At 43.9% G+C, this 72089-nt stretch overlaps 1 protein-coding gene and 2 non-coding genes across 3 annotated transcripts; 2 read left to right on the top strand and 1 right to left on the bottom strand.

The window, feature by feature from the left end:
• Window positions 1–831: 831 nt before the first annotated feature.
• Window positions 832–24918, bottom strand: dclre1b (DNA cross-link repair 1B). Its single transcript, XM_039008683.1, has 7 exons — window positions 24835–24918; window positions 22657–22871; window positions 22068–22233; window positions 19071–19253; window positions 16686–16987; window positions 6182–7177; window positions 832–975 (listed from the first exon to the last, which is right to left on the bottom strand). Exons 2-7 carry the CDS (start codon window positions 22846–22848, stop codon window positions 832–834), a joined length of 1983 nt encoding a protein of 660 aa, XP_038864611.1. The 5' UTR covers window positions 22849–22871; window positions 24835–24918.
• On the top strand, window positions 23676–23747 carry trnah-gug. The gene has a single exon. It is a non-coding gene; the product is annotated as a tRNA-His (tRNA).
• Window positions 24344–24415, top strand: trnah-gug. The gene has a single exon. It is a non-coding gene; the product is annotated as a tRNA-His (tRNA).
• Window positions 24919–72089: the final 47171 nt, after the last annotated feature.

The following is a 72089-nucleotide window of genomic DNA, read 5'->3' on the forward strand; positions in this document are numbered from 1 at the left end:
CATCCCTCAGGCATTTCGCCGTCTCATCCCGCAGTCTCATCCCTCAATCTCATCTCTCAGTCTCATCCCTCAGTGTCATGCCTCAGTCTCATCTCTCAGTCTCATCCCTCAGTCTCATCCCTCAGTGGCATCCCTCAGTGTCATCCCTCAGTCTCATCCCTCAGTGTCATCCCTCAGTCTCATCTCTCAGGCCCATCCCTCAGTCTCATCCCTCAGGGTCATCCCTCAGTGTCATCCCTCAGTCATCCCTCAGTCTCATCCCTCAGTCTCATCTCTCAGTCTCATCCCTCAGGCTCATCCCTCAGGCTCATCCCTCAGGCATTTCTCAGTCTCATCCCTCAGTCTCATCCCTCAGGCTCATCCCTCAGGCTCATCCCTCAGGCATTTCTCAGTCTCATCTCTCAGTCTCATCCCTCAGTGTCATTTCTCAGTGTCATCCCTCAGGCTCATCCCTCAGTGTCATCCCTCAGTCTCATCTCTGTCTCATCTGTGAGTCTCATCCCTCAGTCTCATCTCTGTCTCATCCCTCAGTCTCATCCCTCAGTCTCATCCCTCAGTCTCATCTCTCAGTCTCATCTCTCAGTCTCATCCCTCAGTGTCAACCCTCAGTCTCATCCCTCAGGCATTTCTCAGTCTCATCGCTCAGTCTCATCCCTCAGTCTCATCCCGCAGTCTCATCCCTCAGGGACCACGTCCCGGTCCCTGTGGTAGAGTCAATGTCTGCTTCCTAAAACATAATCCCTATATAGTGCACTATTTTTGACTAGGGCCTATAGGGCCATTTGAGTCCCTGGCTGATTGTTAATACTGTCCCTGTTTCAGCATCATCCCTCAGTTATGCATGCAGAGTCTGTGTACCCTGTCCCCGTCCCCCAGCGTGGTGGAGCCAGTCCTGTCATTCACCCAATATAGGCACAACAGAGAGACAGCCCTGTCCCCGTCCCCCAGCGTGGTGGAGCCAGTCCAGTCATTCATCTAGTATGGAGACAACAGAGAGAGACCTCTCAGAGGCTCCTAAAGAGGGTTCTACTGAAATTAAACATCTCTCTGACAACGTTCTGACAATACTGTGATGTCACTGCATGACGCTGTCTAGATGGAGCTTGGAAGGTAGAAGGAAGAGAGCAGGAGGAAGAGAGAAGGAAAGCAGGAGGAAGGCAGAAGGACGAGAGAAGGAAAGCAGGAGGAAGGCAGGAGGACGAGAGAAGTTGCAGGAGGAAGAGAGAAGGAAAGCAGGAGGAAGGCAGAAGGACGAGAGAAGTTGGTAAGAGGAAGGCAGGAGGAAGAGAGAAAGAAGGCAGGAGGATGAGAGAAGGAAGGCAGGAGGATGAGAGAAGGAAAGCAGGAGGAAGGCAGAAGGACGAGAGAAGTTGGCAAGAGGAAGGCAGGAGGAAGAGAGAAAGAAGGCAGGAGGATGAGAGAAGGAAAGCAGGAGGAAGGCAGAAGGGCGAGAGAAGTTGGCAGGAGGAAGAGAGAAGGAAGGCAGGAGGAAGGCAGGAGGACGAGAGAAGTTGGCAGGAGGAAGAGAGAAGGAAAGCAGGAGGAAGGCAGAAGGACGAGAGAAGTTGGCAAGAGGAAGGCAGGAGGAAGAGAGAAAGAAGGCAGGAGGATGAGAGAAGGAAGGCAGGAGGATGAGAGAAGGAAAGCAGGAGGAAGGCAGAAGGACGAGAGAAGTTGGCAAGAGGAAGGCAGGAGGAAGAGAGAAAGAAGGCAGGAGGATGAGAGAAGGAAAGCAGGAGGAAGGCAGAAGGACGAGAGAAGTTGGCAAGAGGAAGGCAGGAGGAAGAGAGAAAGAAGGCAGGAGGATGAGAGAAGGAAAGCAAGAGGAAGGCAGGAGGACGAGAGAAGTTGGCAGGAGGAAGAGAGAAGGAAGGCAGGAGGAAGAGAGAAGGAAAGCAGGAGGAAGGCATGAGGACGAGAGAAGTTGGCAGGAGGAAGAGAGAAGGAAGGGAGAAGGAAAGCAGGAGGACGAGAGAAGTTGGCAGGAGGAAGAGAGAAGGAAGGCAGGAGGATGAGAGAAGTTGGCAGGAGGAAGGCAGGAGGATGAGAGAAGGAAGGCAGGAGGATGAAAGAAGGAAGGCAGGAGGATGAGAGAAGGAAAGCAGGAGGAAGGCAGGAGGACGAGAGAAGTTGGCAAGTGGAAGAGAGAAGGAAGGCAGGAGGAAGAGAGAAGGAAAGCAGGAGGAAGGCAGGAGGACGAGAGAAGTTGGCAGGAGGAAGAGAGAAGGAAAGCAGAGGAAGAGAGAAGGAAGGCAGGAGGAAGAGAGAAGGAAAGCAGGAGGAAGACAATCTAGCTTCAGTTGGTCATTTCCCTGATGGCATTTGAATCCCAGAGAATGAAAGGAAAATTGAAAAGACTGTAGACTGTATATAATCAATAAAGTAGAGATGTGAAGCTGTCTAGATTAGTGGAACTGGGATTGGGAAGGCAGACAGCTCTAGCCAGCCTCAGCTTGTCAGTTCTCTGACAGTTGAATCCCACAGATGACAGAATGAATGGAAGATACTGTATACAGTACTTGGTAGTCTTCCCGAGAGCCTAGGACCATATGTTGTTCTCAATGATATGATTCATACAGACACCAACAGAAAGTCAACTAAAGTATATAGTAGGTATAGAGCGGCTTGGTAAGAATATCATATTCATATCAGACAATAAATGATGATAGTTTTCCTTATACATCCTTGGAGACATACAGTATAACTGTTCCTTCCTGGTCTCTCTGGTCTCACTTCCTCAGTTCACCTCCTCCTCCTAACCAGGTCCTCTTGCTCAGTGCCTAAAAGGACCAACATGTAAATATTCCATAATAAATGAATCATAATTTCCCCCTATACGTCCAGAGAGAGATATACAGCAGATACCTGTTTCTCCCTGGCACCTCTCTGGTTCCTGCTCTCCAGTACGCCTCATCCTGCCAATTGGAGCACATTTGTCAGCATCTCAACCATTTATATAGCATAATAAACACATCGCGTAATAAATAATGATCATACATTTAAAATCCATAGAGACACACAGAATACCTATTATTTCCCGGTCTCTCTGAATCTGGTTCTAATTCTCCAGTCCACATCTTCCTGGCTCCTCTACCAGCCCAACCCCTCTTGCTCAGTGCAGCTGACAGTGTAAAAGTCAAAGGTCACATGTTCCATTAGCGGTTGGAGGATGAGCTTCTCTCTGTGTGGCGCCCTGGGGCAATGGAAAGGGCACAGAGAAGCATAGCCTGCATCCCAAATAGCACTCTATGGTAAACCTGCTGTGGATGAGATAAGAGCCACAGCTCTGTAGTGTAACAGACCGGGGCTCAAATAGTATTTGTTTCCTTTCAGGTACATTACATACAGATACAGAGATTAGTTGAAAGAAAAAGACAAGCGATTTTGATCCCAGGTTTGCATCAGTATATGGATGGAGGTGGAACCCAACCCCCGTCTCATAACCCTGTACATCCATCACCACTATTATCACATCTCAGATGAGATTATCATCAGCTCTTGTAACTGAGGTTATACTTACGTGTAACTGAGGTAGAAGGTTTGTTTATGTGTAACTGAGGTAGAAGGTTTGTTTATGTGTAACTGAGGTAGAAGGTTTGTTTACGTGTAACTGAGGTAGAAGGTTTGTTTATGTGTAACTGAGGTAGAAGGTTTGTTTACGTGTAACTGAGGTAGAAGGCTTGTTTATGTATAACTGAGGTAGAAGGTTTGTTTATGTATAACTGAGGTAGAAGGCTTGTTTATGTCTGTAACTCTGTGTTGTTGTTTGTGTCGCACTGCTTTGCTTTATCTTGGCCAGGTCACAGTTGTAAATGAGAACTTGTTCTCAACTGGCCAACCTGGTTAAATAAAGGTGAAAAAAAATAAAAAATAAAAAAACATACTGTAGGTAGTAGGTATGAACTAGAATTTAGATTAGATAGATATCAAATCAATAACATATTCACTTTAAATTCTTTATATATTCACCCATGGAAACTCCATCTGAACCCTATTCATCTTCAATTAGCTAGAGTCAATGTTGGAGTCCTCTATCATTCTCTATGGGAAACACCAGAACATATTAAATCTATCGGCAATCTACTGCCTCCTTCTGGCCAAATGTTGTAATTACAAGGTATTGGGAGAAGCTTCCCATTAGCAACGGAAACTACAGTATTTGACTGAGTAACTTTGTACAGCAGCCACAAACAGCAATTAAATGCCAACATCAACATTTTAAACTTTATTTTACATATATATATATTTCAATTCCATGGTAACAATACTTTTTTAAAATGGAACAGTGACTGTGAGATAGGTAACACATTTTAATCAACAGTAAACTGTGAGTGTAAAAAACATTAAGAACCCTGCTCTTTCCATGACAGACTGACCAGGTGAAAGCTATGATCCCTTATTGATGTCACTTCTTATATCCACTTCAATCAGTGTAGATGAAGGGGAGGAGAATAAAGAAGGATTTTTAAACCTTGAGACAATTGAGACATGGATTGTGTATGCGTGCCATTCAGAGGGTGAATGGGAAAGACAAAACATTTAAGTGTCTTTGAACTGGGTATGGTAGTAGGTGCCAGGCGCACCGGTTTGTGTCAAGAACTGCAATGCTTCTGGGATTTTCATGCTCAACAGTTTCCGTGTGTATCAAGAATGGTCCACCACCCAAAGGACATCCAGCCAACTTGACACAAATGTTGGAAGCATTGGAGTCAACATGGGCCAGCATCCCTGTGGAACGCTTTCGACACCTTGTAGAGTGCATGCCCCGACAAATTGAGGCTGTTCTGAGGGCAAAGGGGGGTGCAACTCAATATTAGGAAGGTGTTCCTAATGTTTTGTACACTCAGTGTATATAGTCTTGTGAGTGTGCATTGAGTCAGTACAAGATAAGGTCAGTGCAGATAGTCCGGGTAACCATTTAATTAACTATTTTGCAGTCTAATGGCTTGGGGGTAGAAGCTGTCTCAGCACCTGTTGGTATGGGAGCCGATGCACCAGGACCGTTTGCCGGACGGTACCAGAATGAACAGTCTATGGCCTTTGGTCGCTGGAATCTTTGGCAGTTTTTCAGGCCTTCCTCTGTCTGACATATAGGTCCTGGATGGTAGGGAGCTTGACACCAGTCGGGGGGAAAGTGTTCCTAATGTTTGGGTATACTCAGTGTATATGATATATATATATAATCAATAGTGCACTGTGAAAAGCGTTAAAAGGCATAGAACACATGGGCTACAGGATGTAGCCTTTCACCAATGAGTCACATTTAAAACATGGTTCAGACACTGTGGCACATTACGGGAAATGACATGAATCCATGCAACATACAACCTAGCCATAACAGAGTAGGTGAGAGCTGAGTAAATACTGCACCTGTATAAACACCAATCATGTCAGAAATTAAATGACACAGTGAAATATGCACTTCACTTAAAGTCAAATATAACGGGCCAGTTTCCCAGACACAGATTAAGCCCAGTCCTGAACCCAAAAACAAATTTACATGGAAAATCTCCATCTGACATAGCAAAAAAAACAAAAAACAACAGTACAAGTCTTCTTAAGGAATGTGGAGGAAAGAACGTTGACACGTTAGTATTCACATTGTCCTCTGTCTCTGTCTGGCGTTAGCAGCTAAGGTACCTCTCCACAGCAGAGTGGAACTGAAGACTTCTATTCCCTCACTGGAAGGCTCCCCCTAGGTACAGATCTAGGATCAGCTTCACCTCTCCCAATCATACCCTTAGCCATTAGTTTGGGGAAATTGGAAAAACTGACCCGAGATCAGTGTCTAGGCTCGGGCAACTTCACCCTACTCCAAGTCTGAAGGAGAGAGGCTGAACTTTCCCAAAAAGCTCCGGTCAACAAGCGTGTTCCTATAGCAACCAGAGACAGACACGTCCTCCTCAGAGAAAGGGAGGGACAGCAGAAGAGACATCTCACAGTCTTCTGTAGGTTCAGGTTGTGTATGCGTTTCAGTGGGGTCACTAGTGTTCCCACAGGTACTGTTACTGGAACAGGGGCTCAGGCTCAGAAGAGGTAATGGAAGATGTTCTATCTCCTGGTCTGGATGTCCATTGTGGGAACTGGTTATGTTAACTGGTACTGCGTTTAAGTTACAGTTTGAGGCGGCCATATTGTCATTGTCACGAGGCAAATACTGAGGATGGGTCTCCTCTCTCACAGCTCTGGGCCTCAGTGAAATGGCAGTGTTTCTCAGGACCTCCATGAGTGTGAAGTTACTCTGGGTGAATTGACTGAAAGGGACACTCTCCTCCAAATCCAGGTTCTCTGAGACCCTGTGGACCAGATTCAGGCTCCATGGGGCTCTGTCTCTGGTCAGGCTGGGGTCTCTGGTCAGGCTGGGGTTGGGGTCTCTGGTCAGGCTGGGGCTGGGGTCTCTGGTCAGGCTGGGGCTGGGGTCTCTGGTCAGGCTGGGGTCTCTGGTCAGGCTGGGGTCTCTGGTCAGGCTGGGGTCTCTGGTCAGGCTGGGGTCTCTGGTCAGGCTGGGGTCTCTGGTCAGGCTGGGGTTGGGGTCTCTGGTCAGGCTGGGGCTGGGGTCTCTGGTCAGGCTGGGGCTGGGGTCTCTGGTCAGGCTGGGATCTCTGGTCAGGCTGGGGCTTGGGTCTCTGGTCAGGCTGGGGTCTCTGGTCAGGCTGGGGTCTCTGGTCAGGCTGGGGTCTCTGGTCAGGCTGGGGTCTCTGGTCAGGCTGGGGTTGGGCCATGTGTCTTTGTTAGGGCTGTGGTCTTTACTCAGATCCATCAGTATACAGTCTGAATCTTCTCCATCTTTATCTGCATCCAAGTCAGTGTCCATCTCTTCCTCCTGATGAGGATGCTCCATGGACCCTGTCTCCCAGGCTTCGTCCACCACCGACCCAGGTCTGGAGTCTCTGGAGGGGGCCTTAGGGGGGGACTCAAACACCACCCCTCTGGGTGGAGGGGGTCGGATAGGCCTCCGCAGCAGGTTACTGTAACCCAGGAAGCTGGACTGACCAGGGTCTTGAACCGGCAACTCGGGCCGGCCCTTCATGTAGCGCCGGACTGACTCGGGAACCAGGACTTCGTGGCGTTTTCTCCTAGGCAGCAGGGCAGAGAAGGAGGGGATGCCAGAGGTAAGTCTGCCCACGATGGGGACCAGGGAGGTGGGCTGCAGGGCCGAGACAAAGTCCTCCAGTTCCTGGTAGGAAAGAGGGATGAGTTACATAAATACATTTAAATTAAATCAAGGGTGTCTGTACACTAGTTTCTCTATGGGATATCAAGACAGAACCAGTTTAATATCTTAAATGGTCTTGGAACGCTCCTTGCATGCAGAGCCATACAAAGGTTAAACCACTGGAGGCTTGAGCTATTAAACCTAATATATTCCACAAGTGTACAATCCTGGTAGCTTGTTGTGATCGTATAGTGCTTGATACTCTGCATTGTGGCCGCAGAAACCCTAGTTCGAATCTGGGTCAAGGCATTGCAATGTCATAGCATAAGGGTTCTTTTTGAATTAATTAAAACTTGACTGTGTAATCCATGGATGGGCAACTTTGATGGGGGTGGGGGGGCCACAACAACACAGAACTCATCACGAGGGGCCTCTGATGGGGGTGTGGGGGCCACAACAACACAGAACTCATCATGAGGGGCCTCTGATGGGGGTGGGGGGGCCACAACAACACAGAACTCATCATGAGGGGCCGCCTCGTGACAGCGAAGACCCAGAAAATCTGCTTTAAAGTTTATTTACTGCAATTCTACACATTTTGCAATGTGGCGGAGAGAAGAATTAGCAATTTTATAACAAATTTTATGCAATTCTACACATTTTGCCATGCAGCGGAGAGAAACATGTTTTACAGCTAATTTACTGCAATTCTACACATTTTGCCATAGCGTGGAGGCAAATGTTTGCAGTTTTAATATGATAACAGATTATCAAATGGGCCCCACCCAGGTCGGTAATTCGACCATGCTCACTACAAGTTTATATAGCTGGCCGCTAGACGGACCTACCAATCTAAAACAAAATGGAGCTGACATGGGATAATTAAGTGACTGCTGATGCACAACCACATTTTGAAATTGCACCTTGTGAATTCTATTATTTTAACTGGTGAGTACTGGTACTGTGGCTTAGCTGGTTAACGTGCCTGTCTAGTAAACAGGAACTCCTGAGTTCAAATCTCAGCCGTGCCTTGAAGCATTTCATTGTTCCGTGTACACTATGCAGTATTCTGTGCATATGACAAAAACTTTGATTTTGGTTTGATGTAAGTAAGCGTTTGTCAAGTATGCATACCTCTTACTATATTTTTTTTAATGGGAAACTCATTTATTAGTTAAGAAACTAAAAAAAACTAAAAACATGAAAGTGGTACTCCAGGCTCCTTTTCACCTCATTCACGTTACATAGCACATTTCAGTAGGTCGTCCAGGTATCCTCATTGCATGGCACAAAGTGTACGCCATCGCACTGTACACTGCCCTATCCCATCTGTTCATTGACTACAGCTCAGCCTTCAACCCCATAGTACCCTCCAAGCTCATCATTAAGCTCAGGGCCCAGGGTCTGAACCCCTCCCTGTGCAACTGGGTCCTGGACTTTCTGACAGACCACCCCCCCAGGTGGTGAAGGTAGGCAACAACACCTCCACTACACTGATCCTCAACACAGGGGTCCCACAAGGGTGCGTGCTCAGCCCCCTCCTATACTTCCCTGTTCACCCACGACTGCGTGGCCATGCACGCCTCCAACTCAATCATCAAGTTTGTAGACAACACAACAGTGGTAGGCCTGATTACCAACGACGATGAGACAGCCAACAGGGAGCAGGTGAGGGCCCAGGCAGAGAGGTGCCAGGAAAATAACCTCTCCCTCAACGTCAACAAAACAAAAGGAGCTAATCGTGGACATAAAGGAAACAGCAGAAGGAGCACGCCCCTATCCACGTTGACGGATCCACAGTGGAGAAGGTAAAAAGCTTCAACTTCCTCGGAGTACACATCACTGACAATCTGAAACCTTCCACCCACACAGACAGTGTGGTGAAGAAGGCGCAGCAGTACCCTGCCCTGAACTTAGTCACTGTCACTAGCCGGCTACCACCCACTCATCCCTGCACCTTAGAGGCTGCTGCCCTATGTACATGGACCACTGGTCAATGTAATAATATTTACATATTGTTGTACCCGTTTCATATAAATCCTATTCAACTATTGCTGTAACGTTACATATACTATTATATCCACGTATTCTTCAGATATACTATATATTGTATCCACAAAACGTTACTGTCCATAATGATTATACATCCAATCACATAACAATCATCCTAATATTTCTTAATTCCATTATTTTACATGTGTGTGTATTGTTGTGAATTGTTAGATACTACTACACTGTTGGAGCTAGAAACACAAGCATTTCACTACACCCGCATTAACATCTGCTAAACATGTGTATGTGACCAATAACATGTGATTTGATTGTGCTGGTGTGAAAGAACAGCAGAGTGTGCAGCGATAGTTATTTACCACACCGCTGATCTCCTCAAAACAATAACAAATAAACCTGGAGCAGCCAGTGGATCTCAGCTTTAAATTTGCAGTTATAAAAAATAAAATTAAAAAATAATACTATTTTTCTCTTATTTTACCCATGTAAATTACATTACTGTATTTCTACTTTAAATATCGTTTTCAACAGGTAAAGTTCCAAAATAGCTGGAGGGCATCTTTATATCAATGAGTAACCATAGTAACCATCAACTGATTGATTATTTAAAAAAAATAACTTGTGTTGAACTCCTCCTTAAAGTACATCCTTCAACATCCAGGGGGCGTACGTCAACGTCCAGGGGGCGTACGTCAACGTCCAGGGGGCGTACGTCAACGTCCAGGGGGCGTACGTCAACGTCCAGGGGGCGTACGTCAACGTCCAGGGGGCGTACGTTAACGTCCAGGTGCCTCACGCTACAGAAGCAGGAGTAAGGCTCGTACTCTATGGGTCGTTCCAACTCAGATTAGACTACCTGGCTTTGTGGCTTAGTTAGTTAACGCGCCTGTCTAGTAAACAGGAGATACAGAGTTAAAATCTCAGCAGTACCCTTTTTAAAGAATGTCATTGTACTCTGAACACCACCTGTATCCTGTGCACATGACAAATCAACCGATTTGGTGTTGAAACATGTCACCAAGTAGAGTTCAGAGTAAATGTAAATATACTTGGTGAATTATTTAATCTTACCTTTATTTAACTAGGCAAATCAGTTAAGAACAAATTCTTCTTTTCAATGACAGCCTAGGAACAGTGGGTTAACTGCCTTGTTCAGGGGCAGAACGACAGATTTTTACCTTGTCAACTCAGGGATTCGATCTTGCAACCTTTCGGTTACAAGTTCAACGCTCTAACCACTAGGCTACCTGTCGCCCCTACACTCTAACCACTAGGCTACCTGTCGCCCCTACACTCTAACCACTAGGCTACCTGGTGTAGAGTTCAACACTGTATGAAAAATGACGATAACTAGTGAATACACGATTTGACCTCTGAACATCTGTTGTCATAGTTTCGGTATGACACCTTTTGGTGCTGTAATTTTGGGACGGGTTCTTACACTCCATGGCCAGCTGGACTAGTCGGGACTCCTTCACTTAGGTTGTACAAAAATTACAGCACCTTTTTCAAAAGCTGTCATACCGAAAAATTTACAGTAATGATAATGTTATAATGTGCAGAGGTGAAATCGTGTGTTCAGCAGTTACTTATTATTTTACTACAATGTTGAACTCATCCCTACCTGGTAAGAGGAGTGGTCCGTGTTGAACTCATCCCTACCTGGTAAGAGGAGTGGTCCGTGTTGAACTCATCCCTACCTGGTAAGAGGAGTGGTCCATGTTGAACTCATCCCTACCTGGTAAGAGGAGTGGTCCGTGTTGAACTCATCCCTACCTGGTAAGAGGAGTGGTCCGTGTTGAACTCATCCCTACCTGGTAAGAGGAGTGGTCCGTGTTGAACTCATCCCTACCTGGTAAGAGGAGTGGTCCGTGTTGAACTCATCCCTACCTGGTAAGAGGAGTGGTCCGTGTTGAACTCATCCCTACCTGGTAAGAGGAGTGGTCCGTGTTGAACTCATCCCTACCTGGTAAGAGGAGTGGTCCGTGTTGAACTCATCCCTACCTGGTAAGAGGAGTGGTCCGTGTTGAACTCATCCCTACCTGGTAAGAGGAGTGGCCCGTGTTGAACTCATCCCTACCTGGTAAGAGGAGTGGCCCGTGTTGAACTCATCCCTACCTGGTAAGAGGAGTGGCCCGTGTTGAACTCATCCCTACCTGGTAAGAGGAGTGGCCCGTGTTGAACTCATCCCTACCTGGTAAGAGGAGTGGCCCGTGTTGAACTCATCCCTACCTGGTAAGAGGAGTGGTCCGTGTTGAACTCATCCCTACCTGGTAAGAGGAGTGGTCCGTGTTGAACTCATCCCTACCTGGTAAGAGGAGTGGTCCGTGTTGAACTCATCCCTACCTGGTAAGAGGAGTGGTCCATGTTACACTCATCCCTACCTGGTAAGAGCAGTGGTCCATGTTGAACTCATCCCTACTGTTAACTCAAAATGACACAGCGACAAGGTTCCAGTTTAACAAAGTGTACTATACTATATGAACACACTACAAGGTAGCCATTCCACTCCAGGCTAGGTCCATCAACAACAAGACTCCCTGCGCAGGCACACTCTTGACTGTGTGATAGCCCCGTAATAACAGAAGTATAGGGATACTTAAAACATGAACTTAACAATCTCCCCCTTTTCTTTAAAGACAAATATAACATCAACAACATAATTAAATGTCCAAGTATTATTCACGGTCCCCATTACAAATGGGTTGTGTGACAGTTTTTATTTGTATTACTCAAGCTGCCACTTTCCATTACTGAGAGCCTCTAGGAGCACAAGACCGGATGCTCCTTTTTTAGTCAGACAGTCAGCAAGCTGTTCCTTTGTGGTCGACCACAGAATCCGCTGGAATCCTTGATGCTGCTAATCTCGAAGTCTTTTCTCTGTGACAGACTTGGTTGACTTCACAGCATCAACTAATGAGTAGTTGTCAGTGACACAAACTACAGGTAGAAAGTGCCGTTTTGTCTCACCAGTGGTAAGCTCTGAGAACAGAGTTGCAAGAAAGATAGCATTGTCAATTCCATCCGCAAGAGCCAGTGTTTCTCCAGCAAGTGTGCTTCGGACAACCCTTCTGATCCTTTTTGACTGCCAACAGATAGGTGAGAATCTTCCTCCTTCACCCATTAACACGATTAGATGTCCACCTTGTGTGCCTCCATCTGTAAGGTTCCCTAGCGAAGCATCACTGAAGACAACTAGTTTCAAAGAGTCCTCTTTTCCAACATGCTGAAACTTTAAAGTCACTTGTTGTGATTTCAGTTTACGAACAACTTTGTTTGCCTCATGAATGGTTTGTACAGTGGCGTGTTTTGTGTTAGATGCCAAGTTGCAACCATCAAACATTACATCAGGTCTACTCTGTCTAGCAACCCATAAAATGTGTCCTATATTTGACCTCAATTGACCAGCTTCAATTCCACATAGAGGGGAATTCCTTTGTACGGCTCTTGAAGAATCCAGGTGAATGGGTTGAAGATTCTATAGCTCTCCTGTTGCATCAGTATTGTTCCATCAACTGTAATAAACTCTATGCCAACATAACAAAAATGATCATGCTCCTCACGGCCGACCGAGAAAACAGCTTTGACGTGTGGAATCACAGTTGAAGCAAAGGTCTGTGAGCCAGCCCAGATAAAGTCATCAACATGACAGGCAAGTACTCCAGTCACATTGCAGTCTTGATCAAGCCAATAGAAGACTGCAGGATCCACTTGTGACATTTTTCCACCTGTATTCAGCATTGTTGCCTTGACTTTGTTGTACCAGTAGAGTGATGCATCTGCCAGGCCATACACACACTTTTTTAGTTTCCACAGTGTTCCTTCGCTTTTAGCTTCAGGCGGAGGTCAGATGTGAATGTCCCTTGACAGCTCTGTTCCCTGCAAAAATGCAGATTTGATGTCTATGGAATTAACTGGCAGATCACTGACATCAGCAATCTGAGTGACTCTGAGGCGCATGTCGGTGAGTCTTTTGGGAGTTCTTTAGCAGCCAGCTCCTCAAAACCTCTAGCCACTAGACGTGCTTTTGGCACTATTCCAATTAAGGATTCTTTAAGGGTACACACCCACCTTGTTGAGACACATTTTTGGCCAATGTCTTTGACTTCCTCAAACACTCAATTTTTCCTCCAATTACTGAGCTCATCTAGCTTAGCTGAGTCAAATGACACGTCCTTTGTTTCAAGTACATCATCATTTTGAATGTCATTCTGTTTTTCTCGATTTTCCATTGGTTCAATTCTGATATTATCTACAAGTGACAGGTCAGCTGACCCTGTTGTACCAGAAAGTGTAGCTGGTTCAGAGCACTGCAAGTTGTACCAGTTCTTGTGTTTTACTTTTCCTGCTCGTCCAATGACGGTTGCTGTATGTGGAATACCACTTTCTCTGTCCATGTATTTAACAGTTTGTCCAGTTTTCAGATTGGAACAACCATGTTCTCTTCACACATGTGGCTGTTGTTGAATGTTTTCCTCATTTGAACGCTTAACAGTATTACCTGTGGCATGGTTGAAGGTCTCTGCTCCATTTCCTGTTTCAGTGTCCATATCATTGGATGCGACATCTGGTAGGTTTGTGTCTGTTAATGTGTCCTTTTTGTCATTTTCATTAGGAGACTGATTCTCAGCAACAGCCCCTCTATTTTGTTGATCATTTACTTTCCGCAATCTTGAGTGATGCACCCTGACAATGATGCCTCCGTGCCTCACAAATATCACCACACCATCTTGACCAATGACTACTCCCGGTCCTTTCCACTCTTGACAGTCAACTCGTTTGTAGTACACTTTGTCTCCAGACTCGTACTTCTCATCATCATTATTCCCTGAACTGCTGAGTAACTTCTGAAGTCTGTCAACTGTAGCATGTCCAAACTGTTTGTGAAGCTTTAACAATACTTTGTGTTTTTCTTTTGTGTTCATGTTCTCTGTGACTGTCAGAATCTCCATGTTCTCTGTGACTGTCAGAATCTCCATGTTCTCTGTGACTGTCAGAATCTCCATGTTCTCTGTGACTGTCAGAATCTCCATGTTCTCTGTGACTGTCAGAATCTCCATGTTCTCTGTGACTGTCAGAATCTCCATGTTCTCTGTGACTGTCAGAATCTCCATGTTCTCTGTGACTGTCAGAATCTCCATGTTCTCTGTGACTGTCAGAATCTCCATGTTCTCCGTGACTGTCAGAATCTCCATGTGCTCCGTGTCAGTCAGAATCTCCATGTGCTCCGTGTCTGTCAGAATCTCCATGTTCTCCGTGACTGTCAGAATCTCCATGTTCTCTGTGACTGTCAGAATCTCCATGTTCTCTGTGACTGTCAGAATCTCCATGTTCTCTGTGACTGTCAGAATCTCCATGTTCTCTGTGACTGTCAGAATCTCCATGTTCTCTGTGACTGTCAGAATCTCCATGTTCTCTGTGACTGTCAGAATCTCCATGTTCTCTGTGACTGTCAGAATCTCCATGTTCTCTGTGACTGTCAGAATCTCCATGTTCTCTGTGACTGTCAGAATCTCCATGTTCTCTGACTGTCAGAATCTCCATGTTCTCTGTGACTGTCAGAATCTCCATGTTCTCTGTGACAGTCAGAATCTCCATGTTCTCTGTGACAGTCAGAATCTCCATGTTCTCTGTGACTGTCAGAATCTCCATGTTCTCTGTGACTGTCAGAATCTCCATGTTCTCTGTGACTGTCAGAATCTCCATCTGCTCTGTGTCAGTCAGAATCTCATTTTTGCATGGACTCTGTGTGATGTCTTTGTCTAAAATGTTTACACAATAGTGGCCTGAGGTAGTAAGTTCAAGAGTCACTGGTTGTTTAAACATCACTGCCTTGTCATTTTTTATGTCTAGTACAGCCTCTGCCTTCTTCAGGGAAGCTTTGCTTAATAGTAAGGGGATATCTGTAGGGACCACCTCTGTTTCAATGTGACACTTTGTCTGACCAATTGTTGCTGGTATCTTAACCCTCTTGGTAGAATGGACAATTCTCCCATCTCCAAATTTGAAAGCTCTGTTGCTTGGTGTGTCAATCATATTTTGTACTTATTTCATATTTAGTTCACTGACATAGCTATCAAGCCATTTTGCACCACACACTGTCCGTGTACATGCAGTATCAATCACAGCAGATCATAAGGATTCAACTATTAAAATCTCAGTATCAGAAGCAGATTCATTTGAAAACAGTGTAATGTTACTCTGCTCTATCTCTGTGTTTACATTTTCCTCCGTTAGTTTAACTTGTTCCTCTTTATGAGGACAGTCTTTAACCCAGTGGTGCTTTGACAAATAGCACATGTTGATCTCCTTCCATATTTGCCCAGTGGAAATTGTGCCGGGAAATGGCGCCCTCTTCTGGTTGTCTTGAGAACGTGACTTGTTGGCGCCTTTTCTGTGCTGCTCGGTGTAATATGCTGCGTCACTCACTTGCATTCCATCTGTTATTGGCGCGACAGACGTCTTTTCACCCAAAATTATTTTTAGTGCCGACTTCATTGATGCAAAAGTCAGCACAGTACAAGCAGTCAAAGCCAACTGTTGCTCCCTACCATCTAGACAGGCAGTATCTAGCAACTTGAAAGATAACACTGCATCCGGGAGAACCATGTCTCTACCATCTAGACAGGCAGTATCTAGCAACTTGAAAGCTAACACTGCATCTGGGAGAACCATGTCTCTACCATCCAGACAGACAGTATCTAGTAACTTGAAAGCTAACACTGCATCCGGGAGAACCATGTCTCTACCATCCAGACAGACAGTATCTAGTAACTTGAAAGCTAACACTGCATCCGGGAGAACCATGTCTCTACCATCTAGACAGACAGTATCTAGCAACTTGAAAGCTAACACTGCATCCGGGAGAACCATGTCTCTACCATCTAGACAGACAGTATCTAGCAACTTGAAAGCTAACACTGCATCCGGGAGAACCATGTCGTATTTGCGCATTCTATTGTACCTCTGTTCGAAATCAATTATGTAGTCCGTCATTGCAACCGAAATATCTCTCGTAACACTGTCAAAGTTTGAATATGCCTCGTAGGCACGGTCTTTCTCTTCTTTAAGAAACACAATCCAGTGCTCTGATCAAATTCACCATACCGTCATCCTTGTTCAAATCCTCAACGGATATTTCCAGTGCTGTATCTCTCGCTCTTCCCTCGAGCGATAATACCACCGAAGTGCTTGCGTTTTCACGTCCAGATCAGTAACCCGTGTCCAGATTGCAAGTTCATTTCCAAAACTTTCGTACGACCTCTTCTCGTCGAAGCGAGGTGGCACATTGTAGTTATTAGCCATCCTCTGCTACCAATGTTAACTCGAAATGACACAACGACAAGCTTCCAGTTTAACAGAGTTTACTCCACTATATGAACACACTACAAGGTAGCCATTCCACTCCAGGCTAGGTCCATCAACAACAAGACTCCCTGCGCAGGCGCACTCTTGACTGTGTGATAGCCCCGTAATAACAGAAGTATAGGGATACTTAAAACATGAACTTAACACCTACCTGGTAAGAGGAGTGGTCAGAGTAAGGCACCACGTGGATGTTAGGATGGAAGGAGACCAGGGGTCTGCTGGTGGGTAGGATGGCCAGGGTGGGGTGTTCCCTGTTCCAACGGAGGAGATTGGTGGAGCGGATCTCTGACTGGTCCACGGCCCTGATCCGACCCGCCCCTGGCTCAGTGGTGAAGACATCTGGTAGCTCCAGGGCTCTGAGGGTCTTTAGCCTCTCGATGGACACTTCAATCCAGGTCTTAAACTCCATGGCCAGCTGTACCAATAGAGACTCCTTACCCAGAGTGTAGAGGCCTGCAGACAACACACAGACATAGACATACAATTACAACATGATCTACTGCATCTCTATACCACCAGGAGTGGGTTCAGTTCAGATAAACCTAGAGTATAGTGGGGTCAGTTCAGATAAACCTGGAGTATAGTGGGGTCAGTTCAGATAAACCTGGAGTATAGTGGGTTCAGTTCAGATAAACCTAGAGTATAGTGGGGTCAGTTTAGATAAACCTAGAGTATAGTGGGGTCAGTTCAGATAAACCTAGAGTATAGTGGGTTCAGTTCAGATAAACCTAGAGTATAGTGGGGTCAGTTCAGATAAACCTAGAGTATAGTGGGTTCAGTTCAGATAAACCTAGAGTATAGTGGGGTCAGTTCAGATAAACCTAGAGTATAGTGGGTTCAGTTCAGATAAACCTAGAGTATAGTGGGGTCAGTTCAGATAAACCTAGAGTATAGTGGGTTCAGTTCAGATAAACCTAGAGTATAGTGGGGTCAGTTCAGATAAACCTGGAGTATAGTGGGGTCAGTTTAGATAAACCTAGAGTATAGTGGGGTCAGTTTAGATAAACCTGGAGTATAGTGGGGTCAGTTTAGATAAACCTGGAGTATAGTGGGGTCAGTTTAGATAAACCTAGAGTATAGTGGGGTCAGTTCAGATAAACCTAGAGTATAGTGGGGTCAGTTCAGATAAACCTAGAGTATAGTGGGGTCAGTTCAGATAAACCTAGAGTATAGTGGGGTCAGTTTAGATAAACCTAGAGTATAGTGGGGTCAGTTCAGATAAACCTAGAGTATAGTGGGGTCAGTTCAGATAAACCTAGAGTATAGTGGGGTCAGTTCAGATAAACCTAGAGTATAGTGGGGTCAGTTCAGATAAACCTAGAGTATAGTGGGGTCAGTTCAGATAAACCTAGAGTATAGTGGGGTCAGTTCAGATAAACCTAGAGTATAGTGGGGTCAGTTCAGATAAACCTGGAGTATAGTGGGGTCAGTTTAGATAAACCTAGAGTATAGTGGGGTCAGTTCAGATAAACAGGATATGGGGGGGGTCAGTTCAGAAACAGGATATGGGGGGGTCAGTTCAGATAAACAGGATATGGGGGGGTCAGTTCAGATAAACAGGATATGGGGGGGTCAGTTCAGATAAACAGGATATGGGGGGGTCAGTTCAGAAACAGGATATGGGGGGGTCAGTTCAGATAAACAGGATATGGGGGGGTCAGTTCAGATAAACAGGATATGGGGGGGTCAGTTCAGATAAACAGGATATGGGGGGGTCAGTTCAGATAAACAGGATATGGGGGGGTCAGTTCAGATAAACAGGATATGGGGGGTCAGTTCAGATAAACAGGATATGTCAAAGTGGGGCCTTTTTTGTAAGTTGAAGCTCATTTACTGCATTTCTAGACAATTTAAAAAAACTCTAAAATACTATTTGGAGAACAGCAAAAACAAACAAAAATTACCCCAACCATTAATTATCACTGCAATATTTAGGTTTAAAGGTCTGTGGAACGGCATATACAACGTCAACCACTACTCAAACTCATTATAAATGGTCTCAATTTACTTGTGGAACGGCACACACAGTGCAACGTGAAATAGGCACGTTATCAAGTCACAACATGGACGACTTCAAATACCGACATGCGTAGGTGGAGCGCGAGTTTCAAGTTTAGGGAATGAATCTATCATAGCATTTCTAGACTAATTCGATTCGAACGGGGGTTGCTGCGGCCACAACGCAGACTACTAACCACTACACGATCACGGCGAGCTACCAGGACTGATGGGGAAATATAAGGAGATACTCAAGCGTGCGGTCACTGTCAGAGGGAGCTGGCTAAATGCCCGTTTCAAGTTAAAGCACAGATGAATAGTTATCTTTTTTGGATACAGTTTGATTACAGCCAGCTAACGATTTCAGAGTTTCAGCGACCCCAACGCCAGCGCATTAACCACTATACGAGAAACGGAGAGCTACCAGGACTTGTAGCAAGGCAAGACAAGCAGTATCATACCTACACACACACACACACACACACCACTACAGTTCACAGACAACCTACACATTAACAGTTAAAAGCCTCTGTCTCACCAATGACAACATTGTGCTTGGGCTGGCTACGGATGATCTCTTTGATCTGCTGAGTGGCTCGTTGTCTGGAGGGCAGGGTGCGTGTGGGATCACAGTTAGTGTTGTCCAGGTACAGGACATCTATAGTGGTGTTGGTCCTTAGACACGGCTCACGCAGCATGGAAGGAGTGTAGCGAAAATCTCCTGGAAAGACAGAGAAGGTACATACTCTTTAGAATTAAGGTGAGAAAACAACATATTTTATTACATTTCAGGCACTACATACACTATATATGCACACCAAAGTATGTGGACATCACTTCAAAAATGAGTGGAATTAGCTATTTCAGCCATACCCGTTGCTGTCAGGTCTATAAAAATCGAGCACACAGCCATGCGATCTCCATAGACAAACATTGGCAGTAGAATGGCCTTACTGAAGAGCTCAGTGACTTTTAACGTGCCACCATCGTAGGATGCCAACTTTCCAACAAGTCAGTTCGTCAAATTTCTGCCCTGCTAGAGCTGCCCCGGTCAACTGTGTGTGCTGTTATTGTAAAGTGGAAACGTCTTGGAGCAACAACAGCTCAGCCATGAAATGGTAGACCACACAAGCTCACTGAACAGGACCGCCGAGTGCTGAAGGGCGTAGAGCGTAAAAATGGTCTGTCCTCGGTTGCAACACTCACTACCGAGATCCAGACTGTCCCTGGAAGCAACGTCAGCATAACAACTGTTCCCCTTAGTTACAGTGAAGGGAAGCCTTAACACTACAGCATACAATGACCTTCTAGATGATTCTGTGCTTCCAACTTTGTGGCAACAGTTTGGGGAAGGGCCTTTCCTGTACAGGATGACAATGCCCCCTGTGCACAAAGCGAGTGTAACAGTATAACTTTAGTACGTCCCCTCGCCCCGACACGGGCGCGAACCAGGGACCTTCTGCACACATCAACAACTGACACCCACGAAGCATCGTTACCCATCGCTCCACAAAAGCCGCGGCTCTTGCAGAGCAAGGGGAAACCCTACTTAAGTCTCAGAGCAAGCGACGTAACTGATTGAAATGCTAGTAGCGCGTACCCGCTAACTAGCTAGCCATTTCACATCCGTTACACTCACCCCCCTTTCGACCTCCTCCTTTTCCGCAGCAACCAGTGATCCGGGTCACGGCACCAATGTAACAGTATAACTTTAGTACGTCCCCTCGCCCCGACCCGGGCGCGAACCAGGGACCCTCTGCACACATCAACAACGGTCACCCACGAAGCATCGTTACCCATCGCTCCACAAAGGCCACGGCCCTTGCAGAGCAAGGGGAAACCCTACTTAAGTCTCAGAGCAAGCGACGTAACTGATTGAAATGCTAGTAGCGTGTACCCGCTAACTAGCTAGCCATTTCACATCCGTTACACGAGGTCCATACAGAAATGGTTTGTCGAGATCGGTGTGGAAGAACTTGACTGGCCTGCACAGAGCCCTGACCTCAACCCCATCGAACACCTTTGCAATGAATTGGAACACCGACTACGAGCCAAGCCTAATCGCCCAACATCAATGCCTGAGCTCACTAATGCTCTTGTGGCTGAATGGAAGCAAGTCCCTGCAGTAACGTTCCAAAATCTAGTGGAAAGCCTTCCCAGAAGAGTGGAGGCTGTTATAGCAGCAGTGTAGTGTATATGTTGTACACAATATATTTAAGAGTTTTTCACTGCAACCGCCAACTACAGGAGGACTGCAGTTTGGGCAGCATGTGCGTCAAATATGGGCTACAGCTTGTTGAGTTGTGGCCATAGACATATAATCCTTAGAAGGGGTTTGTAACCTCTTACTCATACAATTTGAATGTTAACATCATGGGTACACTAGTAATGAATGCCAGTCCTGACTTAAAAGGGAACTGCCATCTATTGGATTATATGTCTATGTTTGGTTGCAGCTGTCGGTTTGCCTTTTGCAGATTTCATCAATAGAATCACGGGGAAAACGTACAGTTTGTAAAGCAAATGCCTACTGCCGATAATCTGTCTGTAGAACCAATAGAAACATATTTTCTCAACAAGTCTCAATTTGGAGCTAACAGCAGCACTGTTTTTCAATGTAGCTCATCTTGAGAGGAGCTTCTCAGCCATCCCTGTGAGTAGCCTAGGGTTCCATCTTCATCAATAGGGGAGTCAGTGTGCCACTGGAAATGTTATTTAGTAGCTATTGCAGCCTATGATAAATATATATATATACACTGCTCAAAAAAATAAAGGGAACACTTAAACAACACAATGTAACTCCAAGTCAATCACACTTCTGTGAAATCAAACTGTCCACTTAGGAAGCAACACTGATTGACAATAAATTTCACATGCTGTTGTGCAAATGGAATAGACAAAAGGTGGAAATTATAGGCAATTAGCAAGACACCCCCAATAAAGGAGTGGTTCTGCAGGTGGTGACCACAGACCACTTCTCAGTTCCTATGCTTCCTGGCTGATGTTTTGGTCACTTTTGAATGCTGGCGGTGCTTTCACTCTAGTGGTAGCATGAGACGGAGTCTACAACCCACACAATTGGCTCAGGTAGTGCAGCTCATCCAGGATGGCATATCAATGCGAGCAAGAAGGTTTGCTGTGTCTGTCAGCGTAGTGTCCAGAGCATGGAGGCGCTACCAGGAGACAGGCCAGTACATCAGGAGACGTGGAGGAGGCCATAGGAGGGCAACAACCCAGCAGCAGGACCGCTACCTCCGCCTTTGACTAGTTAGAGAGAGACTGAAGTACAGTGTAGAGTATGGCGTGTAGAATAGTCACCAGTGTAGAGTATGGCGTGTAGAATAGTCACCAGTGTAGAGTATGGCGTGTAGAATAGTCACCAGTGTAGAGTATGGCGTGTAGAATAGTCACCAGTGTAGAGTATGGCGTGTAGAATAGTCACCAGTGTAGAGTATGGCGTGTAGAATAGTCACCAGTGTAGAGTATGGCGTGTAGAATAGTCACCAGTGTAGAGTATGGCGTGTAGAATAGTCACCAGTGTAGAGTATGGTGCCAAAGTATCCTTGGAACAGGAACATGACGGCCCCTGGACAGTGGTTAGCATCCATGAGAGTGACGGTCAACCTCTCCTTGCCTATATCATCCAGAGGCAACGTGTTGGGTTCCCCTACCTCCAGAGGATGGATCCATCTCTCTCCGACCTGAACACAGAGAAGAAGAGAGGAGACCTTATCACAAACTGAAGTATAGAGCACCTAAAAGATAATCAACGCTTTTGCAAATAAAAAGGAGATGCTACGCAAAGGAGGTTGGCGGTACCTTAATTGGGGAGGACGGGCTCATGGTAATGGCTGGAGCGGAATCGGTGGAATGGGTTCAAATACACAAAATACATGGTCTCCGTCGCTCCATTCCGTCGCTCCATTCCAGCTATTACTATGAGCCGTCCTCCCTTCACTAGCCTCCACTGATGCTATGGTGTATACAGTCATTCATATTTCAATAGCTAGCTCAAGAATTGGTCATGGCAAGCAAGAACAGTTGAAACAATTATCCCATATTCACATTCCTCATTGTTGCCTTGTGTTTAATGTAGAATATAATTGATACTTTGTCTGTCACACCTGTAGTTTGAGTTTGAGCAGCGTGGCAGTAACCGGTGAACAGTAGATTGGTCTGTTGGCCCAGGTCGAGGTCAGGCTCACAGTATGGTCACTGTGCATATGGGACAGGAAGAACAGGCGGACATGCGGACACTTCCTAACCTGCCAGAAGTCCACAGCCAGTGGAGTATGAGGGATGAGTTTTCCATTCATTATCACAGCTCTGGAGTATCCTCCTGAGAAAAAGCCACGGTTAGCCATTCAAACTACTATAAAACAGCTATTTGGCATACAACAAACATTGGTGTATATATATATATATATATTCGCTAGTGTTGCTATGAAATATGTAAATTGTGTGTTAATTGTATGGATAAAGGCAACTGTTCTGCCCTCTAATTGACCTGTCAAAAGACTTCGATAGTGTTGATCACTCACTGGTAATTCAGAGGCTTTCTTCAATTGGCCTAGGCTGCATGTAAGACCACACCCTGGTCTCAGGGATGGCTAATTGGAAATTCCTTCGGTCTCTATTGAGTTAGGTAAAACTGCTTTCAGTTGCTAATGGTTCTTCAATTGGATGTTTTGGTAGGTCAATTCAGAAAGCTGATTGAGGACCTTATTACTGATAAATATGTTTACTTATGACCATGTTTTTCTTTCTGGTTGCATTTCATTTGTATTTTGACGTGTGTATTTCCGTAATTTAGGGCTCATCTGTAAAATAGATATTGGTCTCAGTATGACTTCATGATAAAATAGAGATTAAATAAACAAATAAAATGTAAATAAATATTTTGCTAGTACTAGCTAACGTTAGCTATGAAAATAAACTATACTGTTTGCATAGTAGCAGATTATATATATTTCAAACCTAAATCAATTACGTTGAGTGAAATATTACAACGGCTTGGACAACTAACAATGTGAATACTTGCATGCACAGCCAAAGCAAATGAAATGACTGCGCTTGTCCACGTCACTGCAGGCTTCAGTTAAAAATCAAATTCTTCCTTCCGAGCGCATAGCCCTGGTAGCTCGCCGTGATCGTATAGTGGTTAGTACTCTGCGTTGTGGCCGCAGCAACCCCGGTTCGAATCCGGGTCACGGCATTGCGATACACAATGTCACGGCAAATGGGCTCTTTTTTCCCCCCTAGATGACTATAGTCTGGCTAAAACAAAAATGCTTGTTTAGCTAAACTTAGTCACTGTCACTAGCCGGTTACTTATCCCTGGCACCGTAGTGGCTGCAGGCCTTCGTACACTGGTCAATGTAATAATGTTTACATATTGTTGTACACGTTTCATATGAATATACACTGTATTCTAGTCAATGCCATCCTATTCAACTATTGCTGTAACATTACATATACTATTATATCCACGTATTCTTCAGATATACTATATAATGTAACCACAAAACGTTACTGTCCATAATGACTATACATCCTATCCCATCCCATCTCATACATACATACTGCGGACTCCGAAACGGTTCATCCTAATCTTTCAAAATTCCATTGATTGAATTAAACTGGCTAATTAGCAAACACAAGCAAATTACACCGGTTCCTAAACATCCGTGAACGACTTTTTGAAGAACAAAAGAGAAACCGCTTAGGTAGCGTGTACACGTCACTACGTAGCAGTATGTGCACGTTTGAGTAGCCCAAATTCCCCTCCATTAAACACGGCCCTGGTAGCTCGCCGTGATCGTATAGTGGTTAGTACTCTGCGTTGTGGCCGCAGCAACCCCGGTTCGAATCCGGGTCACGGCATTGCGAATTCACAATGTCACGGCATAAGGGCTCATTTTTGATTAGATAAACTGAGAGCTAACTCATTTTGACATTCGGCCCTTTTGAGCTTGACTAACCAGCGAACGTTACACATAAGTGTTGCACAAAGAACGACACAAACACTGTATCACTTCAGTTACGTACGTTTGCTAGCTAGTTAGTTAACAAGACATGGACAAGTAAAGAGGAACAGCCAAAGGAAACGAATACGTTAGTTAGTCAACAGCTACCTGTGCATTTCATTAACTACCAAAGTGTCGAATGGGCTACCGGTAGCTACAATAGCTAAATCAAAACAACTAACGTTAGCTATAGCAAGCTACTGAACGCTGCATTCTGCCATGTGTGTTGTATTTCCATTATATTTAGCAACACGGAGTGTAAACACTTGGACTCACAGGACTGTTAGTTCCAATTCCAAAGATTCTGCCACATTGTTGTGAATGTGTTCCTGACTGTCCCACGCAACGTGACACACGCCGTGCCCCCTTTAGAAAAAAAAGAGCGGTAAGCTTCTTCTTCTTTTTTGGTATCAAGGCGTTTGTACATTTGGTTTGTGCATGTCGCCACCTACTGTGCGTTTGCTTGCTTCACGTTACATTTTGTGATACAAAAATGAAAAGGGAAAGGGGGATACCTAGTCGTACAACTGAGTGCCTTCAACTGAAATGTGTCTTCCACATTTAACCCAACCCCTCTGAATCAGAAAGGTGCGGGGGGGCTGCCTTAATCGACATCCACGTCTTTGGTGCCAGGGGAACAGTGGGTTAACTGCCTTGCTCTGGGGCAGAACGGCAGATCTTTACCTTGTCAGCTCTGGGATTCGATCCAGCAACCTTTCGGTTACTGGCCCAATGCTCTAACCACGAAGTGGAGAAAGGAAAGAATTGCACCACCAACTAACATCTATATACCACTATTACATACCACCATCTATATACCACTATTACACACCACCATCTATATACCACTATTACACACCACCAACTATATACCACTAGTACATACCACCAACTATATACCACTATTACATACCACCAACTAACATCTATATACCACTATTACACACCACCATCTATATACCACTATTACACACCACCATCTATATACCACTATTACACACCACCAACTAACACCTATATACCACTATTACATACCACCATCTATATACCACTATTACACACCACCATCTATATACCACTATTACACACCACCATCTATATACCACTATTACACACCACCATCTATATACCACTATTACACACCACCAACTAACATCTATATACCACTATTACATACCACCATCTATATACCACTATTACACACCACCAACTATATACCACTATTACACACCACCAACTAACATCTATATACCACTATTACATACCACCATCTATATACCACTATTACATACCACCAACTAACATCTATATACCACTATTACATACCACCATCTATATACCACTATTACACACCACCATCTATATACCACTATTACAGACCACCATCTATATACCACTATTACACACCACCAACTAACATCTATATACCACTATTACATACCACCATCTATATACCACTATTACACACCACCATCTATATACCACTATTACACACCACCATCTATATACCACTATTACACACCACCAACTAACATCTATATACCACTATTACATACCACCATCTATATACCACTATTACACACCACCATCTATATACCACTATTACAGACCACCATCTATATACCACTATTACACACCACCATCTATATACCACTATTACACACCACCATCTATATACCACTACTGCACACCACCATCTATATACCACTATTAAACACCACCATCTATATACCACTATTACACACCACCATCTATATACCACTATTACACACCACCATCTATATACCACTATTACATACCACCATCTATATACCACTATTACACACCACCAACTAACATCTATAAACCACTATTACAAACCACCATCTATATACCACTATTACACACCACCATCTATATACCACTATTACATACCACCATCTATATACCACTATTACACACCACCATCTATATACCACTATTACACACCACCATCTATATACCACTATTACACACCACCAACTAACACCTATATACCACTATTACATACCACCAACTAACACCTATATACCACTATTACATACCACCATCTATATACCACTATTACATACCACCAACTAACATCTATATACCACTATTACACACCACCATCTATATACCACTATTACACACCACCATCTATATACCACTATTACATACCACCATCTATATACCACTATTACATACCACCATCTATATACCACTATTACATACCACCATCTATATACCACTATTACACACCACCATCTATATACCACTATTACATACCACCATCTATATACCACTATTACACACCACCAACTAACATCTACATACCACTATTACACACCACCATCTATATACCACTATTACACACCACCATCTATATACCACTATTACATACCACCATCTATATACCACTATTACACACCACCATTTATATACCACTATTACACACCACCATCTATATACCACTATTACATACCACCATCTATATACCACTATTACATACCACCATCTATATACCACTATTACACACCACCATCTATATACCACTATTACATACCACCATCTATTTACCACTATTACATACCAACATCTATATACCACTATTACACACCACCATCTATATACCACTATTACATACCACCATCTATATACCACTATTACATACCACCATCTATATACCACTATTACATACCACCATCTATATACCACTATTACATACCACCATCTATATACCACTATTACATACCACCATCTATATACCACTATTACACACCACCATCTATATACCACTATTACATACCACCATCTATATACCACTATTACATACCACCATCTATATACCACTATTACACACCACCATCTATATACCACTATTACATACCACCATCTATATACCACTATTACACACCACCAACTAACATCTATATACCACTATTACACACCACCATCTATATACCACTATTACACACCACCATCTATATACCACTATTACACACCACCAACTAACATCTATATACCACTATTACACACCACCATCTATATACCACTATTACACACCACCAACTTACATCTATATACCACTATTACACACCACCATCTATATACCACTATTACACACCACCAACTAACACCTATATACCACTATTACATACCACCAACTGACATCTATATACCACTATTACACACCACCATCTATATACCACTATTACATACCACCATCTATATACCACTATTACATACCACCATCTATATACCACTATTACACACCACCAACTTACATCTATATACCACTATTACACACCACCATCTATATACCACTATTACATACCACCATCTATATACCACTATTACACACCACCAACTAACATCTATATACCACTATTACACACTGCCATCTATATACCACTATTACACACCACCATCTATATACCACTATTACATACCACCATCTATATACCACTATTACATACCACCATCTATATACCACTATTACACACCACCATCTATATACCACTATTACATACAACCATCTATATACCACTATTACACACCACCATCTATATACCACTATTACACACCACCAACTAACATCTATATACCACTATTACACACCACCATCTATATACCACTATTACACACCACCATCTATATACCACTATTACACACCACCATCTATATACCACTATTACATACCACCATCTATATACCACTATTACATACCACCATCTATATACCACTATTACACACCACCATCTATATACCACTATTACATACCACCATCTATATACCACTATTACACACCACCAACTATATACCACTATTACATACCACCATCTAACACCTATATACCACTATTACATACCACCATCTATATACCACTATTACATACCACCAACTAACATCTATATACCACTATTACATACCACCATCTACAGTATATACCACTATTACATACCACCATCTATATACCACTATTACACACCACCATCTAAATACCACTATTACAGACCACCATCTATATACCACTAGTACATACCACCAACTATATACCAGTATTACACACCACCAACTAACATCTATATACCACTATTACATACCACCAACTATATACCACTATTACATACCACCAACTATATACCACTATTACATACCACCAACTAACACCTATATACCACTATTACATACCACCAACTGACATCTATATACCACTATTACACACCACCATCTATATACCACTATTACATACCACCATCTATATACCACTATTACACACCACCATCTATATACCACTATTACACACCACCATCTATATACCACTATTACATACCACCATCTATATACCACTATTACACACCACCATCTATATACCACTATTACACACCACCATCTATATACCACTATTACATACCACCACCTATATACCACTATTACATACCACCAACTATATACCACTATTACATACCACCAACTATATACCACTATTACATACCACCAACTAACATCTATATACCACTATTACACACCACCATCTATATACCACTATTACACACCACCAACTAACACCTATATACCACTATTACATACCACCAACTAACATCTATATACCACTATTACATACCACCACCTATATACCACTATTACATACCACCAACTATATACCACTATTACACACCACCATCTATATACCACTATTACACACCACCATCTATATACCACTATTACACACCACCATCTATATACCACTATTACATACCACCATCTATATACCACTATTACACACCACCAACCACCACCTATATACCACTATTACATACCACCAACTATATACCACTATTACATACCACCAACTATATACCACTATTACATACCACCATCTATATACCACTATTACACACCACCATCTATATACCACTATTACATACCACCATCTATATACCACTATTACATACCACCAACTAACATCTATATACCACTATTACACACCACCATCTATATACAACTATTACATACCACCATCTATATACCACTATTACATACCACCATCTATGTACCACTATTACATACCACCAACTAACATCTATATACCACTACTACATACCACCAACCACCATCTATATACCACTATTACATACCACCATCTATATACCACTATTACATACCACCATCTACAGTATATACCACTATTACATACCACCAACTAACATCTATATACCACTATTACATACCACCAACTAACATCTATATACCACTATTACATACCACCACCTATATACCACTATTACATACCACCAACTAACATCTATATACCACTATTACATACCACCACCTATATGCCACTATTACATACCACCAACTAACATCTATATACCACTACTACATACCACCAACTAACATCTATATACCACTATTACATACCACCAACTAACATCTATATACCACTATTGCATACCACCACCTATATACCACTATTACATACCACCAACTAACATCTATATACCACTATTACATACCACCAACTAACATCTATATACCACTATTACATACCACCACCTATATACCACTATTATATACCACCAACTAACATCTATATACCACTATTACATACCACCACCTATATACCACTATTACATACCACCAACTAACATCTATATACCACTATTACATACCACCAACTAACATCTATATACCACTATTACATACCACCACCTATATACCACTATTACATACCACCAACTAACCTCTATATACCACTATTACATACCACCAACTAACATCTATATACCACTAGTACAGACCACCATCTATATACCACTATTACATACCACCAACTAACATCTAAACTCAGCAAAAAAAGAAACACCAACTAACATCTATATACCACTATTACATACCACCAACTAACATCTATATACCACTATTACATACCACCATCTACAGTATATACCACTATTACACACCACCAACTAACATCTATATACCACTATTACATACCACCATCTACAGTATATACCACTATTACATACCACCAACTATATACCACTATTACAGACCACCATCTATATACCACTATTACATACCACCATCTATATACCAGTATTACATACCACCATCTATATACCACTATTACATACCACCAATTAACATCTATATACCACTATTACATACCACCAACTAACATCTATATACCACTACTACATACCACCAACTAACATCTATATACCACTATTACATACCACCAACTAACATCTATATACCACTATTACATACCACCAGCTATATACCACTATTACATACCACCATCTATATACCACTATTACACACCACCATCTATATACCACTATTACATACCACCATCTATATACCAGTATTACATACCACCATCTATATACCACTATTACATACCACCAATTAACATCTATATACCACTACTACATACCACCAACTAACATCTATATACCACTATTACATACCACCAACTAACATCTATATACCACTATTACATACCACCACCTATATACCACTATTACATACCACCAACTAACATCTATATACCACTATTACATACCACCAACTAACATCTATATACCACTAGTACAGACCACCATCTATATACCACTATTACATACCACCAACTAACATCTATATACCACTATTACATACCACCATCTACAGTATATACCACTATTACACACCACCAACTAACATCTATATACCACTATTACATACCACCATCTACAGTATATACGACTATTACATACCACCAACTATATACCACTATTACAGACCACCATCTATATACCACTATTACATACCACCATCTATATACCAGTATTACATACCACCATCTATATACCACTATTACATACCACCAATTAACATCTATATACCACTATTACATACCACCAACTAACATCTATATACCACTACTACATACCACCAACTAACATCTATATACCACTATTACATACCACCAACTAACATCTATATACCACTATTACATACCACCAGCTATATACCACTATTACATACCACCATCTATATACCACTATTACACACCACCATCTATATACCACTATTACATACCACCATCTATATACCAGTATTACATTCCACCATCTATATACCACTATTACATACCACCAATTAACATCTATATACCACTACTACATACCACCAACTAACATCTATATACCACTATTACATACCACCAACTAACACCTATATACCACTATTACATACCACCAACTAACATCTATATACCACTATTACACACCACCATCTATATACCACTATTACACACCACCATCTATATACCACTATTACATACCACCAACTAACACCTATATACCACTATTACATACCACCAACTAACACCTATATACCACTATTACATACCACCAACTAACATCTATATACCACTATTACATACCACCATCTACAGTATATACCACTATTACATATCACCAACTAACATCTATATACCACTGTTACATACCACCAACTAACATCTATATACCACTATTACATACCACCACCTATATACCACTATTACATACCACCAACTAACATCTATATACCACTATTACATACCACCACCTATATACCACTATTACATACCACCAACTAACATCTATATACCACTACTACATACCACCAACTAACATCTATATACCACTATTACATACCACCACCTATATACCACTATTACATACCACCAACTAACATCTATATACCACTACTACATACCACCATCTATATACCACTATTACATACCACCAACTAACACCTATATACCACTATTACATACCACCAACTAACATCTATATACCACTATTACATACCACCAACTAACATCTATATACCACTAGTACAGACCACCATCTATATACCACTATTACATACCACCATCTATATACCACTATTACACACCACCATCTATATACCACTACTACATACCACCACCTATATACCACTATTACATACCACCATCTATATACCACTATTACATACCACCATCTATATACCACTATTACATACCACCAACTAACACCTATATACCACTATTACATACCACCAACTGACATCTATATACCACTATTACACACCACCATCTATATACCACTATTACATACCACCATCTATATACCACTATTACACACCACCATCTATATACCACTATTACATACCACCATCTATATACCACTATTACATACCACCAACTATATACCACTATTACATACCACCATCTATATACCACTATTACACACCACCAACTATATACCACTATTACACACCACCAACTATATACCACTATTACATACCACCAACTAACATCTATATACCACTATTACATACCACCATCTATATACCACTATTACATACCACCATCTATATACCACTATTACATACCACCAACTAACACCTATATACCACTATTACATACCACCAACTAACATCTATATACCACTATTACATACCACCACCTATATACCACTATTACACACCACCATCTATATACCACTATTACATACCACCGTCTATATACCACTATTACATACCACCATCTATATACCACTATTACACACCACCATCTATATACCACTATTACACACCACCATCTATATACCACTATTACATACCACCATCTATATACCACTATTACATACCACCATCTATATACCACTATTACACACCACCATCTATATACCACTATTACACACCACCATCTATATACCACTATTACAGACCACCATCTATATACCACTATTACATACCACCAACTAACATCTAAACTCAGCAAAAAAAGAAACATCCTCTCACTGTCAACTGCGTTTATTTTCAGCAAACTTAACATGTGTAAATATTTGTATGAACATAACAAGATTCAACAACTGAGACATAAACTGAACAAGTTCCACAGACATGTGACTAACAGAAATGGAATAATGTGTCCCTGAACAAAGGGGGGGTCAAAATAAAAAGTAACAGTCAGTATCTGGTGTGGCCACCAGCTGCATTAAGTACTGCAGTGCATCTCCTCCCCATGGACTGCACCAAATTTGCCAGTTCTTGCTGTGAGATGTTACCCCACTCTTCCACCAAGGCACCTGCAAGTTCCTGGACATTTCTGGGGGGAATGGCCCTTGCCCTCACCCTCCGATCCAACAGGTACCAGACGTGCTCAATGGGATTGAGATCCGGGCTCTTCGCTGGCCATGGCAGAACATTGACATTCCTGTCTTGCAGGAAATCACGCATAGATTGAACAGTATGGCTGGTGGCATTGTCATGCTGGAGGGTCATGTCAGGATGAGCCTGCAGGAAGGGTACCACATGAGGGTGGAGGATGTCTTCCCTGTAATGCACAGCGTTGAGATTGCCTGCAATGACAACAAGTTCAGTCCGATGATGCTGTGACACACCGCCCCAGACCATGATGGACCCTCCACCTCCAAATTGATCCCGCTCCAGAGTACAGGCCTCGGTGTAACGCTCATTCCTTCATTGATAAACGCAAATCCGACCATCACACCTGGTGAGACAAAAACGCGACTCATCAGTGAAGAGCACTTTTTGCCAGTCCTGTCTGGTCGAGCGATGGTGGGTTTGTGCCCACAGGCAACGTTGTTGCCGGTGGTGTCTGGTCAGGACCTGCCTCACAACAGGCCTACAAGCCATCAGTCCAGCCTCTCTCAGCCTATTGCGGACAGTCTGAGCACTGATGGAGGGATTGTGCATTCCTGGTGTAACTCGGGCAGTTGTTGTTGCCATCCTGCACCTGTCCAGGGGGGGTGTTGTTCGGATGTACCGATGCTGTGCAGGTGTGGTTACACATGGTCTGCCACTGCGAGGACGATCAGCTGTCCATCCTGTCTCCCTGTAGCGCTGTCTTAGGCGTCTCACAGTACGGATATTGCAAATTATTGCCCTGGCCACATCTGCAGTCCTCATGCCTTCTTGCAGCATGCCTAAGGCACGTTCACGCAGATGAGCAGGGACCCTGGGCATCTTTCTTTTGGTGTTTTTCAGAGTCAGTAGAGTCAGTTAGTGTCCTAAGTTTTCATAACTGTGACCTTAATTGCCTACCGTCTGTAAGCTGTTAGTGTCTTAACGACCGTTCCACAGGTCATGTTCATTAATTGTTTATGGTTCATTGAACAAGCATTTGAAACCGTGTTTAAACCATTTACAATGAGGATCTGTGAAGTTATTTGGATTTTTACAAATTATCTTTGAAAGACAAGAAGTTTCTTTTTTTCTGAGTTTAGAATAAATCTATAGAAATAATACGAGAACAAAAGGAGGAACCTCTCAGGAGGGAAAATGTAATGAAACTATGACTCCATCGGGTTGGGTTAAATGCATTAAACACTTTTCGGGTTGAATGCATTCAGTTGTGCAATTGACTAGGTATCCCCTTTCCCTTTCCATAGTGTTATGATAAATATGTCCACTAACTCCAATCGTCCACTAGATGGTAATATAAGAAAGGAAAATGTTTCATAATGCTTTTTAAAATGGTCCATGTATGTTCCGTGGCAACAGAGAACACAACAATAGCCTCCTCTCCCATCTCTCACTCTCTCTCACTCTCTCTCGCTCTCTCTCTCACTCTCTCCCTCTCTCTCTCCCCCATCTTTCACTCTCTCTCTCTGTCTCTCTCTCTCTCTGTGTCTCTCTCTCTCTCTGTGTCTCTCTCTCTCTCTGTGTCTCTCTCTCTCTCTCTCTCTCTCTCTCTCTCTCTCTCTCTCTCTCTCTCTCTCTCTCTCTCTCTCAATTCAATTAAAGGGGAATCGCTTCCTTTTAGGTGGTTGTAGAATTTAACGGCTCCTTTCTGTATTCGGATAGTTAGTGAGTATCATCCTAATTCTGCTCTCCATTAATTATTTGGTGTTTTCCGTTGTACACTGGGGATGGTTTTGCAGAATTCTGCATGCAGTCTCAATTTAGTATTTGTCCCATTTTGTGAATTATTGGTTGGTGAGCAGACCCCACACCTCACAACCATATAGGGCAGGGGTGTCAAACTCATTCCACGGAGGGCCTAGTGTCTGCAGGTTTTTGTTTTTTCCTTTCAATAAAGCCCTAGACAACCAGGTGTGGGGAGTTCCTAACTAATTAGTGATGTTAATTCATCAATCAAGTACAAGGGAGGAGCGAAAACCCGCAGACACTCGGCCCCCCGTGGAATGAGTTTGACACCTGTGATATAGGGCAATGGGTTCTATAACTGATTCAAGTATTTTTAGACATATCCTAATTGCGATGTTGAATTGCATGCTAGCAGATATCCATAGACTTCCAGTTATTGGCTTGCAAAATGACTTCTAATTTACTTTAATACAGGACACAGTGTGAAGGGCGTTCCTAGCTAGAACCTTGTTAGGAGCATCGATAAATCTCTGAGCTCTTTCCCATAACTATCGTTATTAACATCGCACTTGATAATGCTCCTCATGTACATGTCTCAGACCACTCGTAAAACAGCTAAGTGCGTCCGTCGTTAGATGCTTTTTTTTTGCCCTCCCGCGTCACCTTTATACACAGAAGATCTCCGCTAAACATAGAATCACATGAGTTATCGTCTCTCGGTGACCGCTGATAACTTCAGAACAAAGTTGACTGCAAATACAAAGTTGCTAATGTCTTTGCAATTGATACAAACAAGCGACTAAAATCATGCTTCATATGAAAATCGAAATGACTGCATTAAAATATGAATACAGTAGGCTATAGGCCTATTTCAATAACATTCAAATACATTTAATGTTCAATAAATGGAATTATATTTTTGCTACCTGTGGGCTACTGTCTGTAATTTGTCACAACATATCTCTTGATGTGTAGTCTAACATGCGCGCAATGATGTACAACAACGGTGATTTAGTGCATTTTTATTGGGAAGGCGTTAGAATACGCCGCCTCAATATTTGCAGCCGTAGGTGATAATAGCTCTCTAAGGGCTGATCCGTCGTCAGTGTTGTGAAATAATTATAATGTTAAAGTAACATTTGAATTGAGAAAGCGGACCCGAGATCAGCGCTTCCTTTCTTTCGATCCTATGAGTATCGACAAATGCTCCAACGACGCACTTAGCGACTGTTCATTCTGCGTGTTGTTTTGGGAATCCCATGTTACATCTTCGGCTTTTGTAGGAAATATGCATCGTTTAAACACTGCTAAGCCTTAGTTCCATTGCTATCGGGAAACCGGGCCTTGAAACCGAGATTTGTTCAAGATTAACCAGGCCTTGAAATATTGATGTTGCCCTGATTTTGTATGGTGCTGCAGTGAATAATTGATTGATTTGAGGTACGTGGAAAATCAGTATTTTCAACAGCCAACTGTTCCCGTTATTGGAGAACAGGTTCACATCCTGCTTTGACTGATACATTCTTTTACAGGGGTTCAGCCACTGAACTAAATAGAACACGAATTATAGTAGGCTATGCCGCACCATATTGTTGTATCTCTATGGGTCAAATAACAAGACAAGAGGCTTGACATGTTGTCTGTTGCTTAGTTACAAGGAGCATTCATCAGCACGTTTTTTTTTTGTTTAGATTTTTTACTCACACAACACAACAATAGAACACCAACAAACAGAACCAACACAACAAACAGAACAGACACAACAAACAGAACAGACACAACAAACAGAACTGACACAACAATAGAACACCAACAAACAGAACAGACACAACAAACAGAACAGACACAACAAACAGAACAGACACAACAAACAGAACAGACACAACAATAGAACACCAACAAACAGAACAGACACAACAAACAGAACAGACACAACAAACAGAACAGACACAACAAACAGAACAGACACAACAAACAGAACAGACACAACAAACAGAACAGACACAACAATAGAACACCAACAAACAGAACAGACACAACAAACAGAACAGACACAACAAACAGAACAGACACAACAAACAGAACAGACACAACAAACAGAACCAACACAACAAACAGAACCAACACAACAAACAGAACAGACACAACAAACAGAACAGACACAACAAACAGAACAGACACAACAAACAGAACAGACACAACAAACAGAACAGACACAACAAACAGAACAGACACAACAAACAGAACCAACACAACAAACAGAACAGACACAACAAACAGAACAGACACAACAAACAGAACCAACACAACAAACAGAACAGACACAACAAACAGAACAGACACAACAATAGAACACCAACAAACAGAACAGACACAACAAACAGAACAGACACAACAATAGAACACCAACAAACAGAACAGACACAACAAACAGAACAGACACAACAAACAGAACAGACACAACAATAGAACACCAACAAACAGAACAGACACAACAAACAGAACAGACACAACAAACAGAACAGACACAACAAACAGAACAGACACAACAAACAGAACAGACACAACAAACAGAACAGACACAACAAACAGAACAGACACAACAAACAGAACAGACACAACAAACAGAACAGACACAACAAACACAGGCAGCATCACAAATGGCACCGTATTTCTTATTGCACCACTTTTGAACAGAGCCCTATGATAGCCCCATGATAGCCCTATGGGAGCCCTATGATAGCCCTATGATAGCCCTATGATAGCCCTATGATAGCCCTATGATAGCACTATGGGAGCCCTATGATAGCCCTATGAAAGCCCTATGAAAGCCCTATGATAGCCCTATGAAAGCCCTATGAAAGCCCTATGATAGCCCTATGATAGCCCTATGATAGCCCCATGATAGCCCTATGGGAGCCCTATGATAGCCCTATGATAGCCCTATGATAGCCCTATGATAGCCCTATGAAAGCCCTATGAAAGCCCTATGATAGCCCTATGATAGCACTATGATAGCCCTATGAAAGCCCTATGATAGCCCTATGATAGCCCTATGATAGCCCCATGATAGCCCTATGGGAGCCCTATGATAGCCCTATGATAGCCCTATGATAGCCCTATGATAGCCCTATGAAAGCCCTATGAAAGCCCTATGATAGCCCTATGATAGCACTATGGGAGCCCTATGATAGCCCTATGAAAGCCCTATGATAGCCCTATGATAGCACTATGGGAGCCCTGTGATAGCCCTATGATAGCCCTATGAAAGCCCTATGATAGCCCTATGATAGCCCTATGATAGCACTATGGGAGCCCTATGATAGCCCTATGATAGCCCTATAATAGCCCTATGATAACCCTATGAGAGCCATATGATAGCCCTATGATAGCCCTATGATAGCCCTATGATAGCACTATGGGAGCCCTATGGGAGCCCTATGATTGCCCTATGAGAGCCCTATGATAGCCCTATGAAAGCCCTATGATAGCCCTATGAAAGCCCTATGATAGCCCTATGATAGCCCTATGATAGCCCTATGATAGCCCTATGATAGCCCTATGAAAGCCCTATGAAAGCCCTATGATAGCCCTATGATAGCACTATGGGAGCCCTATGATAGCACAATGAAAGCCCTATGATAGCCCTATGATAGCCCTATGATAGCCCCATGATAGCCCTATGGGAGCCCTATGATAGCCCTATGATAGCCCTATGATAGCCCTATGATAGCCCTATGAAAGCCCTATGAAAGCCCTATGATAGCCCTATGATAGCACTATGGGAGCCCTATGATAGCCCTATGAAAGCCCTATGATAGCACTATGGGAGCCCTGTGATAGCCCTATGATAGCCCTATGAAAGCCCTATGATAGCCCTATGATAGCCCTATGATAGCACTATGGGAGCCCTATGATAGCCCTATGATAGCCCTATGATAGCCCTATGATAACCCTATGAGAGCCATATGATAGCCCTATGATAGCCCTATGATAGCCCTATGATAGCCCTATGATAGCAATATGGGAGCCCTATGGGAGCCCTATGATTGCCCTATGAGAGCCCTATGATAGCCCTATGAAAGCCCTATGATAGCCCTATGAAAGCCCTATGATAGCCCTATGAGAGCCCTATGAGAGCCCTATGAAAGCCCTATGTGAGCCCTATGAGATCCTTATGGGAGTCCTATGATAACCCTATGAGAGCCCTATGATAACCCTATGAGAGCCCTATGATAACCCTATGGGAGCCCTATGATAACCCTATGGGAGCCCTATGATAGCCCTATGGGAGCCTTATGATAGTTCTATGGGAGCCCCATGATAGCCCTATGGGAGCCTTATGATAGTTCTATGGGAGCCCCATGATAGCCCTATGGGAGCCCCATGATAACCATATGGGAAACCTATGGGAGCCCCATGATAACCCTATGAGAGCCCTATGATAACCCTATGGGAGCCCTATGATAGCCCTATGGGAGCCTTATGATAGTTCTATGGGACCCCTATGATAGCCCTATGGGAGCCCCATGATAACCATATGGGAAACTTATGGGAGCCCCATGATAACCCTATGGGAGCCTTATGATAGCTCTATGGGAGCCCCATGATAACCCAATGGGAGCCCCATGATAACCCTATGAGAGCCCCATGATAACCCAATGGGAGCCCCATGAAAACCCAATGGGAGCCCCATGATAACCCTATGAGAGCCCCATGATAACCCAATGGGAGCCCCATGATAACCCTATGAGATCCCCACGATAACCCAATGGGAGCCCTATGATAACCATATGGGAAACCTATGGAAGCCCCATGATAACCCTATGGGAGCCTTATGATAGCTCTATGGGAGCCCTATGATAGCCTATGGGAGCCCTATGATAGCCTATGGGAACCCTATGATAGCCTATGGGAACCCTATGATAGCCTATGGGAACCCTATGATAGCCTATGGGAACCCTATGATAGCCTATGGGAACCCTATGATAGCCTATGGGAACCCTATGATAGCCTATGGGAGCCCTATGATAGCCTATGGGAGCCCTATGATAGCCTATGGGAGCCCTATGATAGCCTATGGGAGCCCTATGATAGCCTATGGGAACCCTATGATAGCCTATGGGAGCCCTATGATAGCCTATGGGAGCCCTATGATAGCCTATGGGAACCCTATGATAGCCTATGGGAACCCTATGATAGCCTATGGGAGCCCTATGATAGCCTATGGGAGCCCTATGATAGCCTATGGGAACCCTATGATAGCCTATGGGAACCCTATGATAGCCTATGGGAACCCTATGATAGCCTATGGGAACCCTATGATAGCCTATGGGAACCCTATGATAGCCTATGGGAACCCTATGATAGCCTATGGGAGCCCTATGATAGCCTATGGGAACCCTATGATAGCCTATGGGAGCCCTATGATAGCCTATGGGAGCCCTATGATAGCCTATGGGAGCCCTATGATAGCCTATGGGAGCCCTATGATAGCCTATGGGAACCCTATGATAGCCTATGGGAGCCCTATGATAGCCTATGGGAGCCCTATGATAGCCTATGGGAGCCCTATGATAGCCTATGGGAACCCTATGATAGCCTATGGGAACCCTATGATAGCCTATGGGAACCCTATGATAGCCTATGGGAGCCCTATGATAGCCTATGGGAGCCCTATGATAGCCTATGGGAACCCTATGATAGCCTATGGGAGCCCTATGATAGCCTATGGGAACCCTATGATAGCCTATGGGAGCCCTATGATAGCCTATGGGAACCCTATGATAGCCTATGGGAGCCCTATGATAGCCTATGGGAACCCTATGATAGCCTATGGGAGCCCTATGATAGCCTATGGGAACCCTATGATAGCCTATGGGAGCCCTATGATAGCACTATGGGAGCCCTATGATAGCCCTATGAAAGCCCTATGATAGCACTATGGGAGCCCTGTGATAGCCCTATGATAGCCCTATGAAAGCCCTATGATAGCCCTATGATAGCCCTATGATAGCACTATGGGAGCCCTATGATAGCCCTATGATAGCCCTATGATAGCCCTATGATAGCCCTATGATAACCCTATGAGAGCCATATGATAGCCCTATGATAGCCCTATGATAGCCCTATGATAGCCCTATGATAGCAATATGGGAGCCCTATGGGAGCCCTATGATTGCCCTATGAGAGCCCTATGATAGCCCTATGAAAGCCCTATGATAGCCCTATGAAAGCCCTATGATAGCCCTATGAGAGCCCTATGAGAGCCCTATGAAAGCCCTATGTGAGCCCTATGAGATCCTTATGGGAGTCCTATGATAACCCTATGAGAGCCCTATGATAACCCTATGAGAGCCCTATGATAACCCTATGGGAGCCCTATGATAACCCTATGGGAGCCCTATGATAGCCCTATGGGAGCCTTATGATAGTTCTATGGGAGCCCCATGATAGCCCTATGGGAGCCTTATGATAGTTCTATGGGAGCCCCATGATAGCCCTATGGGAGCCCCATGATAACCATATGGGAAACCTATGGGAGCCCCATGATAACCCTATGAGAGCCCTATGATAACCCTATGGGAGCCCTATGATAGCCCTATGGGAGCCTTATGATAGTTCTATGGGACCCCTATGATAGCCCTATGGGAGCCCCATGATAACCATATGGGAAACTTATGGGAGCCCCATGATAACCCTATGGGAGCCTTATGATAGCTCTATGGGAGCCCCATGATAACCCAATGGGAGCCCCATGATAACCCTATGAGAGCCCCATGATAACCCAATGGGAGCCCCATGAAAACCCAATGGGAGCCCCATGATAACCCTATGAGAGCCCCATGATAACCCAATGGGAGCCCCATGATAACCCTATGAGATCCCCACGATAACCCAATGGGAGCCCTATGATAACCATATGGGAAACCTATGGAAGCCCCATGATAACCCTATGGGAGCCTTATGATAGCTCTATGGGAGCCCTATGATAGCCTATGGGAGCCCTATGATAGCCTATGGGAACCCTATGATAGCCTATGGGAACCCTATGATAGCCTATGGGAACCCTATGATAGCCTATGGGAACCCTATGATAGCCTATGGGAACCCTATGATAGCCTATGGGAACCCTATGATAGCCTATGGGAGCCCTATGATAGCCTATGGGAGCCCTATGATAGCCTATGGGAGCCCTATGATAGCCTATGGGAACCCTATGATAGCCTATGGGAGCCCTATGATAGCCTATGGGAGCCCTATGATAGCCTATGGGAACCCTATGATAGCCTATGGGAACCCTATGATAGCCTATGGGAGCCCTATGATAGCCTATGGGAGCCCTATGATAGCCTATGGGAACCCTATGATAGCCTATGGGAACCCTATGATAGCCTATGGGAACCCTATATGGGAACCCTATGATAGCCTATGGGAACCCTATGATAGCCTATGGGAACCCTATGATAGCCTATGGGAGCCCTATGATAGCCTATGGGAACCCTATGATAGCCTATGGGAGCCCTATGATAGCCTATGGGAGCCCTATGATAGCCTATGGGAGCCCTATGATAGCCTATGGGAGCCCTATGATAGCCTATGGGAACCCTATGATAGCCTATGGGAACCCTATGATAGCCTATGGGAACCCTATGATAGCCTATGGGAGCCCTATGATAGCCTATGGGAGCCCTATGATAGCCTATGGGAACCCTATGATAGCCTATGGGAGCCCTATGATAGCCTATGGGAACCCTATGATAGCCTATGGGAGCCCTATGATAGCCTATGGGAACCCTATGATAGCCTATGGGAGCCCTATGATAGCCTATGGGAACCCTATGATAGCCTATGGGAGCCCTATGATAGCCTATGGGAACCCTATGATAGCCTATGGGAGCCCTATGATAGCCTATGGGAACCCTATGATAGCCTATGGGAACCCTATGATAGCCTATGGGAACCCTATGATAGCCTATGGGAGCCTATGGGCTCTGGTCAAAAGTAGTGCACCACGTAGGTAATAGGGTTGCATTTGGTACTCAGACAGTCAAATGCCACATAATGTGACAGAAACAGCTCACAGTCCATGAAGCTCCATTTGCTTTAGTGTGAATGAAGAGGGTGATGGTGTGTACACTTGGTTGGCTGTTCAGAGGAGGGTGATGATGTGTACACTTGGTTGGCTGATCAGAGGAGGGAGATGATGTGTACACTTGGTTGGCTGTTCAGAGGAGGGTGATGGTACACTTGGTTGGCTGATCAGAGGAGGGTGATGGTACACTTGGTTGGCTGTTCAGAGGAGGGTGATGATGTGTACACTTGGTTGGCTGATCAGAGGAGGGTGATGATGTGTACACTTGGTTGGCTGATCAGAGGAGGGTGATGATGTGTACACTTGGTTGGCTGTTCAGAGGAGGGTGATGGTACACTTGGTTGGCTGATCAGAGGAGGGTGATGGTACACTTGGTTGGCTGTTCAGAGGAGGGTGATGATGTGTACACTTGGTTGGCTGTTCAGAGGAGGGTGATGATGTGTACACTTGGTTGGCTGTTCAGAGGAGGGTGATGATGTGTACACTTGGTTGGCTGTTCAGAGGAGGGTGATGGTGTGTACACTTGGTTGGCTGATCAGAGGAGGGTGATGGTGTGTACACTTGGTTGGCTGTTCAGAGGAGGGTGATGATGTGTACACTTGGTTGGCTGTTCAGAGGAGGGTGATGGTGTGTACACTTGGTTGGCTGATCAGAGGAGGGTGATGGTGTGTACACTTGGTTGGCTGATCAGAGGAGGGTGATGGTGTGTACACTTGGTTGGCTGATCAGAGGAGGGTGATGATGTGTACACTTGGTTGGCTGTTCAGAGGAGGGTGATGGTGTGTACACTTGGTTGGCTGATCAGAGGAGGGTGATGATGTGTACACTTGGTTGGCTGTTCAGAGGAGGGTGATGGTGTGTACACTTGGTTGGCTGATCAGAGGAGGGTGATGGTGTGTACACTTGGTTGGCTGTTCAGAGGAGGGTGATGGTGTGTACACTTGGTTGGCTGATCAGAGGAGGGTGATGGTGTGTACACTTGGTTGGCTGATCAGAGGAGGGTGATGGTGTGTACACTTGGTTGGCTGATCAGAGGAGGGTGATGATGTGTACACTTGGTTGGCTGTTCAGAGGAGGGTGATGGTGTGTACACTTGGTTGGCTGATCAGAGGAGGGTGATGGTGTGTACACTTGGTTGGCTGATCAGAGGAGGGTGATGGTGTGTACACTTGGTTGGCTGATCAGAGGAGGGTGATGATGTGTACACTTGGTTGGCTGATCAGAGGAGGGTGATGGTACACTTGGTTGGCTGATCAGAGGAGGGTGATGGTGTGTACACTTGGTTGGCTGTTCAGAGGAGGGTGATGGTGTGTACACTTGGTTGGCTGATCAGAGGAGGGTGATGGTGTGTACACTTGGTTGGCTGATCAGAGGAGGGTGATGATGTGTACACTTGGTTGGCTGATCAGAGGAGGGTGATGGTGTGTACACTTGGTTGGCTGATCAGAGGAGGGTGATGGTGTGTACACTTGGTTGGCTGATCAGAGGAGGGTGATGATGTGTACACTTGGTTGGCTGATCAGAGGAGGGTGATGGTACACTTGGTTGGCTGTTCAGAGGAGGGTGATGATGTGTACACTTGGTTGGCTGTTCAGAGGAGGGTGATGGTGTGTACACTTGGTTGGCTGATCAGAGGAAGGTGATGGTGTGTACACTTGGTTGGCTGATCAGAGGAGGGTGATGATGTGTACACTTGGTTGGCTGATCAGAGGAGGGTGATGGTGTGTACACTTGGTTGGCTGATCAGAGGAGGGTGATGGTGTGTACACTTGGTTGGCTGATCAGAGGAGGGTGATGATGTGTACACTTGGTTGGCTGATCAGAGGAGGGTGATGGTACACTTGGTTGGCTGTTCAGAGGAGGGTGATGATGTGTACACTTGGTTGGCTGTTCAGAGGAGGGTGATGATGTGTACACTTGGTTGGCTGTTCAGAGGAGGGTGATGATGTGTACACTTGGTTGGCTGTTCAGAGGAGGGTGATCGTACACTTGATTGGCTGGTTACTGTGCAGTGGTGTGCTCTGTTGGTCTTCTCCTATTTAGCAGCTGTGAATGTGCTTCTCTCTCTCTCTCTCTCTCTCTCTCTCTCTCTCTCTCTCTCTCTCTCTCTCTCTCTCTCTCTCTCTCTCTCTCTCTCTCTCTCTCTCTCTCTCTCTCTCTCTCTCTCTCTCTCTCTCTCTCTCTCTCTCTCTCTCTTAATTTTACAGCTAATTTCCTGCAATTCTACACAGTTTGCCATAGGGTGAAGAGAAATGTTTGCTGTTTTTAATATGATGCCCTTACTGAGAGTGACTAACAAAATCAATGGTTGGATCCCCTGTGTTGGTAATTCGACCATGATTACTACAATAGCTGTCTAGATAGCTGTCTGCAAGACTAACTCACTGATCTAAAAAAAAATGTCAGCTGACAAGACTAATTGAGTGACTGTCAGTGACTGACAAGAGGAAACTGCACCTTGTGTAGTCTACTGTTCTATCTCTCAACTGTAAGTTGAGACCCCGACCCATCCTAGTCTTTGGAAACTGATCCGCGGGCCTAAAGAAAAGAGGGGCCCATCCCTGGTCTGAAAACACATCAACCTACGTTGAACTTTCTTAATGAACGAGAAAAATCAATATTTCTGGTTGTTTTTATCAATGTTATTTGGCTTTACTCCTTGATCCTACGCTGTAGTACACCCCTCTGATCACTGTCTTGATCCTACGCTGTAGTACACCCCTCTGATCACTGTCTTGATCCTACGCTGTAGTACACCCCTCTGATCACTGTCTTGATCCTACGCTGTAGTACACCCCTCTGATCACTGTCATGATCCTACGCTGTAGTACACCCCTCTGATCACTGTCTTGATCCTACGCTGTAGTACACCCCTCTGATCACTGTCTTGATCCTACGCTGTAGTACACCTCTCTGATCACTGTCTTGATCCTACGCTGTAGTACACCCCTCTGATCACTGTCTTGATCCTACGCTGTAGTACACCCCTCTGATCACTGTCTTGATCCTACGCTGTAGTACACCCCTCTGATCACTGTCTTGATCCTACGCTGTAGTACACCCCTCTGATCACTGTCTTGATCCTACGCTGTAGTACACCCCTCTGATCACTGTCTTGATCCTACGCTGTAGTACACCCCTCTGATCACTGTCATGATCCTACGTTGTAGTACACCCCTCTGATCACTGTCGTGATCCTACGCTGTAGTACACCCCTCTGATCACTGTCTTGATCCTACGCTGTAGTACACCCCTCTGATCACTGTCATGATCCTACGTTGTAGTACACCCCTCTGATCACTGTCGTGATCCTACGCTGTAGTACACCCCTCTGATCACTGTCATGATCCTACGCTGTAGTACACCCCTCTGATCACTGTCGTGATCCTACGCTGTAGTACACCCCTCTGATCACTGTCTTGATCCTACGTTGTAGTACACCCCTCTGATCACTGTCGTGATCCTACGCTGTAGTACACCCCTCTGATCACTGTCTTGATCCTACGCTGTAGTACACCCCTCTGATCACTGTCATTTCCTTGTTGTTTAGCAACGGAAACAACACGATGGTAGAAAACACAGAGACAAAGGTTATGATGGTGTGCAGGCCAGATGGACACTCTGACCTGACAGCACTTCAGATTAATTAACTCTGACCTGACAACACTACAGATCCATTAACTCTGACCTGACAGCGCTACAGATCCATTAACTCTGACCTGACAGCGCTACAGATCCATTAACTCTGACCTGACAACACTACAGATCCATTAACTCTGACCTGACAATGCTACAGATCCATTAACTCTGACCTGACAGCACTACAGATCCATTAACTCTGACCTGACAACACTACAGATCCATTAACTCTGACCTGACAGCACTACAGATCCATTAACTCTGACCTGACAGCGCTACAGATCCATTAACTCTGACCTGACAGCACTACAGATCCATTAACTCTGACCTGACAACACTACAGATCCATTAACTCTGACCTGACAACACTACAGATCCATTAACTCTGACCTGACAACGCTACAGATCCATTAACTCTGACCTGACAGCACTACAGATCCATTAACTCTGACCTGACAACACTACAGATCCATTAACTCTGACCTGACAGCACTACAGATCCATTAACTCTGACCTGACAACACTACAGATCCATTAACTCTGACCTGACAACGCTACAGATCCATTAACTCTGACCTGACAGCACTACAGATCCATTAACTCTGACCTGACAGCACTACAGATCCATTGACTCTGACCTGACAACACTACAGATCCATTAACTCTGACCTGACAACACTACAGATCCATTAACTCTGACCTGACAGCGCTACAGATCCATTAACTCTGACCTGACAGCGCTACAGATCCATTAACTCTGACCTGACAGCACTACAGATCCATTAACTCTGACCTGACAACACTACAGATCCATTAACTCTGACCTGACAGCACTACAGATCCATTGACTCTGACCTGACAACACTACAGATCCATTAACTCTGACCTGACAACACTACAGATCCATTAACTCTGACCTGACAGCACTACAGATCCATTAACTCTGACCTGACAACACTACAGATCCATTAACTCTGACCTGACAGCACTACAGATCCATTAACTCTGACCTGACAACACTACAGATCCATTAACTCTGACCTGACAGCACTACAGATCCATTAACTCTGACCTGACAACACTACAGATCCATTAACTCTGACCTGACAACACTACAGATCCATTAACTCTGACCTGACAGCGCTACAGATCCATTAACTCTGACCTGACAGCACTACAGATCCATTAACTCTGACCTGACAACACTACAGATCCATTAACTCTGACCTGACAATGCTACAGATCCATTAACTCTGACCTGACAACACTACAGATCCATTAACTCTGACCTGACAACACTACAGATCCATTAACTCTGACCTGACAACACTACAGATCCATTAACTCTGACCTGACAGCACTACAGATCCATTAACTCTGACCTGACAACACTACAGATCCATTAACTCTGACCTGACAACACTACAGATCCATTAACTCTGACCTGACAACACTACAGATCCATTAACTCTGACCTGACAACACTACAGATCCATTAACTCTGACCTGACAACACTACAGATCCATTAACTCTGACCTGACAACACTACAGATCCATTGACTCTGACCTGACAACACTACAGATCCATTAACTCTGACCTGACAGCGCTACAGATCCATTAACTCTGACCTGACAACACTACATATCCATTGACTCTGACCTGACAGCACTACAGATCCATTAACTCTGACCTGACAACACTACAGATCCATTAACTCTGACCTGACAACACTACAGATCCATTGACTCTGACCTGACAATGCTACAGATCCATTAACTCTGACCTGACAACACTACAGATCCATTAACTCTGACCTGACAGCGCTACAGATCCATTAACTCTGACCTGACAACACTACAGATCCATTAACTCTGACCTGACAACACTACAGATCCATTAACTCTGACCTGACAACACTACAGATCCATTAACTCTGACCTGACAACACTACAGATCCATTAACTCTGACCTGACAACACTACATATCCATTGACTCTGACCTGACAACACTACAGATCCATTAACTCTGACCTGACAGCGCTACAGATCCATTAACTCTGACCTGACAGCACTACAGATCCATTAACTCTGACCTGACAACACTACAGATCCATTAACTCTGACCTGACAACACTACAGATCCATTAACTCTGACCTGACAACGCTACAGATCCATTAACTCTGACCTGACAGCACTACAGATCCATTAACTCTGACCTGACAACACTACAGATCCATTAACTCTGACCTGACAGCACTACAGATCCATTAACTCTGACCTGACAGCGCTACAGATCCATTAACTCTGACCTGACAGCACTACAGATCCATTAACTCTGACCTGACAACACTACAGATCCATTAACTCTGACCTGACAATGCTACAGATCCATTAACTCTGACCTGACAACACTACAGATCCATTAACTCTGACCTGACAACACTACAGATCCATTAACTCTGACCTGACAACACTACAGATCCATTAACTCTGACCTGACAGCACTACAGATCCATTAACTCTGACCTGACAACACTACAGATCCATTAACTCTGACCTGACAACACTACAGATCCATTAACTCTGACCTGACAACACTACAGATCCATTAACTCTTACCTGACAACACTACAGATCCATTAACTCTGACCTGACAACACTACAGATCCATTAACTCTGACCTGACAACACTACAGATCCATTAACTCTGACCTGACAACACTACATATCCATTGACTCTGACCTGACAACACTACAGATCCATTAACTCTGACCTGACAGCGCTACAGATCCATTAACTCTGACCTGACAACACTACATATCCATTGACTCTGACCTGACAGCACTACAGATCCATTAACTCTGACCTGACAACACTACAGATCCATTAACTCTGACCTGACAACACTACAGATCCATTGACTCTGACCTGACAATGCTACAGATCCATTAACTCTGACCTGACAACACTACAGATCCATTAACTCTGACCTGACAGCGCTACAGATCCATTAACTCTGACCTGACAACACTACAGATCCATTAACTCTGACCTGACAACACTACAGATCCATTAACTCTGACCTGACAACACTACAGATCCATTAACTCTGACCTGACAACACTACAGATCCATTAACTCTGACCTGACAACACTACATATCCATTGACTCTGACCTGACAACACTACAGATCAATTAACTCTGACCTGACAACACTACAGATCCTTCAATGCTGCAGAAATGTTTTGGTACCCTTCCCCAGATCACAATCCTATCTTGGAGCCCTACGGACAATTCCTTCGACCTCGTTGCTTGGTTTTGTTCTGACATGCACTGTCAACTGTGAGACCTTATATAGACCGGTGTGTGCCTTTCCAAATCATGTCCAATCAATTGAATTTACTACAGGTGGACTCCAACCAAGTTGTAGGAACATCTGAAGGATGATCAATGGAAACAGGATGCACCTGAGCTCAATTTCAAGTCTCATAGCAAAGAATATTTATGTAAATAAGGTATTTCTGTTTTTTATTTTTAATACATTTGCAAAAATTCAGAAAACCTGTTTTTGTTTTTTCATTATGGGGTATTGTGTGTCGATTGATGAGGCAAAACATTAAATTAATACATTTTAGAATAAGGCTGTAATGTAACAAAATGTGGAAAAAGTCAAGGGGTCTGAATACTTTCTGGATGCTCAGTATTTAACTGTATTATTATTATTGTTATTATTATTGTTATTGTTATTATTATCGGTATTATTATTGTTATTATTATTGTTATTATTATTGTTATTATTATTATTATTATTGTTATTATTATTATTATTGTTATTATTATAATTATTATTAGTGTTATTATTATTATTATTGTTATTATTATTATTGTTATTATTATTATTATTGTTATTATTATTGTTATTATTATTGTTATTATTATAATTATTATTAGTGTTATTATTGTTATTATTATTATTATTGTTATTATTATTTGTCACGGCAGTCTAAGTCGTCCTCCTCCTCAGACGAGGAGAGGCGAGAAGGATCTGGGGACCAATGTGCAGCGTGGTAATTTTCCATGATTTAATTAACACAAAACAAGACACTATACAAAATGACAAAACAAACTAACCGTCACAGTCCTAGCTGGTGCAGACAAAACACAAAGACAGGAAACAACCACCCACAATCCCCAACACAAAACAAGCCACCTATATATGATTCTCAATCAGGGACAACGATTGACAGCTGCCTCTGATTGAGAACCATATTAGGCTGAACACAGAAACAGACAAACTAGACACACAACATAGAATGCCCACCCCAACTCACGCCCTGACCATACTAAACAAATACAAAAACAAGGGAAAACAGGTCAGGAACGTGACATTATTGTTATTGTTATTAATATTGTTATTGTTATTATTGTTATTGTTATTATTATCGGTATTATTATTATTATTATTGTTATTATTATTATTGTTATTATTATTATTATTGTTATTGTTATTATTGTTATTGTTGTTGTTATTATTATTATTATTATTATTATTATTATTATTGTTGTTATTGTTATTATTATTGTTGTTGTTGTTATTATCTGCCTGTTTACTGTTTACCTTGAGCACTTTGTGTTGTTTGCTGAGGCGCAGAGGCCTACCTGAACTAGATGTGTAGTGTTTACATGCATTAACTCATAAAGCATCAGAAAACTTTATCCTGTTGAGAATCATACTCACTGGTGTGATAATGAATACACTATTTAGCAGCTCTTGTTGAAAGCCGGGTGGATAAGAGCATTGGGCCAGTAACTGAAAGGATGTTGGTTTGAATCCCCTAGCCAAATAGATAAAAAATCTGTCGATGTACCCTTGATCGAAGCGCTTAACTATAATTGCTCTGGATAAGACAGTCTGCTAAACGACAAACATTTTAATAATTCCTCTTCACTAGTCAGAACGGTATGTTGTAATTACTCTTCCTCATGTTATAACTCCTCTTAATCCATCATTCAGGGAATTATACGCCAGAGTCAACCAACGTATTGGCTCAGTCAGAGTGTAACTCTCTCTGTGTGTGCGGGGGCTGTATAATGAAGCGCCATAATTCATGGAGATTAGTAATTAGGATGTTTGAAATGCATTATTCTTGCTATGGGTTGGATGTGTGTGTCAAAGGTCTTGTAAACCTGTCGAAGTTTGTTGTGTGAAATGGAAATGTACTCTTTTGCATATCCCGCTCCCCCTGAGACACTTTCGGAGAGTGGGGCCACGGCCAGGGATCAGCCATTATTGACGGCGACCTTAGAGCAATTCAGGTTAAGTGCCTTGCTCAAGGTCAGATTGACAGATATTTTTCACCCAGTAGGCTCGAGGATTAGAACTAATAACCTTTCAGGGTTAAGCCCCAACGCTCTAACCACTAGGCTATCTGCAGCTGTGTGTGTGTGTGTGTGTGTGTGCAGGTGTATGTGTGTGCAAGTGTGTGTGTGTGCAGCTGTGTGTATGTGTGTGTGTGGTGTGTTTGTGTGGAGGGAGCACACAGGGTTCATATGTCTGTTTGTGTGATTGGGGTGAAGAGATGAATAGACCTGGTCGATCAAGCCAGGTTTTCTGAATAATATCATACCTTGCAATAATTTGATAACCGATTATAATTTGATGCCAGATGCCAGATTAGGGGATGGTATTTTAATTCAGGGATCAGGTGTGATGCTCAACCTGGCGTCAAGGTGGAATATTCCAGACAGAGGTTCAGCTCTCCTCTCTCAGGCCTTCACCTATATTACAGGCCATTGTTATACATTTACAGGCTGTAGCCTACAACCCCTTCCTCCAGCGTAGTCTACAACCCCTTCCTCCAGCATAGTCTACAACCCCTTCCTCCAGCATAGTCTACAACCCCTTCCTCCAGCATAGTCTACAACCCCTTCCTCCAGCGTAGTCTACAACCCCTTCCTCCAGCGTAGTCTGCAACCCCTTCCTCCAGCATAGTCTACAACCCCTTCCTCCAGCGTAGTCTACAACCCCTTCCTCCAGCATAGTCTACAACCCCTTCCTCCAGCATAGTCTACAACCCCTTCCTCCAGCGTAGTCTACAACCCCTTCCTCCAGCATAGTCTACAACCCCTTCCTCCAGCATAGTCTACAACCCCTTCCTCCAGCATAGTCTACAACCCCTTCCTCCAGCGTAGTCTACAACCCCTTCCTCCAGCATAGTCTACAACCCCTTCCTCCAGCGTAGTCTACAACCCCTTCCTCCAGCATAGTCTACAACCCCTTCCTCCAGCATAGTCTACAACCCCTTCCTCCAGCATAGTCTACAACCCCTTCCTCCAGCGTAGTCTACAACCCCTTCCTCCAGCATAGTCTACAACCCCTTCCTCCAGCGTAGTCTACAACCCCTTCCTCCAGCATAGTCTACAACCCCTTCCTCCAGCATAGTCTACAACCCCTTCCTCCAGCATAGTCTACAACCCCTTCCTCCAGCATAGTCTACAACCCCTTCCTCCAGCGTAGTCTACAACCCCTTCCTCCAGCATTGGTAGATGGATGGTTTAGATTGATGTCACAATCCTGCTCCGTGTATCACTACCCTGTTCCGTGTATCACTATCCTTTTCCGTGTATCACTATCCTGCTCCGTGTATCACTACCCTGTTCCGTGTATCACTATCCTTTTCCGTGTATCACTATCCTGCTCCGTGTATCACTACCCTGTTCCGTGTATCACTATCCTGCTCCGTGTATCACTACCCTGTTCCGTGTATCACTACCCTGCTCCGTGTATCACTACCCTGTTCCGTGTATCACTATCCTGCTCCGTGTATCACTATCTTGCTCCGTGTATCACTATCCTGGTCCGTGTATCACTACCCTGTTCCGTGTATCACTACCCTGCTCCGTGTATCACTACCCTGCTCCATGTATCACTATCCTGCTCCGTGTATCACTACCCTGCTCCATGTATCACTATCCTGCTCCGTGTATCACTACCCTGCTCCGTGTATCACTACCCTGTTCCGTGTATCACTACCCTGCTCCGTGTATCACTACCCTGTTCCGTGTATCACTATCCTGCTCCGTGTATCACTACCCTGCTCCGTGTATCACTACCCTGTTCCGTGTATCACTATCCTGCTCCGTGTATCACTACCCTGTTCCGTGTATCACTACCCTGCTCCGTGTATCACTATCCTGCTCCGTGTATCACTATCCTGCTGAGTGTATCACTATCCTGCTCCATGTATCACTACCCTGCTCCGTGTATCACTATCCTGCTCCGTGTATCACTACCCTGCTCCGTGTATCACTACCCTGCTCCGTGTATCACTACCCTGCTCCGTGTATCACTACCCTGCTCCGTGTATCACTATCCTGCTCCGTGTATCACTACCCTGTTCCGTGTATCACTATCCTGCTGAGTGTATCACTACCCTGCTTCATGTATCACTACCCTGCTCCATGTATCACTATCCTGCTCCATGTATCACTACCCTGCTCCGTGTATCACTACCCTGCTCCGTGTATCACTACCCTGCTCCGTGTATCACTATCCTGCTCCGTGTATCACTACCCTGTTCCGTGTATCACTATCCTGCTGAGTGTATCACTACCCTGCTTCATGTATCACTACCCTGCTCCATGTATCACTATCCTGCTTCATGTATCACTACCCTGCTCCATGTATCACTATCCTGCTCCGTGTATCACTACCCTGCTCCATGTATCACTATCCTGCTCCGTGTATCACTATCCTACTCCATGTATCACTACCCTGCTCCATGTATCACTATCCTGCTCCGTGTATCACTACCCTGCTCCGTGTATCACTACCCTGCTCCGTGTATCACTATCCTGTTCCGTGTATCACTATCCTGCTCCGTGTATCACTATCCTGCTCCGTGTATCACTTCCCTGCTCCATGTATCACTATCCTGCTCCATGTATCACTACCCTGCTCCATGTATCACTATCCTGCTCCGTGTATCACTTCCCTGCTCCATGTATCACTATCCTGCTCCATGTATCACTACCCTGCTTCGTGTATCACTATCCTGCTCCACACGAAGCCTTTGAGTAAATACTATTGTGGCGAGAAAGCAATGATATGATGTATGATGTATGCACGTATCCTAACCGTGCCTAGCTGCACATTTAGGGACGCGTAACACGGTATAGTAACATGTCTGTTTCCACGGCAACAGCTACAAATCTAATAGTTCAGTACCAGACTATGCATTTTTTAATTACAGCAGCACAGATGAAGCTCATGCAGCTCATTAATCCTGTTGTGAGTCAAGAGTAGTGTCTTGACTGCTGTTCAGGGAGGGGGGCAGGAGTGTGTGTGTGTGTTGGGGGGTAGTGGATAGGAAACACCCCACAAAATAGATGACACTGCTCTAGTGAAAATACTAAGAGAGCCTTTCTCTCCAGTGTGATTATTCCCTCTCTCTCTCTCTCTCTCTCTCTCTCTCTCTCTCTCTCTCTCTCTCTCTCTCTCTCTCTCTCTCTCTCTCTCTCTCTCTCTCTCTCTCTCTCTCTCTCTCTCTCTCTCTCTCTCTCTCTCTCTCTCTCTCTCTCTCTCTCTCTCTCTCTCTCTCTCTCTCAAATCAATTCAATTTAAGTTAATTTAATGGCTTTATTGGCATGGGAAACATATGTTTACATTGCCAAAGCAAGTGAAATAGATAATAAACAAAAGTGAAATAAACAATCAAACAGTAAATATTACTCACAAAAGTTCTAAAAGAATAGAGACATTTCAAATGTCATATTATGTCTATATACAGTGTTGTAATGATATGGAAAAAGTAAAAAAGGGAAAATAAAAGGATGGTGAAATGAGGGTTGTTACTAGTGGAAAAATAGGATGTAATGGCCATAACTAAACCAAATAATTTCTACCATAACAGGTGGTGTTAGTGGATGGAGACGTCAGAGTTCCACTTTGCTACAGCTCATGGATGTCCCTATGAGGCAGCATGTGGGAGTCCTGCAGAGAAGGTTTTTATGGGATCTGAGGCTCTCTGGGCAAAGCTACGAGTCAGTCAGAATTAAACCAATGTGGCCGTTCAGGGATTCCAGTATTCAAGCTTTTACTGCAGTCTCATCCCAAATGGAGCCCCGTTCCCTATTGGCTCTGGTTAAAGTAGTGCAGTTAAAAGGGACTAGTGTTCTGTTTGGAACAGAGCCACAGAGAACAACAGTATAGGATTGGCATTTCCTTCAATACACAACAGACTGTGTTAGTAGCGACGATGTGATGGGATGTAATGCGATGTGATGTGAACACTCATGGCCTTCGACACAGGGAGTTAGTTTATCCCTTATGTGAGTACATCCCCACTGCAGAACAGAATACCTCCAGGTGCGTGCGTGCATGCGTGCGTGTGTGTGTGTTTCTGAGCGAAGCCAAGGTGCTACTGTGTGTAATTGTGAGATGGTCAATGCCTTGACTGGTTCATTAGCATATTCATGTGAGAGTATTCATGTATAAGCAAGGTGTTCACATTGATTAAACTCACCTCTGCAGCTGCCAGCTAGTGGCTATTCTAAGCCTTCACACCATATTAGAACCTACTCTTTGGATGTTGTTTGATGTGCATATAAATGCTCTAAACTACAGAGTTTTCCAAAGTTATTTCCACAAAGTAAACTGCTGATACCACTGGGCTGTGTGTAAAACAAAAGGTAGACTAGTAAACTAGAGGTAGACTGGTAAACTAGAGGTAGACTGGTAAACTAGAGTTAGACTAGTAAACTAGAGGTAGTCTGGTAAACTAGAGGTAGACTGGTAAACTAGAGGTACACTGGTAAACTAGAGGTAGACTAGTAACCTAGAGGTAGACTAGTAAACTAGAGGTAGACTAATAAACTAGAGGTAGACTAGTAAACAAGGTAGACTAGTAAACTAGAGTTAGACTAGTAAACTAGAGGTAGACTAGTAAACTAGAGGTTGACTAGTAAACTAGAGGTAGACTGGTAAACTAGAGGTTGACTAGTAAACTAGAGGTAGACTAGTAAACAAGGTAGACTAGTAAACTAGAGGTGACTACACCAGGCATTTATTTGTAAACTGTATCTGTATTACACACACACACACACACACACACACACACACACACACACACACACACACACACACACACACACACACACACACACACACACACACACACACACACACACACACACACACACACACACACACACACACACACACACAAACAAACACTCCCCTGCCGTCTCACTTTGGGCACTTTAGGCAATGCTGTGATGTAGTCATTCCATCAGGATAAATACACTACTGGCTCAAATTGGACCCATCTATCATTCCTGTCTGGCACGCTGTATAATGTGTGTGTGTGTGTGTGTGTGTGTGTGTGTGTGTGTGTGTGTGTGTGTGTGTGTGTGTGTGTGTGTGTGTGTGTGTGTGTGTGTATGTGTGTGTGTGTGTGTGTGTGTGTGTGTGTGTGTGTGTGTGTGTGTAACTGGTGGTCTATTAAATAGCTGTATTTCACCTCAGGCCAGTGTGACGGACCACCTAATTTCCAGAGCCCAGACCCAGTCTAGCCTGGTCCCAGATCTGTTTATGCTGTCTTGTTTAACCTGGTCTCAGAGTGGTAAGATAGCACTAACAGATCTGGGAACCAGGTTATAGTCAGTGTCTTCATGTTGACTAAAGATCATCAACACACACCTTAGTCTTCTATTCTGATGGGGAAATCGTCCTATATATAGTCTCCTTAATGCCAATGACGATAGACTGGTTATCTAGCCAATGATGATAGACTGGTTATCTAGCCAATGACGATAGACTGGTTATCTAGCCAATGACGATAGACTGGTTATCTAGCCAATGACGATAGACTGGTTATCTAGCCAATGACGATAGACTGGTTATCTAGCCAATGATGATAGACTGGTTATCTAGCCAATGACGATAGACTGGTTATCTAGCCAATGATGATAGACTGGTTATCTAGCCAATGACGATAGACTGGTTATCTAGCCAATGATGATAGACTGGTTATCTAGCCAATGACGATAGACTGGTTATCTAGCCAGTGACGATAGACTGGTTATCTAGCCAATGATGATAGACTGGTTATCTAGCCAATGAAAATGTATACTGGTGTTGGAGTACAGTGGTAGCAGATGGTTTCTGAAAGGAGTTTTTTTTGTTTTTTGTGAGGGGATAAAGTATGGACTGAGGTGTATAATGATCACACAGTGACAACACACGGTGTTTTACCCTGGTTTCTGTTTTCTTCCCAGAAACCCAGCCTGGGATAAATGTATAGTGGCTACAATGAGTAATCTCTCTCTCTTACTCCCTGATGCAGGACCAGTGGTGTTTAGAGAGTTTCTGACATTATCCATTAGATGGGGAGGTTAGCAGTAATAATGCACCGACAAGCTCAGCACTTCCTCTGAGCAGGTTGTTTTTCAAAAGAGTGGCAGCACCTATATACAGGATGGTCTTCTTCTAAAGAGTCTGTCTTCACTACAGGGATGGCTGCCAAGTTTCCCATTATTTCAATTGCATTACCCGCCCTCTGTATTTTGGAGTGAGGTCTATTATTGGCAGGAAGGGTAAACAAGACAATAGGTACTTTTGTCCCAAATGGCACCCTGTTCCCTTTAGCTCCGGGTCAAAAGAAGAACAATATAAAGGGAAATCTAATAGAGGTAGGAGGATAAAATTATTTGACATCACCTGTCCTAGAACATCCTTAAGTCAGACTACACCTGTCCTAGAACATCATTAAGTCAGGCTACACCTGTCCTAGAACATCATTAAGTCAGGCTACACCTGTCCTAGAACATCATTAAGTCAAGCCACACCTGTCCTAGAACATCATTAAGTCAAGCCACACCTGTCCTAGAACATCATTAAGTCAGGCTACACCTGTCCTAGGACATCATTAAGTCAAGCTACACCTGTCCTAGAACATCATTAAGTCAGGCTACACCTGTCCTAGAACATCATTAAGTCAAGCTACACCTGTCCTAGAACATCATTAAGTCAGGCCACACCTGTCCTAGAACATCATTAAGTCAAGCTACACCTGTCCTAGAACATCATTAAGTCAGGCCACACCTGTCCTAGAACATCATTAAGTCAAGCTACACCTGTCCTATAACATGATTAAGTCAGGCTAAACCTGTCCTAGAACATCATTAAGTCAGGATCAGAGGTATTTCATAAGACAACAGACATCTAATTTTGTCTTTTCACTCATATCCCCTACTGCATGTCAGTCAGCTGTTATTAAACCTCATATCCCCTACTGCATGCCAGTCAGCTGTGATACTATATAAATATTCATATTGATTATTCTTGTTACTGTAAATAGCTTTTTGTTCTTAGGCACTTCCTACTCTCTTTCCCTCTCCACTGGGTGACAGTAAGTTATGACATGTAGGCATAAATATACATTTAGAATTAGTATTTGTAGTTTACCAAATGTAATATTCATGAAACATGTTACCGCTCATGTTTCCAGGTGTGATCATTCCTAAAAGATTTAACTTGTAAACATTGTGACATGTGGTTGTCTTCTTACCTACTTTAGTTGAATGCACTGATCGTCTCCCTGGATAAGGGTGTCTGCTAAATGACAAAAATGTTCATATAGGATCATTTTTTCTTCAGATCAGGTCAATTTAATTAGCTATATTAGGTGAGATGAACCTTTCAGAAAACATTCAAAAAAGTACAATTCCACTGTAAACAATTTCTCAACAGATTAATGAATAACAGTGTCAATAACATAGTTGAATGTCGCAACAGATGCAAAGATAGAGATAGCCTTCAGAGATAGCCTTCAGAGATAGCCTTCAGAGGTAGCCTTCAGAGGTAGCCTTCAGAGATAGCCTTCAGAGGTAGCCTTCAGAGGTAGCCTTCAGAGGTAGCCTTCAGAGGTAGCCTTCAGAGGTAGCCTTCAGAGATAGCCTTCAGAGGTAGCCTTCAGAGGTAGCCTTCAGAGGTAGCCTTCAGAGGTAGCCTTCAGAGGTAGCCTTCAGAGGTAGCCTTCAGAGATAGCCTTCAGAGGTAGCCTTCAGAGGTAGCCTTCAGAGGTAGCCTTCAGAGATAGCCTTCAGAGATAGCCTTCAGAGGTAGCCTTCAGAGGTAGCCTTCAGAGGTAGCCTTCAGAGGTAGCCTTCAGAGATAGCCTTCAGAGGTAGCCTTCAGAGGTAGCCTTCAGAGGTAGCCTTCAGAGATAGCCTTCAGAGGTAGCCTTCAGAGGTAGCCTTCAGAGATAGCCTTCAGAGGTAGCCTTCAGAGGTAGCCTTCAGAGATAGCCTTCAGAGGTAGCCTTCAGAGGTAGCCTTCAGAGATAGCCTTCAGAGGTAGCCTTCAGAGGTAGCCTTCAGAGATAGCCTTCAGAGGTAGCCTTCAGAGGTAGCCTTCAGAGGTAGCCTTCAGAGATAGCCTTCAGAGATAGCCTTCAGAGGTAGCCTTCAGAGGTAGCCTTCAGAGGTAGCCTTCAGAGGTAGCCTTCAGAGATAGCCTTCAGAGGTAGCCTTCAGAGGTAGCCTTCAGAGGTAGCCTTCAGAGATAGCCTTCAGAGGTAGCCTTCAGAGGTAGCCTTCAGAGATAGCCTTCAGAGATAGCCTTCAGAGGTAGCCTTCAGAGGTAGCCTTCAGAGGTAGCCTTCAGAGATAGCCTTCAGAGGTAGCCTTCAGAGGTAGCCTTCAGAGGTAGCCTTCAGAGGTAGCCTTCAGAGGTAGCCTTCAGAGATAGCCTTCAGAGATAGCCTTCAGAGGTAGCCTTCAGAGGTAGCCTTCAGAGGTAGCCTTCAGAGGTAGCCTTCAGAGATAGCCTTCAGAGGTAGCCTTCAGAGGTAGCCTTCAGAGGTAGCCTTCAGAGATAGGCTTCAGAGATAGGCTTCAGAGATAGCCTTCAGAGGTAGCCTTCAGAGGTAGCCTTCAGAGATAGGCTTCAGAGATAGCCTTCAGAGGTAGCCTTCAGAGGTAGCCTTCAGAGGTAGCCTTCAGAGGTAGCCTTCAGAGATATGCTTCAGAGATAGGCTTCAGAGATAGCCTTCAGAGGTAGCCTTCAGAGGTAGCCTTCAGAGGTAGCCTTCAGAGATAGGCTTCAGAGATAGCCTTCAGAGATAGCCTTCAGAGATAGCCTTCAGAGATAGCCTTCAGAGATAGCCTTCAGAGGTAGCCTTCAGAGGTAGCCTTCAGAGGTAGCCTTCAGAGGTAGCCTTCAGAGGTAGCCTTCAGAGATAGGCTTCAGAGATAGCCTTCAGAGGTAGCCTTCAGAGATAGCCTTCAGAGGTAGCCTTCAGAGGTAGCCTTCAGAGGTAGCCTTCAGAGGTAGCCTTCAGAGATAGCCTTCAGAGGTAGCCTTCAGAGGTAGCCTTCAGAGGTAGCCTTCAGAGGTAGCCTTCAGAGGTAGCCTTCAGAGATAGCCTTCAGAGGTAGCCTTCAGAGGTAGCCTTCAGAGGTAGCCTTCAGAGGTAGCCTTCAGAGGTAGCCTTCAGAGGTAGCCTTCAGAGGTAGCCTTCAGAGATAGCCTTCAGAGGTAGCCTTCAGAGGTAGCCTTCAGAGGTAGCCTTCAGAGATAGGCTTCAGAGATAGGCTTCAGAGATAGCCTTCAGAGGTAGCCTTCAGAGGTAGCCTTCAGAGATAGGCTTCAGAGATAGCCTTCAGAGGTAGCCTTCAGAGGTAGCCTTCAGAGGTAGCCTTCAGAGGTAGCCTTCAGAGATATGCTTCAGAGATAGGCTTCAGAGATAGCCTTCAGAGGTAGCCTTCAGAGGTAGCCTTCAGAGGTAGCCTTCAGAGATAGGCTTCAGAGATAGCCTTCAGAGATAGCCTTCAGAGATAGCCTTCAGAGGTAGCCTTCAGAGGTAGCCTTCAGAGATAGCCTTCAGAGGTAGCCTTCAGAGGTAGCCTTCAGAGGTAGCCTTCAGAGGTAGCCTTCAGAGGTAGCCTTCAGAGGTAGCCTTCAGAGATAGCCTTCAGAGGTAGCCTTCAGAGGTAGCCTTCAGAGGTAGCCTTCAGAGGTAGCCTTCAGAGATAGGCTTCAGAGATAGCCTTCAGAGATAGCCTTCAGAGATAGCCTTCAGAGATAGCCTTCAGAGATAGCCTTCAGAGATAGCCTTCAGAGGTAGCCTTCAGAGGTAGCCTTCAGAGATAGCCTTCAGAGATATGCTTCAGAGATAGGCTTCAGAGATAGCCTTCAGAGGTAGCCTTCAGAGATAGCCTTCAGAGATAGCCTTCAGAGATAGGCTTCAGAGATAGCCTTCAGAGATAGCCTTCAGAGGTAGCCTTCAGAGGTAGCCTTCAGAGGTAGCCTTCAGAGATAGCCTTCAGAGATAGCCTTCAGAGATAGGCTTCAGAGATAGCCTTCAGAGATAGCCTTCAGAGATAGCCTTCAGAGATAGCCTTCAGAGATAGCCTTCAGAGATAGCCTACAGAGATAGGCTTCAGAGATAACCTTCAGAGATAGCCTTCAGAGATAGCCTTCAGAGGTAGGCTTCAGAGATAGCCTTCAGAGATAGGCTTCAGAGATAGCCTTCAGAGATAGGCTTCAGAGATAGCCTTCAGAGATAGCCTTCAGAGATAGCCTTCAGAGGTAGCCTACAGTAAGTCTGCATTTTGATTGGATGACCCTCTAGATTGCGAGATACTGTATGCTCACGTGTTTCACAGCAGTTACTACACAGACTTGGTACTGGGCCAAACAAACATTCAAGTATAATCAGTACTAAAAAGCTGTGGCAAGTTTTCAGTGAAAAACAGGGAATTACAAAGGTCAAAGCCCTGGAGTGTACTGTATATCTCTGCCTGGGGAGAGAGTACATCATCATCATCATCATCATCGTCGTCATCACACTTTATTTATAGAGCACATTTCTTACAGAGGATGCATTTCAAAGTGCTTAACAAATAAAATAATAAAAAGTGAGAGAAATAAAAACACAATATGTTTTCTCAAAGAGACAAATTAAAATAGTAAAACAATAATAAAATAACAGAGGACATGAGAGACTAATGCATTTAAAAATAGAATGGGATAAACTAAATCAAATAGATAGTATGACTAAAAGCACATTAAGTCTTAAGATTAAAAAAATAATTTAAAAAATCCCAAAGGCCAGGGTCCGGTTGTATAAAACCTCTTAAGTTAATTTCCCATGAGGTCCCTTGACTGTTTCATTCAGTATGGATATCAATGTAAAGAGCATTAAATGTTGTCAGATTTTGCATTCTTCTGCCCTGGTTATATAATGTAGATATACTGTATAGCTAGCTACTTAACTAAGCAGTAGAAGGTACACAATCCATGCCTACAAAGCTAGCTGGCTAGCTAGCTACCTACTCTGTAATTTAGCTTTGATGTACTAGAAAGTGACAGAAACAATTTGAGAAAAAAAATAATTACTAAAAGAAACATGTTTTATTATCTTCTGAATCAATTTGTTTCTCTATTTTAGAATCTCACAAAAATAATTGTGATCTCTTCGATGAGAAGTTCAGTCAGTGAAGGTCATCCCCATGGTAACCAGAGACTCTTTCTGCCATACATGCCTTCAAACTACCATGAAACTCCTGCCCTAAGGAAATGTTTGAGGGACTCTATGCAACACCCTTTAACAATTCCCTCAGGTAAGGGTAAATGATTCCTTAAGGTAAATCCTTAAGGGAAACACTTCAAATGTTTTATGTAAACAGGCCCAGGACCAATGGTGAGTGAAGGCATGTATTGTACTTCACTTTTATTTAATTTTTTTGCCTAATACTTATTATCTCTAACACCATACCAGTGCATGTTTACATACGTGGAAACGGTTTTGTAGCCGCCTTTTTCACATATGTTGACAAAGTATTGGTGTTGAATATGAGGTTTAAAAAGTGGTGAAGTACACCTAGCCCTTGAACCACTCATATACACAGGTCAGGACTACACGCTGAGGCATCAGAGATGGAAAGCTTCTAATTGTTTCTGTATGAATATTAGTTCCAACTGAATTGGCACAGCAGGGCTAACCGGTTCCTCCATTCAACCACTTCTTATGTTTTCATCTAGAGAAGAAACGCATGAAACAACATGAGGTTTGGGCTCGTTCAGACAAAACATGAGGTATGATCTCATTAAGACACAACATGAGGTGTGATCTCATTCAGACACAACATGAGGTGTGATCTCATTCAGACACAACATGAGGTGTGATCTCATTCAGACGCAACATGAGGTGTGATCTCATTCAGACACAACATGAGGTGTGATCTCATTCAGACACAACATGAGGTGTGATCTCATTCAGACGCAACATGAGGTGTGATCTCATTCAGACGCTACATGAGGTGTGATCTCATTCAGACACAACATGAGGTGTGATCTCATTCAGACGCAACATGAGGTGTGATCTCATTCAGACGCTACATGAGGTGTGATCTCATTCAGACACAACATGAGGTGTGATCTCATTCAGACACAACATGAGGTGTGATCTCATTCAGACACAACATGAGGTGTGATCTCATTCAGACGCAACATGAGGTGTGATCTCATTCAGACACAACATGAGGTGTGATCTCATTCAGACACAACATGAGGTGTGATCTCATTCAGACACAACATGAGGTGTGATCTCATTCAGACACAACATGAGGTGTGATCTCATTCAGACGCTACATGAGCTGTGATCTCATTCAGACACAATATGAGGTGTGATCTCATTCATTGGAAGAGGAATAATGGTCTGGGGCTGTTTTTCATGGTTCGGCCTAGGCCCCTTAGTTCCAGTGAAGGGAAATACAATGACATACAATGACATTCTAGACGATTCTGTGCTTCCAACTTTGTGGCAGCAGCAGTTTGGGGAAGGCCCTTTCCTGTTCAGCGTGACAATGCCCCTGTGCACAAAGTGAGGTCCATACAGAAATGGTTTGTCGAGATCAGTGTGGAAGAACTTGACAGGCCTGCACAGAGCCCTGACTTCAACCCCATCGAACACCTTTGGGATGTATTGGAACGCCGACAGCGAGCCAGGCCTAATCGCCTCACTAATGCTCTTGTGGCCGAATGGAAGCAAGTCCCCACAGCGATGTTCCTACAGCTAGTGGAAAGCCTTCCCAGAAGAGTGGAGGCTGTTGTTGTATTAAAAGTCCCTATGAATGCACATGATTTTGGAATGAGATGTTCGACGAGCAGGTGTCCACATACTTTTGGTTATGTAGTGTATCTGGTCAGGTGAGAGTCTTTGATTTGATCTAGTCATGTTTGGATTATGCCATCTGTATCAGTCCTCAAATCCTCCTCCTGATGACCCCATTGTGACAGACTTGAATCAAGTTCCTCTGTGGTCAGCAGCAGACACCATAGTCGTACATTCACGCAATTCAAAGGGGGGAGGCTGGAATCAAGTAAATGAGCTCAAGGGAACATACCCTTAGAATGGATTGATAGGAGACCTTGGCGATGACTGGTGGGAGTCTGAGAGATTCTGCTGTCGGCAGTGTGGGTGCCATCCTCCTGCATCTATAAGCAGGGTAACACTAGATCAGAAAGTCATATATACCATTTAGCATGGTGTGTAAATATATTGTAGAATTATATTATATTATTTCTACAATATATTTACACACCATGCTAAATGGTATATATTATTATATTGTATTATTATTTCACTACTACTTATACTGTAGTACTACAGTCATATGACTTTCTGATCTAATGTTACCCTGCTTATAGATGCAGGAGGATGGCACCCACACTGCTGACAGCAGAATCTCTCAGACTCCCACCAGTCATCACCAAGGTCTCCTGTCAATCCATTCTAAGGGCATCACATTGTAGTGAGACATGAGACAAGGGCAGGAAACTGAAAGACAGTCATACTAACCAATCACTGCCCTGACTGGTCACCCATAAAGTGTTCATTTTATTGCCTCATCAAAAACGGCAATCAGCACATCCTAAAGCAACTACATGGTGCTGGCCACATTTTGAATGATGTGATTAGTTTCTGACTAATATCAATTTCAGGATTTTATGATGCCACTACCTGCTCTTAATACAGTTGGGTCGGGTTGCAATTTGCACCTGGTACAAATAGGCAAATAGACACTCCAATTACACATAGCATATGGAAATATTTTTCTTCCTGAACTCTAACGCAGCCCGTGACATAATCGTAACAGTGTACCAAGGGCCAAGACACAGAAGAGAGCGAAAGAGACACAATATCTACCGTGATGCTCAATGGGACAAACTATCACTAAATAATACATGACTCGGACAAATTGAAGTGCATGCAAGCCACTCTTAATGGATAACTTTTTTTAAGTAAAGTGGAGACAGAGGGAGACAGAGAGAGAGAAGCAGAGAGAGAGGGAAAGAGAGGGATAGAAAGAGAGAGACAGAGAGAGAGTGTGGGAAAAAGAGAAAGAGAGGAAGGGAGAGTTATTTTAGAGAGCGTGAGAGAGAAAGAGAAAGAGAGAGAGAGAGAGAGAGAAAGAAAGAAAGAAAGTGAGCGAGAAATCTTTTTAGAGAGGAAGTACCTCAGAGGAGAGACGGTGGGTTATGGATTAATTTTTAATCCCTCTCTCTCTCTGACAGGGAGAGAGCAGCAGTGGTTCTGTTCCAGAGGAGAGGAACGCCTGTCTCTTCTTCCACTGCAGCTAGTGTGTGTGTGTGTGTGTGTGTGTTTGTGTGTGTGTGAGAGAAAGAGAGAGAGAGAGAAAGAGAGAGAGAGAGTGTCCTCCTCTGCAGATAGCTCTGTATCGTTCCAGTGTTGCCTCAGCCTGTCTCCCATCAGCCCCAGACCCTGCAAGACCAATCGGAGGTCACGCTTGTTCTCAGACACGGCAGGAGGGCAGTCGTGTGTGTGAGTGTGTATGTGTATGTGTGTGTGCCTGTCTGTGTGTGTGTCTGTGTGTGTGTCTCTGTCTGTCTGTCTGTCTGTCTGTCTGTCTGTCTGTCTGTCTGTCTGTCTGTCTGTCTGTCTGTCTGTCTGTCTGTCTGTCTGTCTGTCTGTCTGTCTGTCTGTCTGTCTGTCTGTGTGAGTGTGTGTGTGTGTGTGTGTGTGTGTGTGTGTGTGTGTGTGTGTGTGTGTGTGTGTGTGTGTGTGTGTGTGTGTGTGTGTCTCTGTCTGTCTGTCTGTCTGTCTGTCTGTGTGTGTGTCTCTGTATGTCTGTCTGTGTGTGTGTGTGTGTGTGTGTGTGTGTGTGTGTGTGTGTGTGTGTGTGTGTGTGTGTGTGTGTGTGAGTGTGTATGTGTATGTGTGTGTGCCTGTCTGTGTGTGTGTCTGTGTGTGTGTCTCTGTCTGTCTGTCTGTCTGTCTGTCTGTCTGTGTGAGTGTGTGTGTGTGTGTGTGTGTGTGTGTGTGTGTGTGTGTGTGTGTGTGTGTGTGTGTGTGTGTGTGTGTGTGTGTGTGTGTGTGTGTCTCTGTCTGTCTGTCTGTCTGTCTGTCTGTGTGTGTGTCTCTGTATGTCTGTCTGTGTGTGTGTGTGTGTGTGTGTGTGTGTGTGTGTGTGTGTGTGTGTGTGTGTGTGTGTGTGTGTGTGTGTGTGTGTGTGTGTGTGTGTGTAAAACGGCAGGCCAGCCAACACTCACTGACAGGCAGATTAACCACTTTAGAAAATATTTACGTTCCTGCTCTTTCTCTCCCTCCATTCCTTCTCTTCTCTTCTCTGTCTGTCTGTCTGTCTGTCTCTCTCCATTCCTTCTCTTCTCTGTCTGTCTGTCTCCCTCCATTCCTTCTCTTCTCTTCTCTGTCTGTCTCCCTCCATTCATTCTCTTCTTTGTCTGCCTGTTTCTTTCTCTCCCTCCATTCCTTCTCTTCTTTGTCTGTCTGTCTGTCTATCTCTGTCTCTCTCCCTTAATCTCTTAGTCTCTCTCTTTCTTTCTATCTCTCTCTGTCTCTCTGTCTCTCTCCCTCCATTCCTTCTCTTCTGTGTATGTCTCTCTCTCTCGCTCTCTCTCTGTCTGTCTCCCTCAATCTCTTAGTCTCTCTCCCTCTCTGTCTGTCTGTCTTTCTCCCTCAATCTCTTAGTCGCTCTCTCTCTCCCTCCATTCCTTCTCTTCTTTGTCTCCTTCTCTCTCTCTCTCTCTGTCTGTCTGTCTGTCTCTCTCCCTCAATCTCTTAGTCTCTCTCTTTCTGTCTGTCTCTCTCCCTCCGTTCCTCTATCTTATTTCACTCTCTTCTTTCTCCCTATAATATCGCTTCTCAATCCATCTCCCTTTAATATCTCTTCTCAATCCATCTCTCTTTAATATCTTGTAGCAGGCTCAAGGGTGTGGGGTTTCCACGTCACCAAGTTCAATAACAAAACATGCACCAGTAGCACAAATAAAAGGCAGATATGGAGTTTATTAGGGATTTTGGTACACTGAGAAAGAAGGGGAAATTCACCAATCACCTCACAGTCCACAAGCCGTTCTCGTTGTTCGTTCCGTTTTCCAGGGGTAATCCTCACACTCGGGTCCTCAGCCAATCCGGTCCGGTACACAAGGGGGATAGCCTGACAGTCCAGGTCACAACAGGTAATCACACAGCTATTGTTCTCTTCATATATCACTTTGTTCTCTCCTTACTCTGCCCCCTTTGTGCAGGCTGCCTCCTCCTTTATCCCCAAGCACTCCCTGGCTTAACGAGCACCAGCCGCGCCTCGTTGGGGCAGGAAGACCAAATAAGGCTTGGGCGTGGAGCTAGCAGAACCAAATGACCTGGACTGTAGTTGAGATTACATTAAAAGTACATGGTGCAAGTGATCAATGCAAAATCGAGATTCTGACAGATTCTGACATTTTATTTATAATTACATCGGCATTGTGAAGATCTCCACAGACCTGTGATGACCTATGCGTGCTACCTTGAACATGCTTTATATGATTACACAAGAAGAAATGTAAAGTTACATTAACCTCAAAATGTGGGAATGGTTTTAAGGTCGAATGTTAGTTTGTAAGATAGCCTAAACTTTAGCCTATTTACAGTGTTACAAAAGTAATATTGAATTGTGTTTGGTTGTCAACGCAACCAAATATCAACATTCATAGGAGATATATCTACTGCTTTGATAGTTCCATCTGAAACACTGGATTTAATACCATTTTTGTAACTTTTTTTGTTTGAGTTAGAAACATGAATCCAACATATTATTTGTTAACTTGTCGACAAGTTTAATAGCTATTTATTGGTATTTCAAAAGTGATATTTATTGTGTTTGGTTGTCAACACAACCAAATATCAACATTTGAATGAGATTTATCTTTTGATTGGATAGTTCCATCTGTGCCACTCACTTAGTGTGGCTTAAATTCCAGTTGTCTACAATTTAACAATTGATATGTTGGATTCAGGTCTCCATCTCAACCAAAAATCGATGTTAATAAAGAATAGGACAAAATCAAATCAAACTTTAAGTGCATTTAAATAGCGTTTGATTTGATTTAATCTTATTCTTTAACTTAGATTTTTAATTGAGATGGACATGTGAATCCAACATATCAATTATTAATTTTAAAATCAACCAGAGCTTTAAACCCTAGTCAGGTTTTTGTTGAATTATGGGTTGAATTGAAACAATAGCTGTTGCTGACTTTGAAAATGCTATATAGACCTAAATGACATTACTGATGATATACACTCACTGGCCAGTTTATTAGGTACACCCATCTAGTACCGGGTCGGACCCCCCTTTGCCTGCATCTAGAACCGGGTCGGACCCCCATTTGTTGGAAACGTTCCACAGGGATATTGGTCCATACTGACACCATGGCATCACGCAGTTTCAGCAGATTGGACGGCGGTACATTAATGACTTGAACAGCCCGTTCCATCTCATCCCAGAGATGCTCTATTGGGTTGAGGTCTGGGGACTGAACAGGTCTGGGGACTGAACAGGTCTGGGACTGACCAGGTCTGGGGACTGACCAGGTCTGGGGACTGACTAGGTCTGGGGACTGAACAGGTCTGGGGACTGACCAGGTCTGGGGACTGACCAGGTCTGGGACTGAACAGGTCTGGGGACTGACCAGGTCTGGGGACTGACCAGGTCTGGGACTGAACAGGTCTGGGGACTGAACAGGTCTGGGGACTGACCAGGTCTGGGACTGAACAGGTCTGGGGACTGACCAGGTCTGGGGACTGACTAGGTCTGGGGACTGAACAGGTCTGGGGACTGAACAGGTCTGGGGACTGACCAGGTCTGGGGACTGACCGGGTCTGGGGACTGACCGGGTCTGGGGACTGAACGGGTCTGGGGACTGAACGGGTCTGGGGACTGACCGGGTCTGGGGACTGACCGGGTCTGGGGACTGAACGGGTCTGGGGACTGACCGGGTCTGGGGACTGACCGGGTCTGGGGACTGACCAGGTCTGGGGACTGACCGGGTCTGGGGACTGACCAGGTCTGGGGACTGACCAGGTCTGGGGACTGACCAGGTCTGGGACTGAACAGGTCTGGGGACTGACCAGGTCTGGGGACTGACCAGGCCACTCAAGTTAACTGAACTCGCTGTCATGATCGCTGTCATGATCCAACACATTCTTATTTCAAATGAAGGTTTGTCTATGTTGAAATTTGGTTACCATGATGACTTAATCCTGTGGTTGAAACTCTCAAAACAACGTTGATTCAACCAGTTTGTGCCCAGAGGGTAGGGAGTCATTTCAGACCCAGACACTGAGTAAAACACTGACTATTATTTTGACCAGGAAATGTCACTACAATCTCAAAGAAAACACGAACAAGAGGTGGCACTTCTAGTCTACCAGGAGTCCTATATAATCCCTGTCACCCTGTCATACACCATTGCACAATGCCAATTTAATGCTGACGCTGGAATTCATCTTCCTGATATTTCCTTGGAGTTCTCCCAGCATGCCGTAGTCAGTTTCTATTCCTTCTACACCTACCCCCTTTGTTTTCTTGTTCTACAATGGCTGTGGCTACAGTAATAGCTGTCAGATAATGCAGATAATCCATCCAATTGGCAACAGCTTTTCATGCGAATATTCTAAAAATTAGTATAAAAAGAATATATGCACTCTCCTACCAGAGAAGTGTTTCCATCATACTGGCTTGTTGCGGATTTTAAAAAACGGTGCGTAATTACTTGACATCCAGCTAAGACACTCTATCTCACAAACGTGGATTTATCGAATAAAAAATAAAGCTTGAAATGTTTCCATTGTTGATTTCATCTACCTGATACATTTATCCTACCCGTAAAAGACATTGTTGATAGCCGGGTATAATACCGTGTGGCATGATCTTGCATGTTGGCTTGCCTATAGCCTACCCAATGCTCATGTCCAAATGGATTTTCAAGAATTCATCTCGGCCAAGTTATCGTAACTTTATTGGTGTATGTGATCCCCCCCCACCCCCTATCAGGGTACATGGTTGTGTATGCTGCAGATGGTTAATGGTAGGATATTAACTAGGCTATTGGCTATGCTGGGTGTGTAGCATAGTTACTCACCCCAGACATCCTCTCAGAAGCATTTGCATGCCTCTCTGCCGCATTGGCACAACGTTCGAAGCATTTGACCGCCTTGGTGATGCATGCGAGGTATCCGGATCCTGTTCTGCTTGCTTGAGCAGGTTATCATTGATACCTTGCATGTCTGGAAAATGATTCACATTGAAGGTGTTCTATGCTGGTAGACTCCAGAAACTTTGTGGGTTGGATGGTGAGGCTGAAGATGACTCGGATTGGTCTGTGTCACTGAATGCTGGTCTCAGGAGCAGCAGGCTTTATCTAAAGTAAGGGGAAAACACACAAAAGCAGCCTTTAATCCATCTTAAATATACAAATTACAGTCTGCTCAGCTAGGACTCAAAGATCAGCAATGAGCCACTGCTCTACAGTTACTCATACAAATGTCAAACATAGTCTCTGTCATACCCAAGTAAATCCATTGCATAATGCAACTGTGTAA

The sequence above is a fragment of the Salvelinus namaycush genome, chromosome 14, assembly GCF_016432855.1.
Source record: "Salvelinus namaycush isolate Seneca chromosome 14, SaNama_1.0, whole genome shotgun sequence".
Classification (NCBI taxonomy): domain Eukaryota; kingdom Metazoa; phylum Chordata; class Actinopteri; order Salmoniformes; family Salmonidae; genus Salvelinus; species Salvelinus namaycush.

Excerpts from the sequence above, each read along its gene's own strand:
- dclre1b (XM_039008683.1), bottom strand. The coding sequence starts at position 22,848 with ATGAATGGAAAACTCATCCCTCATACTCCACTGGCTGTGGACTTCTGG. Across the intron at positions 16,988-19,070 it reads CAAGCACAATGTTGTCATTG|GCCTCTACACTCTGGGTAAG; the intron begins GTGAGACAGAGG and ends TGTTGTCTGCAG. Across the intron at positions 976-6,181 it reads TTTCACTGAGGCCCAGAGCT|ATGAATGACTGGACTGGCTC; the intron begins GTGAGAGAGGAG and ends TCTCCATACTAG.